Source organism: Gobio gobio (assembly GCF_949357685.1).
Source record: "Gobio gobio genome assembly, chromosome: 24".
Classification (NCBI taxonomy): Eukaryota; Metazoa; Chordata; class Actinopteri; order Cypriniformes; family Gobionidae; genus Gobio; species Gobio gobio.
Window position 1 is genome coordinate 1,893,595 of NC_137120.1, and position 72,089 is coordinate 1,965,683.

Sequence of the window (72,089 nt, forward strand, 5' to 3'; positions counted from 1 at the left end):
TGTCTTGCCCAAGTTTGTTTATCATACACAGATGCTTCGACCTGTGCTTTGAGTTTTTTCAGCTCGTCTGATCGCTGTGATTCTAGCGCTTTTATGCTCGCTACCACGCGTTCGTTTTCTGCAATAGTTATCAAATCATTTCGACGCAGTAGATAGACGATCGCGACCAGAATTTTCTTAAAAGGAGCCTTAGTTTCCAATTTTCGGCCCTGTACGGTACTGTACCAGGCTAAAATTTGATCATTGTTCCAATTAAAATCTAATCCCTTGTTACGCAAGCGAAAAAGGAGCTCTTTAAATTGTATTGAGAGAGCGTCCATTACATTCTGATCTTCGCTGGAACTAGCATTTCCCTGATAAGCCATGTTGTTTTCTAATATCTTATACACCACCGGATTTCTACGGTCTCCGGTCTATGATGAGTTTTCCGACTCGTTCTACAAATGTGTCTATATTGGGTGCGTCTATGCTTTCCCTCAACACGTTCTAAAAGGAAACAAAATGAACTTACCAGGACAGCTGTAGACAGAGAAGAAGAACCTCAAACCTCATCTCATTCAGTTTGGATCTGAATTGTCGCGCCAAAAGACGTCACTCTCCTGAGACTGGGAGATCACGTCGGGGTCACCACTTTGTAAAGTCCACCCACTGGCTCAATGACGAAATCCAGCAGCTGGGTGAAGGACTTCTGCGCGTATGTCTTTTCTGGCTCTTCTGTAAAAATCACTTTAAGATATTAAAATATGAAGATCCAACTTTATTATCTGACTCCATGAATGATTTAATCTGACTCCAATTATATACGTGATTTCATCAAACCAGTTACATTTGCTGATCATATGATTAAGTGTGATTTAATTTAGATCGTTGATTATCTTTATATCTTCCTAGTTTTTATATTCGTTCATCGAGAGACCCTAAATCGCGGAGAGACAGACGCGTCCGGTTCGCGCGCTCACAGGCACAAAACGGTTACTTCTGTGATTAGTCAGAGGATGTAGGGTGAATATTTTACCTTTAAGTGGTTGCACATGCTCACTCAACAAAAAGTGTAATTTTAGTAATATCTACGAACTACAACTTGCCAACCCAGCGATAGTCAGGAATCGGAATATCGCGCACGCTGCGCCCCATGCTTCAGTCGTGGCGTCATCGGTTTGATCTATCATAACCCTAGATTTTGCGGTAATAAAGGACTCTACATCGATCCATACTAGAATAACGATTTCGGAACCATACAAGATAAATCAAGATGAAAGTTTTATTTTAACCAGGCAAAAATGTCAAATTAAGGAATTAAACATAATCCATCATACACAACTTGATCAGCATATAATAGAAAACCCAATTATAAAATAATATAAGAATAGTTGCATACCTGGCAATAGAGACACACAGCAACAGTGTGGGAAGTTCTGGTTACAGATGCTTCCTTGAGTGGTTTGCCAATTCCCCTTAAATACTCACCCAGAACAAAAGAACAATAAACATTCAGCACCCAAATATTTATGAAGCTTTTGGGTTGAACTTTTCTCGTGCCCAAAGGGTCACACCTATCTGAAGGGGATGACAGCAAATGTTTATCAAAAGATCTCTATGAGCATCTCCCACACCCGGAGAACAAGCATTGTTTTCTTTATTTGAACCGGTTCTACTGATGTGGGACTGAAACCTTGTTACCACTCGCATCAAAAGTATTTATATTGACCATGAAAGAGTCTGCAGTATCTGTGAGATTTGCATGCTTGTGTGAGCCCTGAGAAAGGGAGGGTGAAAAGGGTCAGGACTCAGCAGGGAGGGGAGATAAGGTTGAAACAGGTGGGTCCTGCTTTCTCTTGTAGATCTCCTCTTCAGATGAGTGAAGTTTTATTGTCTTATTGCACCTTAGATCTCTTGAGTTCATTCTCAGGTGAAATCCATTCTTACAGCTGGAAGAGTGTGTATAGACATTTTTCAGTATTTTTCTTTCTGTATAAAGTCTGTACTTATGGAAATATATCATGTAGATTGCCCTTTCTGTTTCTGTTGTGCAGTTCTTACAGCAAAACACATCAACGCCACCTTTTTCATTCTTGAAGTGAAGTTTTTGCTTGTATGGTGATTAGATTCATTGCCTCCTTAAAGGAGCTGTATGTAGGACTGTGGCCAAAACTGGTACTGCAATCACTTTCAAATGACTGTAGAACGGTGTATCCCCTCTCCCCCTCCCCCTGACTCGAGGTTGCCAGATAAGCTGCAGGATCCAGCAGGAACGTAGGCTGCTACAAGGAGCTTTCAATGGCAAGTGACGTGTCGTACACAGTAAGTTTTTTTTCTTTCTGTTAATTATGTTTATGCTTCAAGAGCGATGTTTTGTGAAGTAATTATGAATCGCAAAAATGTACTAATGGCGATTAGCCAAATATAATCGTAAATATGAACGCTCGTATGTGACAGTACATTCCCACATGAAAAAATACTATAGTAAAATTACAGCAAAGCTAAATAACATTAGCAATGGTCATACAGGTCCACTTGCAGCATGTTTTGTCCACTATATATGCGAAGAACGAATGAGGAATCATTTTTACTGAGGTAACGTTAGGCTACTGTCTCAAATACGTTTTCACATTGCCATATATAGGCGTGCTAATGTTGTTTTCCTCAGCGTCCCAGCATAATGACAGAGAAACCGGCTCTGATAATGCATTACTAATGTTAGCAATGACGACTCGCCGTTTTTATTTACCAAACAATTCCTTAACGTTACCTTTTCAATTCAATGATCCACCTCCTCCATCTGTGCTAACCTAACGTTACTTTGCACGAACATGCATAACTTTGTTCGACTGTCATGAATATTTGAAATGTCCATTTACATTAAGTACAAGTTAGCCAAACATAGATGAACCTTTCCTGTCCAGGAGAAAATTAGCAACGTTGGCATCAGTCTTCAAATTATTCTCCGTTTTCAGCCGTCTCCATCTTTCAAAGGCATCTCTTATACAAATCCTTGTTTTATCTTGGACACTGTCACGACGTTTTTCTGATTCATAACGAGGCCGTTTAGGTTTCGTAAAGTTAGACATTGTTTATCCAAAAAGTTTGTAGCTGCAGCTGTGGTAACTAGAGCTGGCAACCCGAATGCAGAAACACTACTGACTTCGTGATTGGTCGATAGGTGGAGGGTGGCGCTTCAGGCATGACACAACATGACAACATCAACATCAGTTGAGGGCTGCAACTTCACTTTTAAAATGACAATATCTTGGCCGGACAACTGTTGTCAGTGATATAAGTATTTGAAATTAACATGATTTCTTAATGTCTAGTGACATATCAGGGCCATTTTATGATTAATTGAAATACATTTCTTACATACAGTTCCTTTAAATATGAGAACGCAATGTGTCTGGTGTGCGGCATATGGCACTCCATCAATAGCACAAACACAATACACATAAAGGTATGCCAATAGCAAGTGTCATAGTACACACACATACACACACACACACACACACACACACACATATATATATATATATATATATATATATATATATATATATATATATATATATATATATATATATATATATATATATATATATATATATATATATATATATATATATACTGTATATATATAATCTATATTTAGTTTATACAGTGAAGATTATGCAATATTTCACGTTGGATTATTCAGTTTCTGTACCTGAATATGTTAGACCTGAAACTTAATTCTTAATTCTTAATTCTTAGCGCTGTTCTTACTTTACTGCTGACTGTTCACTTGTATTCTATAAAGTTTTAAATGTATATTATTAGGCTTATATTAGTAGTTTTTCCAGTTGGAATCGAGAATTGTGAAATTTCACTGGGATCTACAATTATTTATTAGTCTTCTTCTTTTCCTTTTGGCTGTTCCCTTCAGGGGTCGCCACAGCGAATCATCTGCCTCCATCTAGTCCTATCCCCTGCATCCTCTTCTCTCAGACCGACTACCTTCATGTCCTCCGTCACTACATCCATAAACCTCCTCTTTGGTCTTCCTCTCGACCTCCTGCCCGGCAGCTCTAACCTCAGCATCCTTTTACCGATATATTCACTCTCCCTCTTCTGAACATGTCCAAACCATCTCAACCTGGCCTCTCTAACTTTGTCTCCAAAACATCTCACATGTGCTGTCCCTCTGATGTATTCATTCCTGATCCTATCCATCCTCATCACTCCCAAAGAGAACCTCAACATCTTCAGCTCTTTTACCTCTAGCTCTTCCTCCTGTGTTTTCCTCAGTGCAACTGTCTCCAAACCATACAACATCGCTGGTCTCACTACTGTCCTGTACACCTTTCCTTTCATTCTTGCTGGCACTCTTTTATCACACAACAGACCTGACACTTTTCTCCACCCATTCCAACCTGCCTGCACACGCTTCTTCACCTCTTTTCCACACTCCCCATTGCTCTGGACTGTTTACCCTAAGTACTTAAAATCCTGCACCTTCTCCCTGTAACCTCACTGTTCCACTTGGTTCCCTCTCATTCACACACATGTATTCTGTCTTGCTGCGACTAACCTTCATTCCTCTCCTCTCCAGAGCAAACCTCCACCTCTCTAGACTTTCCTCCACCTGCTCCCTGCTCTCACTACAGATCACAATGTCATCCGCAAACATCATAGTCCATGGAGATTCCTGTCTGACCTCATCTGTCAGCCTGTCCATCACCACCGCAAACAAGAAGGGGCTCAGAGCCGATCCTTGATGCAGTCCCACCTTCACCGTGAAGTACTCTTTCACCTACGGCACACCTTACCCCTGTCCTACTGCTCTCATACATATCCTGCACCACTCTAACATACTTCTCTGCCACTCCAGACCTCATCATACAATACCACAGCTCCTCTCTTGGCACCCTGTCATATGCTTTCTCTAAATCTACAAAGACACAATGCACAATTATTTATTAGTATTACACACATGATATTTTTTTTCACGGTCTATGGACCCCTAAAGTAGCCTTGGCCACCCATGTATAAAAGTCTAGTTTGACTTTTACTGCTTCTGCTGCACACTTCTCACACATAGAGTACACACTTTTAGGGCGTAGTATAAGTAGGCAAATTGCATCAGTCTTTCTAAACCCGTCTTTCCACATGTTGGACAAGTTTAAATGAAGAGACAAAAGCCTGAGGTGGAGAATATTAATGTTCTTTATTATCGATCAGTAGAGAGAACAGAGTGGAAGAAGCAAAGAGAGATTATCTCAGTCTTTATATATCATGTGGGTGTTAGGCAAGCAGATCGTTCTGGTTTCCAGTTCTTCGCCTCTGACAGCAAAACAGGTCTTGCAAATTGCATTGTCTGAAAAGGGACCCTAACCCTTTAATAAGATACAGAAAAAATAAGATAGAGAGATAGGAGAATAGTACATTAGGACATGTTGTGATAGACATAAATCGTGTTTTTATAGCAAAGCAAAACTTACGGAAAAATGACTGCTTCACAACATCATCCTGTGACGTTAAAAACCTTGACGTGGAGGCATTCTCTGATCTCTTACACATGAAGACCATCATCCCTTGAGACCACACAATCATAAGATTAAACAACAATAGCAAACATTGCGAGAACTAGAAAATGATGTAATATGATAAATTATTAAATGGTTAAAATGTATAATAAATGATTATATGATTAAATTGAATAATGAAATGAAACATGACTATATGATTATAAATGATTAAATTAATAACAAAAGCAAAGAAAATGAAACGCATGTATGGCGGCTCTCTTGAAGCTACACACATTGCTATTATGAATCCTCATCGCTCTATTATGTTTCTTTATGGAGGTCTATTGCTAAATTTGACAATGTTTTCTCTCAGTAATAACTGATCTGATCAAATCTGCTGACTAAACAGAGATAACAAAAGCAAATATATTAACATCCATCTTACAACAGAATGGTTTTTAGAAATGTCAGATTATGCTTAAAAATCGATAGCAGAATCAGGCATTTAAAAACATTTTTGAGTTTGTTTGTTTCTTTTCTATCTTTTTTGTCTTTTAAGGTCTGCTATAATTCATGTTTAAAATCTACCAAGAGCATATTCATTTTATATGATTGCTTTAGTTCAGGTCTATTCAGTCCACCTCTAATCAAACCCTTGATCGAGGTCTTCAGGATCACTGAATGAGCTTCAGGGTTACAGGAGCGGATCTGAAGAGTCCTGATTAACTGAATACAGAGAGAAATACAGAAAACCCTTCACATGTACTACAGAAGACAAGTGCTATAATATGTGGCTCATCAATAATGTGTAAAGATGTTTCACATGACATGACACCGTCTATTTTCCAGCTCCTTTCTTAACCTTATCTCTTCATTCAGTTCTTCTTCTTTTTCTTGATTTAACCTTTTCACTTCGTTCAGTTCTTTTTCTTTTTCTTCCTTTAACCTTTTCACTTCGTTCAGTTGTTTTTCTTTTTCTTCCTTTAACCTTTTCACTTCGTTCAGTTGTTTTTCTTTTTCTTGATTTAACCTTTTCACTTCGTTCAGTTGTTTTTCTTTTTCTTGATTTAACCTTTTCACTTTGTTCAGTTGTTTTTCTTGTTTTCTGGCTTCATCTTGAAGTTTCTTCTTAATCTTCTCAGTTTCCTCTGTATATGTCAGTTTTTCATTTTCTATTTTTTCAATCTCTCTTTCTCTTATCAAGATCTCTTGCTTTTGTTTCAGATTTTCCTTTTCTCTCTCCAATCTGTTTCTCTCCTCCTCTTGTTTTCTTCTCTCATCCTCTTGTTTTCTTCTCTCATCCTCTTGTTTTCTTCTCTCATCCTCTTGTTTTCTTCTCTCATCCTCTTGTTTTCTTCTCTCCCACTCCTCTTTTCTCTCTCGCTCCAGCTGCTCACAATGGCTTTTCATTTTATTTCTCTCTTTTTCATATTCTCTGTCTTTTTCTTCTCTCTCTCTTTCCTGTTTTTCTCTCTCCTTCCCCAGTTCTTCTTTCTCTCTGTTCAGTTGCTCCACTTTATCCATCAGCATCTTCTGTTGTTTTTCTTGTATTTCTCTTTCCATCTCTCTGAACATCTTACATGAGTAGTAACTCCCTCCGTTTTCTTTCACCATGTCGTCTATCTTCTTCAGTAGATCAGACACTTGTGTTCGGTCTTCAGTCTGATTATTATTGAACACATGGAATCTGTTTCCACACGCTTCAATCAGATTCATCAAGGAAGATCCATGTTTTCCCAGATACTGTTCAATGTTTTTTTTCTTCAGATCATCTCCTCTGGTGAAGAGCACCATGGTGTACGTTAAAGAGTTTTCACCAAATGTCTCTTGGATGATCTTCACTGCTTTTTCTTCCTCTTGAGTGAATCGTCCCACTGGTATCAGTAGGAGAAACACATGTGGTCCAGGCAGGATCATGGAGATGCAGTTGGTGATTTCTCTCTTTATTTCTTCATTACTGAGTTTAGTATCAAACAGTCCTGGAGTGTCGATCACAGTCACGTGTCGGCCATTGATTTCAGATGATTCACTCTTACTCTCTTTAGTGACTGATTCATGAGATGATTCTGCGGTAAATGCTTCTCTTCCTAAGATGGTGTTTCCTGTTACACTCTTCCCAACTCCAGTTTTTCCCACCAACACAATCCTCACTTCATCTGCACTTTCTCTTGAATCTAAAGATCACATAAATCACATAAAAATTAAAAACAGTATGTTGAATTTGAAGTGAAGATTGTCAATCATGCCATCAGAGAATATTGTGTATAATTTAAACTGAAGCATCATGTGCTAATCTGATTATTTCTTCTGAACTCTGCATGTAATGTTATTGTTTTATCACAAATCTGTGTAGACTTGTGCAATCATGAAAAGTGTCTGATTTTCTGATCATTACCTTTTGACTGAAACCACGTCTCTAATGAATGGATTCTCTTCTTCATTTCTTCAAATTTCTGCAGTTTTTCCATCTGTGCATCCCACAATGTCTCTGTGGAGAAACAAACACCACTATTGTCCTCAACCATCTGCTTCAGTTCCTCTATCAACATGGACACTTGTGTGTTTGGGCCAATGAGACGATGCCGTCCTCCAAACCCCTCAACGACAGACTGTGGTTCTTCATTTAGTTCTGCTGTCTGATGCTCTGGATTCTGGTATTTGAGGATCATGATGTGTTTGTTGATTCTTGAGCTGAATATCTTCTGGATCTTCTCCATTTCCGCTCTGTCTTCATTATTAAGTGGACCATCAGGAATAACCATGATGAAAACATGAACTCCAGGATCACAGAGAGACACACAGCGGAGAGTCTGACGCATCACTTCCTCCTCTGAGAGCTGAGAGTTGATCAGAGCTGGAAGCTCCACCAGAGAGATCAGACGTCCATGAAGCTGCACGTCTCTCCTCACACACTCTGAGCTGAGCTCTGGTCCTCTCTCGCTCTGGTTCAGGATCAGGTTTGATATGAAGGATTTTAATCTTCTGTCACTCCCACACAGAGCCAGATTCAGCTTCACACCCTCTGGAACTGTCAAAGTAATCATTTATTGCTACATTCACATCATGCCATAATTACTGTGATCACAACTGTACTGTAGTTCACTAGTTTCTCACTAGTAAAAACCTTTCATGCTGAACACATACTCATGACTTTACTTTCTTAGGGAGCTGAAACATGCCCACCTCCCTCAAAACCTGCTGACCAACTTCTATCGGTCGGCCATAGAGAGCCTCATGACCTACTGCTGCACAGTGTGGTTCAAAAGCTGCACAGAAGAGAACCGGAAGGACCTGCGGCGGGTAGTGAGAAGGCCAACTGTATTTTAAAAGACCCCATTCACCCTGAACATCACCTGTTCTCCCCCTACCCTCTTGAAGAAGATACTAATAATTAAAAAAAGAAGTGCACTATTATTTCACTGCAATACCTCACTGTTTGTTTGTTACGACCTGCGTTTCTTGTATTGCTCTGTGTTCTCTCGTTTTCTCTCCCTGTTCTTTCTCGTTCTGATAGGTTGTCCAGTGATGGTGTGGATGAACGTCATTGGTCGTCTAGTTGAGGTGTGGACTATATAAGGACGCTGCTGGCATTTGACAAGGAGCTCATTTTTGGTTCGGTTGCGAATGGGTTGAGAGCTCCTGCAGAGGCGTAGCAAGCTTTTCAAAAGTGTGGGGGATGGATGTGGTTTGTTTGTTAACAATAAAAACGATGAATACAATGACAGAAGGGTAAAAAAGGTATAACATACAAGATATATAATATATATATATATTATACATACCTCGTTTTTTTTAACCACGGTGTTTGGTTGGGTTCTGATGGCTAGTCACATCAGTTTTTTGCAATTCTATTCTTAGGCGACGGGAACAGAAAGAGGTTAAGGATAAAAAAAAATGCTAGTTTTTTATTTTACTTAAAAGACTTGAAAAACCTTATTTAACCTTAAAACTTTACTTAAAAAACCTTGTACACATTCCTAGTGTATAGTATAATATAAAATAAATGTATATAAATATTTACACTGGCAGCTCAAAGCTGTACAGCAGCATTTAAGTATGAAATTTAATGAATAAATGTAAAAATAAAACACTACATAGACTTCACTATAAAATATACATTGATTCTTATTAAAGCTACTGTATTAATGTTTTTCAGTCAAGAGCAGAGAGTGCTTTTCTATGTCTTTTGTAGTTTTATTAACATTAAAGTCCCCATAAATAATATGGAAGTCAATGGCTACCATCAGCTGTCTGTGTTCAACAGAAGAAATTAATACAGGTTTGGAACAACAATAGAGTGAGTAAATAATGACATCATTTTAGAGGTGAACTGTCCCTTTAAGGACAGCGTGTTCACTATAGGCTGCACTGCTGTCAATTTAAGACGTGCATCTAATATACAGACATACGCAAATTTACTCTCACTTTACACATAACCGACTGTGTTTATGTTAACATTGTGTGTATTTGACAGTATTAGCACAGTAAGACTACTTAGTCAAGTAATCAAGTGTTTGACAGGCGTTTAGTGCGCGTGCTCTGCGCGTTAAAATGGTGCATAAGCACGCAAATAACCGGCAAGGCTTTAAAACGCATGCAAATAATGAACTTTCGTGATTGTGAAAAACTATAGTGTTCTGTGAGTAGGCTATAACTCTCTGACACCAGCATTGCAAGCGTGTCTAGCACTGTGTATAGTGATTGGATATTTGCTCATATCAGCGCGTAGACTCACAGGCACACTGCAAAAACAAAACAACAAAAACAACGCAATTCACAAGCACTTATTGAACTGTGAATGCCTTACCGAACGGTTTAATATTATAATGAGAATTGTGGCATCCCTAAAGCGTTTGTGCAAAACTGCGGGAAAAAGTGTGGGTGTTGAACCCTCTCACCAGGAAAAGTGTGGGTGTTAAAACACCCACATCCCCCACGGGTGCGACGCCCCTGAGCTCCTGGATCCCTCCTCCAGCCGATGATCAAATTTAAATTGTTCTGGTAACATCTGGGCATGTTATAATATCACAGCGCGTAGGGGTGTCCTGCTATTTATTTTGAAACTTGTTCGTGTTCTGTTTTTGTTAGGTAGTTAGGTCAGTTAAATGTATTTTATTTTTGCTATTTGACTAGGTTATTTAATGTATTTCCCTTTTTCTTTTTATACTCATTTTGTTTGTTATTTTGGCATTTGGACACCCTGAAGAGATGCTCGTTATTCCCTTTGTGATTCCTTAATAAATGTTCTCTTTTTTTCTGCTTAGTTTTGGTGTGTATGTTTGATTATTGACCCGAGAGATTCGTTGTTGGTATTTCAATACCCATTTCTTTATTATTTGGAGTGTTCTCTAGTGCCCTAGACTCGGAGCGTAATAATATTCATGGTGCATATATCTGTATTTATTTTATATATATACACACTCACCTAAAGGATTATTAGGAACACCTGTTCAATTTCTCATTAATGCAATTATCTAATCAACCAATCACATGGCAGTTGCTTCAATGCATTTAGGGGTGTGGTCCTGGTCAAGACAATCTCCTGAACTCCACACTGAATGTCGGAATGGGAAAGAAAGGGGATTTAAGCAATTTTGAGCGTGGCATGGTTGTTTTTTGTTATGGTTGAGTATTTCACAATCTGCTCAGTTACTGGGATTTTCACGCACAACCATTTCTAGGGTTTACAAACAATGGTGTGAAAAGGGAAAAGCATCCAGTATGCGGCAGTCCTGTGGGAGAAAATGCCTTGTTGATGCTAGAGGTCAGAGGAGAATGGGCCGACTGATTCAAGCTGATAGAAGAGCAACTTTGACTGAAATAACCACTCGTTACAACCGAGGTCTGCAGCAAAGCATTTGTGAAGCCACAACAGATGGGCTACAACAGCAGAAGACCCCACCGGGTACCACTCATCTCCACTACAAATAGGAAAAAGAGGCTACAATTTGCACAAGCTCACCAAAATTGGACAGTTGAAGACTGGAAAAATGTTGCCTGATCTGATGAGTCTCGATTTCTGTTGAGACATTCAGATGGTAGAGTCAGAATTTGGCGTAAACAGAATGAGAACATGGATCCATCATGCCTTGTTACCACTGTGCAGGCTGGTGGTGGTGGTGTAATGGTGTGGGGGATGTTTTCTTGCCACACTTTAGGCCCCTTAGTGCCAATTGGGAATCGTTTAAATGCCACGGCCTACCTGAGCATTGTTTCTGACCATGTCCATCCCTTTATGACCACCATGTACCCATCCTCTGATGGCTACTTCCAGCAGGATAATGCACCGTCACAAAGCTCCAATCAGTTCAAATTGGTTTCTTGAACATGACAATGAGTTCACTGGACTAAAATGGCCCCCACAGTCACCAGATCTCAACCCAATAGAGCATCTTTGGGATGTGGTGGAACGGGAGCTTCGTGCCCTGGATGTGCATCCCACAAATCTCCATTCAACTGCAAGATGCTATCCTATCAATATGGGCCAACATTTCTAAAGAATGCTTTCAGCACCTTGTTGAATCAATGCCACATAGAATTAAGGCAGTTCTGAAGGCGAAAGGGGGTCAAACACATTATTAGTGTGTGTGTTCCTAATAATCCTTTAGGTGAGTGTACATGTTGCTGCTGATTGGGCTGACATTTTTGACACAAGTCAAGTCTCAAATCTTTTTAGAAATATTGTTCATATGCAAAAAATATGCTTAATCCCATATGGAATGGTAATGCTTGAAAGTTCTGTTTTCTCCGATTTGAGGTACAGTGGAGAACGTCTCGGTTACGGATGTAACCCTCGTTCCCTGAGGAGGGAACGGAGACGTAACGTTAGTGACTAACGAATGGGGGTTTCGCTTAGAAGCCTATCAACTTCGAGTTTTGAGAAAACGCCCAATGGCGTGCCAATGCCATGGGCATGCGGAATTTGCATACGTAACTCCGCCTCACTGCGTGAGTATATAAGGAAGTACGAGGCAATATCGCATTATGTTACCTGCTTGAGGAGCCAAGACTGAACTCCTGCGTTCCAGGTAGCACAGCTGATGTGGCAAGGGGACGTTACGTCTCCGTTCCCTCCTCAGGGAACGAGGGTTACATCCGTAACCGAGACGTTCCCTTTCGTTCAGTCACTACGACGTAACGTTAGTGACTAACGAATGGGGGTCCCAATATAATCCCGCCACTCAGCTGTCTTCCAGCGCCCTGCGTAAGTGTGAGTACCCTGTCGTAAGACTAGTACGGACGAAGGACTCCCACTTAACACAGGAATACCAAGGTACACTGGGAAGCATATCCCAGTGAGGGAATGCCAAAAATGCCTACCCGTGGGGAGGACTTAAGAGACACATATGACCCGCTGAGGGTTGCATATGGAAGATCTCTAGGGTACCAGCCGAAGGTGGATTTTTAACCCTAGGGGTGGCGGGGACACGCCAAGGGAAGAAACCCGCTCACTGCGGAGACTTACGGTGAAATACACATGTGGGGGTCGCCGGAGGGAACCATGCACATGGGGCACCTGGCCGGACATGAGGGTCTGGGCTCGAAAGGGCAGACTGAACTGATGTCGGCGTCGACAGTGCTGGAGGAGCTCAGGGCTCTCGGGGAGCTCACCTGAGGAAATATCGCACGTATCCAGTCCGTGGAGTGGAGTGGCGAGCAAGCGAAGACACCTGAGCCTGGCCCATCACCGGCCCCTCGGGGGGGCGAGTACATAGTCGGACACTGGCTCCACTCGGAGATTGTAGAATCTGGCGAATGTGTTGGGTGTCGCCCAGCCTGCAGCTCTGCAGATGTCTGCTAGCGAGGCGCCATGCGCTAGAGCCCAAGAGGAGGCCACACTCCGGTGAAGTGTGCCTTCACACCAAGGGGACATGGTCGGCCTTGCTGCTGGTAAGCCAAAGCAATGGTGTCTACTATCCAGTGAGACAGCCTTTGCTTTGAGAGAGCACTTCCCTTCCGCTCTCCACCATAACAGACAAGAGCTGGTCTGAGGTCCTGAACACTGCGTCATGTCTACGTAGGCGCGGAGGGCGCGTACTGGACAGAGCAATGCCAAGGCTGGGTCTGCCTCCTCCAAAGGCAGCGCTTGCAGGTTCACCACCTGGTCCTTAAACGGAGTGGTGGGAACCTTGGGCACATATCCAAGACGGGGTCTCAGGATCACGTGAGAGTTAGCCGGCCCGAATTCCAGGCACGCTTCGTCAACCGAAAATGCCTGCAGGTCCCCGACCCTCTTGACTGAGGCCAATGCGGTCAGCAGAGCCGTCTTCATAGACAGAAACTTAATATCAACCGACCGCAAAGGCTCAAAGGGAGGTCTCTGCAGAGCAGTTAACACTACTGCGAGGTCCCAAGAGGGTACGAGAGGAGAGCGAGGAGGATTCAGTCTCCTGGCTCCCCTCAGAAACCTAATGACCAGGTCGTGCTGACTTACCTTCTTGTTCTCCAAGAGATCGTGGTGGGCAGATATTGCGGCCACATATACTTTGAGGGTGGAGGGAGACAGCCTTCGCTCCAGCCCCTCTTGGAGAAACTCAAGCACGGACCCGATCGGGCATTTCCAGGGGTCTTCTTGGCGGGAAGAGCACCAGGTGACGAAGAGGTTCCACTTCAACGCATAGGCATGCCGAGTGGACTCTGCCCTAGCGGAAGTGATGGTGGCGACCACCGTAGGTGGTAGGCCACTCAAACCTGCCGCGTCCCGTCTAGGAGCCACACGTGGAGGCTCCAGAGGTCGGGACGCGGGTGCCAAAGGGTGCCCCGTCTCTGAGTAAGGAGGTCCGGTCTCAGAGGAATAGGCCAGGGAGGGGCTGTCGCAAGGAGTATGAGTTCGGGGAACCAGGTCCGGCCGTGCCAGTACGGGGCGACCAAAAGGACCTGCTCCTTGCCCTCCCTGATCTTGCACAGGAGCTGTGCGAGTAGGCTCACTGGGGGGAACGCATATTGCATAGGCCCCGCGGCCAGCTGTGCGCCAGTGCATCCGTGCCGAGCGTGCCCTCGGTCAGGGAATAATACAGGCTGCAGTGGGAAGAGTCGTGGGAGGCAAACAGATCTACCTGTGCGTCGCCAAACTGTTCCCAAATCAGCTGAACCGTCCGGGGATGGAGTCTCCATTCTCCCGGGAGAGGCTGAAACCGCGATAGCTCGTCGGCTGCGTGGTTCAGGACTCCCGGAATATGGACAGCACGAAGGGACCTCAGGCGCTTCTGACTCCATAGGATGAGATGGCGGGCGAGTTGAGACATACGGCGGGAGCGTAGACCGCCCTGGTGGTTGATGTACGCTACTACGGCCGTGTTGTCTGTCCGGACAAGCACATGTTGACCCTTCAGCAGCGCTCGGAAGCGGTGCAGGGCGAACCGTACTGCCAGCAACTCGAGGCAATTGACATGCAGGAGGCGCTGGGGTCCTGTCCAGGAGCCTGCGGCTGCTTGTCCATTGCACATGGCACCCCAGCCCGTGGCAGAGGCATCCGTCGATACGACAACATGCCTGGAAACTCGTTCTAAGGGCACACCGGCCCGTAGAAAACTGAGGTTCGACCACGGGGTGAGCGTCTGTAAGCAGGCCCGAGTCACTTGGACCCGGAGCGTGCCAGACTGCCATGCCCATCTCGGGACTCGATCGCGAAGCCAGTGCTGAAGCGGTCTCATATGAAGCAATCCGAGCGGCGTTACCGCGGCTGCAGATGCCATATGCCCCAGGAGCCTCTGAAATAGTTTCAGTGGAACCGCACTCTTGCTCTCGATTTGTCGGAGGCAAGTCAGCAGAGACTGCGCGCGCTCGCTCGAAAGCTGCGCGTACATGGCGACCGAGTCGATCTCCATACCGAGAAAAGAGATCCTCTGCACGGGGCAAAGTTTGCTCTTCTCCCAGTTGACCCGAAGGCCCAGACGGGCTAAGTGGTGGAGAACCAGATCTCTGTGTCCGCAAACCTGCTCTCGAGAGTGGCCTAGTATGAGCCAGTCGTCGAGGTAGTTCAGGATGCGGACCCCGTGCTGCCAAAGGGGCGCAAGGGCTGCCTCGGCGATCTTCGTGAAGACGCGAGGGGACAGAGATAACCCGAATGGGAGAACCGCATACTGGTATGCCCGCCCCTCGAAAGCAAACCGTAGGAACGGTCTGTGTCGAGGAAGGATGGAGACATGGAAGTAGGCGTCCTTCAGGTCGATCGCTGCAAACCGATCGTACGGACGAACGCATTCAAAAAGGCGTTTCGCAGTCAACATCCTGAACGGAAGCCGGTGAAGGGATCGGTTCAAGATGCGAAGGTCCAGGATTGGTCGTAACCCACCGGTTTTCTTGGGTACAATGAATTAGGGGCTGTAGAACCCCGACCTCATTTCGGCTGGAGGGACAGGCTCGATCGCACCCTTCGCCAGTAGAGTGGCAATCTCCGCACGCATGAGGGGGGCATGGGCCCCGGTCACGGTATAGCGGACTCCCCTGTAACGGGGAGGAGCCTGCGCGAATTGAATCGCGTAGCCGAGCCTGACGGTCCGGGCAACTCAGCGGGACAGCCCCGGAAGCTGAAGCCAGGCTTCCAGAGACTGCACCAACGGGGTCATACGGACGACAGACGTACCCTGGGTGGGGCAGCGAGGCAGCGTTACCGGCGCGGACAAGGGAGGCTGTTGGGCGTCCCGGGGTCGGAGCACGGTTAACGGCTGCGCCCTGACAGAGGAGACCAGGGAAGGACTCGCGTTCCACTGGGGTCTGCTCTGCCAGGGGGCTGGCGACAGAGAGGGATGCGAGTGGCGAGACCCGAGGGTGGCGCGCACTGTCATCACCGGTCTCTGGGTGCTCAGAGACAGGAACATGAGTTCTTCCCAAGCGCTGCTAGCCCGGGGGCCAGCAGCGGAAGGATTTTCCCCCGGCCCTCCACCGGGGGAAGGAGAGGCCCTGCTACCATCCCCTGGGAAGAACTGGAACCCATCTCTGAGTTGTCCACCTCCATCCTGGCGTTTAACCAGTCTGGGGAGCGGACTGGGCGACATCCTCAACCACCTCCACGGCGCGGCCCAGGTGAAGGCAGCTGCTGGGGCCGGGCGGGAAGAGGGAGGGCGCCCTCGGCGGCGAGCGGACTGAGGCGACTGGGCCGGCGGCTGGTGCAGCAGCTGGCCGCCGGGGCAGTACGTGTTACAGCCTCAGTCTGCTCTGGGGCGGCTGAGAACTGTTGGGCGCAGTTCTCAGCCGCGCCGCCGAAGAGGCCAGCCTGGGATATGGGTGAGTTGAGGAGGCGGGCCCGCTCAACGTCCTCCACATCACCAGGTAAGGCCCGGTGTTCTCCCGGACCACAGCTGTGGACATCGCCCGACCCAGGGAGCGTGTGGCCACCTTCACCGCCCGGGGGCGGGGTCAGTTGCGGCACGCAGCTCAATGAAGAGCCCCGGGTCGGCTCCACCCTTGTGCATGTGCAAAGGGGCGGCGGCCTGCCCGTAGCTCTGCGGGACCACGCCACCGAAGTAGACGAGCCCACAGGCTTTGGGGGGATGCTTAGGACAGCCACGCCACGTCAAAGCCCTCTGTGGACACCGTAGTGCGCAACAGAGAGTTCAACAGTGGGGGGGAGGGGGCCCCAGTGTACCCTAGGCCGCGGCCCCATCAAGGGCAGAGAAGGCGGAGGAGGCCACCAAACGGTCACGGGAAGCACGGGGACTTCCGGGACCGCGTGATCTCCTCATGCACCCCGGGAGCGAAAGGCATTGGGGGCGGGGCCCAACAGCTGTCGGGTGCCGCCCCCAAAAACAAATCGCGCAACCACGAGCACCCGCGACTGGGCGGAGTTCCACACCAGCGCGAGACTCGCGGCTGCCCGAGATAACATGGCTGTCAACTTTAGGTCAGATCAGGCAGCGCTAACACACCCGGAGGCGGAGCACAACCTAATCGTCATCCCCAAAGGACTCCAGCCCACCTTGGGATGCGGCGATCGACATCTCACTGCTATCCGGAGCGTGAACTGAACGAACGGGGCGTCAGAGACGGGCCGTAGATTCAATCCAACACTCACGGAAGCGATGTATAAGAGGGGGGCGTGGCCCGAGGAATGAACGTCTGGGTTCTTAATACCACAGCACCGCCCTCAGGTCACCCTGGCCACCAGCCAAAGTACCATCTCACTCGGGGACGGTAGATTGGGGTGTGGCAGAGGGGACTCTCTCTCCTCACGGAGATCATTGAGTCTCGACCGCGACATCGCGATGGTCATGCCCCCGCAATGGAAACGTGACACATCCGCAAACACTGCCCGAACGTGCTGAAGCCCAAACACGCTCGAGCAGTGAATGCGTCCATAGACAGCAGCGGAAAATCGATCGCACCCGGAAGTGCACGGGCGAGCCGTCTTGAAAAAGACGTGCCACGCGCAAGCTCTTTTTGTGAGAGGAAAGCCTCGCAGTCGATGCCGAAGCGCCCAGGGAAACACACACCAGCTGTCAAACGGACCACTGCGCAGATCAGCAGGCAGGAAGTATGCGATCACTGGAACGCGCCGTCACACCAACACCGACTGGAAAGCTGCTCGTCTCGAAGAAGCTGACAGAGTCTCAGAAGGCTGTAGGAGTGAAGAGGTAGGTACTCTTGGCTCCGAAAGCAGAACATAATGCGATATTGCCTCGTACTTCCTTATATACTCACGCAGTGAGGCGGAGTTACGTATGCAAATTCCGCATGCCCATGGCATTGGCACGCCATTGGGCGTTTTCTCAAAACTCGAAGTTGATAGGCTTCTAAGCGAAACCCCCATTCGTTAGTCACTAACGTTACGTCGTAGTGACTGAACGAAAGGGAACTTTGGTTATACCAGCTGTAATCCTCTAGATAGAAAGGTCATCTTGGACTTAAATTGAAGCTTATAAACTTATAAAGTTTTTCATGTACAGTACATTGGAGGCAGTGATATGTATAATAAAATGCTTGAAAATTATCACTTTTGATGAGCACAAGAACTCTACATCCTTAACTCAATGTCACAACCTGAAATCAGTTAACACACATCTCTCCATGTACAACACTAAGTAATAAAATTGTTCGCACATTGATCAGAAACTGAGGATAAATAGGGCCACATGTGTGAATACACTGGGATTCACTCCCATACAGTAATAGACTAAAGTTTGACCCAGAGAAAACAAATATCAGATGGTATTTAAAAACTAACTCGCCATCAACTACTTCCATTTTTTTCTACAAATCCACAATGAAACTGTCAACCATTTTATAACCTCAAAATTTCCTTCATAATAACTACAATGGCCCTGAATGTTGGTTCATGTCCCACAAACAACACCACCAGAAACTTACGGCTAAATGAATTACCTGGATGATCTTCATCTGGCTCCTTTTTACCTCTGACTGTAAGAAAAGCAAAAGCAGATGTTAATTGATTAAGTGTAGACCTGCTGCAGATTTAGCTCTGTAGTACCTGTGTAAATCCTGGGTATGTATACATTTTTGATTCAAGACTTTTCTAAAACATCAGAACTCTATAGCATGTCTGCAAAATGTTACTCATCCAAAACATTGAATTCGTGCTTTCAAAACCTAGTTATTGGGTCAAAATATTTTTTTTCATCATGGAAATATTTGTTATATACAAATTTCATGTTTGTTCCATGTTTTTGTTGACACTGACTGCTTTCTATACTATACAAGAATGTCAGTTTGTCAGCTTTTGTGTCTCAGACTTAGCTATTTATGGAGTATATGTGCATGTCTGACAGATTTTGGTAATTGCACAGGTGATTTTGCATGTGATGGTTCACACTGCTCAGAAGATGTGAATAGTTTGACAATAGGCTTGTTCGACTTCACCCAGCGATGCTAAGATCGATCAGCGGCTGACTTGAAGCAGTGCATGCCGGTTAGAAATTTTGTCCGACTTGAGGCAGCGCCGATGCCACGTGACAGTGACGTATGTCAACAAAGTGCCGCGAGAGCGCTTCGAGAGCAGCCGGCTAATACAGACGGTGCAGTTTCTCCAGAGCGGCTGCAGGGACTCTGATGACGACACAGCTGTTCCACGATTGGACAGATTCACCGCATGACAGCGAACACGTGTGCTCCACTAATGCACACAAATCTGTTTTTTATAACAGTAAATCCTCCTTTCATGTAGTCGCAATGTTATATTGTCATGTTTATCAAAATAAAACTGAACCCAAATGAACCCACTTCATTGATAGTGTAGGCTTATATGTTGAACTCTATTCTTGTACAAACACACGCTGTATTAAGCAGTGCATAAAGTATTACATGACAATAATGTCTCTGAAACATCTGTATTGACAAATATTGCATTTATTTCACGTCAGCTGTGATAAAGTATGCGAACACAGCGTGAGCGTCATAGCGGGAAGCAGAACGTGTCCGACTTCACGTCTCCGTTCGCAGCTCCTCCCCACCTGCACACTACCTGCTACTTTTGCCGATCAGTTGCATCCAGCCGCAGCCAATGTCCAACACACCTAATTTAACTGAGAATCAACAAGCCATGGGCCACACATGTGCCAAAACGTGCAATTAGCTTAGATAATTCAAATCTGATGTGAACAAAAAACAAATTGATCTGGGGCCTCATTCATAAAATGTTGCATAGAAACCGTCCTACATCTGATCTTACTATCATTTCTCAAATGTGCATTTGTGTGTTTCAGAGAGCGAACGTATGCACAAAAAAATGTGTAAGCCTCTCTTCCATATGTGAAATCTATAAATCACAAATGATCTTGAAATTGTGTGCAGCTGATAGTTTCAGATCTCCGCCTTGTAACGGCTAATTAATGTCATTAACATAAAACAGCACCAATTGTCCAAATCCTTTACGAGCACCAAGAATTACTTAGAATTCCACATACCTGCAGTTCTCCAAAAGTGTGTAGGTCTGCTCAGGCCCTAATGTGTCTCTAAGCACTTTTCCACGTCAAAGATCGTTGGTGTGGATTTTAGCGTATGATAAAATCTGTGTGTATGCATGTTTTATAAATGAGGCCCCTGAACTTATTGTCTTTGAGAGAAAAAAAAATCTTAATCAGGAACTGAGCCAAAGTGATTGAAAAGAACGTCTCGGTTACATATGTAAGCCTCGTTCACTGAGGAGGGAACGGAGACGTAACGTCAGTGACTGACGAATGAGGTTTCGCTTAGAAGCCTTTCAACTTCGAGATCTAGAAAACGTCCAATGGCAGTGCCAATGCCATGGGCATGCGGAATTTGCATAGCGGACTCCGCCCCACCGCGTGGGTGTATAAGAAAGTACGCTGGAAATGTTGCATTATGTTACCTGCTGAGGAGCCAAGACTGAACTCTCGGCCGTTCCAGCGGTACAGCGGATGTGGCAGAGGGACATTACGTCTCCGTTCCCTCCTCAGGGAACGAGGGTTACATACATAACTGAGACGTTCCCTTTCGTTCAGTCACTCCGAGTAACGTCAGTGACTGACGAATGGGGTTCCAATATAATCACGCCACTCGGCTGTCTTCCAGTGCCCTGCGTAAGTGCAAGTACCCTGTCGTAAGACTAGTACAGACGAAGGACTCCCACTTAACACAGGAATATCAAGGTACACTGGGAAGCATATTCCAGGTGGAAGTATGCGCCAAAATGCCTACCCGTAGGAAGGACTTAGAGAGTACACATATGACCCGCTAAGGGCTGCATATGGAAAACTCTGGGGAACCAGCCGAAGGTGGATTTTTAACACCAGGGTGGCAAGGGCTAGCCAAGGGAAAGACACCTGCTCAAGGAGGCTTACGGTGGAAATACACGTGTGGGGGTCGCCCAGAGGGGAACCATTCACACGGAGGCACCTGGCCTGACACGAGGGTCTCCGAGTGGAGTGTGCCCTGACCCCAAGGGGGCATGGACGACCCTGCTGCTAGTATGCCAAAACAATGGTGTCCACTATCCAGTGAGACAGCCTTTGCTTTGAGAGAGCCTTTCCCTTCAGCTTCCCACCATAACAGACAAAGAGCTGGTCTGAGGTCCTGAAACACTGCGTTCTGTCTACGTAAGCACGGAGGGCGCGTACTAGACAGAGCAGTGCCAAGGCTGGGTCTGCCCCCTCCAAGGGCAGCGCTTGCAGGTTCACCACCCTGTCTGTGAACGGAGTGGTGGGAACTCCAGGCATGCTTCGTCAACCGAAAATGCCTGCAGGTCCCCTACCCTGTTGACGGAGGTCAAAGCGGTCAGGACCGCTGTCTTCATTGACAGGAACTTAAGATCGACTGACCACAAAGGCTCAAAGGGAGGCCTCTGCAGAGCATCTAAGACTACTGCGAGGTCCCAAGAGGGTACGAGGGGAGAACGAGGAGGATTCAGTCTCCCCGCTCCCCTCAGGAACCTGATGACCAGGTCGTGCTGACTTACCTTTTGGTTCTCCAAGAGGTTGTGGTGGGCAGATATTGCGGCCACATATACTTTAAGGGTGGAAGGAAACAGCCTTCGCTCCCTTCTTGGAGAAACGAGTGTAGTGGACAGCACATTCCAGGGCCCAGTTTATGGCTGGGCCACTCTCTGTCCATAACAGTGGACAAAGGTTTGCTACATTTTGATTGGATCTTGGTAGACTGAGACAAACAAACTGTCCAACGCCATCAGATAAGATGCTATGACAACATCCAGACACCTCTTAGAGGCCAAAAAGACCAGCTCTTGTACCAAGCCCAGGAAGGACAAGACATCTCATTGGCCCAAATGCAGTACCTGCCCTTCACCCACATCCCTAATGTTCTGGTCTATGACTGCCATAAAAATTCCACAGGACCTCAGCAGTAGTGGGTGAAAGAAAGACCACAATGATTCATCCAAATCCAGTCATAACTATGTTTGGAAACCTTAAGACTGATGTAAACTACACACATCCATTTCATACTTATTCAGAGAAATAAGTATTCTCAGTGACAGCTATTTGTAATGCAACATCTTACACAGAATCAGCTGTTAATGAACAAATTAATGAACAGTTCAATCTTTTCCCATCATATTTGGTTTCTATTTGTTTAGAATATTGCCAAGGGTATTCTGATGGTGGTTTGGAAAGTGATAAATGCATTGGTAAACTTTAAAGACTTCTAACTGTGTACAGTATGCAAATGAGGTCCACAGGAGAAAGGAGGGTGAGTCTCACTGTGGACCCCCTCTGATGCCAGCAGCCAATCGCAACACTGGAATGGAGAAGCGCCAAATTGCAATCTCCTCCTATTCGGAAAAGGATAAAGGTACCCTTTCAATAGACACACCTTGTTCTGAATTTCTCCTTGAGAGAGATTGTGACAGAGCAACAGGTTCTGAGTCTCACCAGCAAGGATGAGACTGTAACAGAGCAACCAAGTTCTGAGTCTCTGGTTCATCCAGAGAGACAACAAAAGATCCAAGGATCTGAGTCTACAGCCTGTGAGGCAGCAACAGATATGACCACGTTCTGAGCCTCCAGCCTGTGAGGAAAGAGACATTAACAACCACTACGTTCAGAGTTTTAGTCCAGCAAGACTACAGCACGTCCCGAGTCTCCATGCCAGAGAGACCAAAGCGGATTGACCAAGTCCTGAGTGTCTGACCCACAGAGTCAGAAGACACACGGAGACATTTGCAACAAGGTTAAGCTCAGGAGAGCAAACCTTCACTTCGAGGTTCCTTCGTCTGCGTGTTCCAGATTAAGGACCTTCTGCACCTACTTCAGGGCCTCATCTGCGTGTTCCAGATTTTAGGACCCTTTGGTGCTCCAGGAGATCAGCATCCCACAGATCTTCGTGTTCAAGACTGTTGAAACGGATTCCAGCTCCTTTCCCACTGCATTGTCACCCAGCACAACCAGTGGATGAAGTCACCTCAATCGGACTGCTCACTCAACCAAGTGGAACGTAAATATCACTTAACCAAACCTCTTTCCTGAAACCATTGTTGTATATTATCAGTATATGATGTTCTAATTTACATTAGAGTTAATTTAACTGATGCTAGTTAATAACAAATAATCTTTCGTTTATTTGTTTGAAGCATAATAAGGTTCTTCACCTTAGTTTCAGAGAAACAACGGTTTATCTTTCCATAAGATAACGCAACTCTTCCATAACCACACTCAACTTAATCACGTTTTTTATGTATCTTGTGCACTTTATTCCTTTATCATTCATTGTATTCACTTAGTAGTTGTGTTAGTTATTCTTGTTTATCTTTTGTTAATAAAATCTATTTTATTACAATTGTGTCTTACTTGTGCTGATAATACAGAAAAGGCTCTACAAGTTAGAAATCTCACCAATCTTTCAGATAAATCAGCTGACCAACTCTCCCCACTTAACATTCAATCTAAAATGATTGAACAGCCTCCTGTGTGGAGTGTTCTCATAGGGCCAAGGTAAAAGACCTTGACTAGTGTCCCAAACTAAGAGAGGGGGAAGGTGGTCATCTGATGTACTCATAACCACACCTTAAGTGACGTGTGATCCAGAAATCACAACGTCATCGGTGATGTGAGTACCAATCACTACCTTACTTAACGTCCTTGGATGGACGAAGGTAAAATCACTACAAAATTGGCGTCCCTTGTTTGGGCCCAAAAGTGAAATTATTACACGAGAGCACGGACCAGATCGGGCATTTCCACGTGTCTTCTTGGCGAGAAGAACACCAGGTGACGAAAAGGTTCCACTTCAACGCATAGGCGTGTCTGGTAGACTCTGCCCTAGCGGAAGTGATGGTAGCCACCACCGGAGGTGCCATAGGGTGCCCCGTCTCTGGAGGAGGTCCTTCCTCAGAGGAATAGGCCAGGGAGGGGCTGTCGCAAGAAGTAAAAGTTTGGGGAACCAGGCCGTGCCAATACGGGGCGACCAGAAGGACCTGCTCCTTGTCCTCCCTGATCTTGCACAATAGCTGTGCGAGAAGGCTCACTGGGGGAAACACATACTTGCGTAGGCCCTGCGGCCAGCTGTGCGCCAGTGCATCCATACAGAGCGTGCCCTTGGTCAGGGAATAAAACAGGCAGCAGTGGGAAGAGTTGTGGGAGGCAAACAGATCTACCTGTGCGTCGCCGAACTGTTCCCAAATCAGCTGGACCATCCGGGGATGGAGTCTCCATTCTCCAGGAAGTGGCTGAAACCATGAGAGCTCGTCGGCTGCACGGTTCAGTTCTCTTGGGATATGGACAGCACGAAGGGACCTCAGATGCTTCTGACTCCATAGAACGAGATGGCGGGCGAGTTGAGACATACGGCGGGAGCGTAGACCGCCCTGGTGGTTGATGTACGCTACTGTGGCCGCGTTGTCTGTCCTGACTAGTACATGTTGACCCTTCAGCAATGCCCGAAAGCATACTGCCAGCAACTCGAGGCAATTGACATGCAGGAGGCACTGGGGTCCTGTCCAGGAGCCCGCGGCAGCACATCCATTGCACATGGCACCCCAGCCTGTGGCAGAGGCATCTGTTGATACAACAATATGCCTGGAAACTCGTTCTAAGGGCACACCTGCCCGTAGAGAACTGAGGTTCGACCACGGGGTGAGGGTCTGCAGGCAGGCCTGAGTCACTTGGACCTGGAGCGTGCCCGACCGCCATGCCCATCTCTGGACTCGATCGCGAAGCCAGTGCTGAAGCGGTCTCATATGAAGCAATCTGAGCGGCATTACCGTGGCTGCAGATGCCATATGCCCCAGGAGCCTCTGAAATAGTTTCAGTGGAACCGCACTCTTGCTCTCGATTTGACAGAGGCAAGTCAGCAGTGACTGCGTGCCCTCGCTCGAAAGCTGCGCGTACATGGCGACCGAGTCGATGTCCATACCAAGAAAAGAGATCCTCTGCGCGGGGCAGAGTTTGCTCTTCTCCCAGTTGACCCGAAGGCCTAGACGGGCTAAGTGTTGGAGCACTAAATCTCTGTGTTCGCACACCTGCGCTCGAGAGTGACCCAGGATGAGCCAGTTGTCGAGGTATTTCAGGATGTGAACCCTGTGCTGCCTGAGTGGCGCATAAGCTGCCTTGACAAGAGATAGAGATAGCCCGAATGGGAGGACCGCATACTGATATGCCCGCCCCTCGAAAGCAAACCGCAGGAACGGTCTGTGTCGAGGTAGGATGGAGACATGGAAGTAGGCGTCCTTCAGGTCGATCGCTGCAAACCAATCGGCTGGACGAACGCATTCGAAAAGACGTTTCACTGTCAACATCCTGATCGGAAGCCTGTGAAGGGATCGGTTCAGGACGCGCAGGTCCAGGATTGGCCGTAACCCACCGGTTTTCTTGGGTACAATGAAGTAGGGGCTGTAGAAGCCGGACTTCATTTCGGCAATGAGGGACAGGCTCGATCGCACCCTTCGCCAGTAGGGTGGCAACCTCCGCATGCATGACAGGGGCGTTGGTCCTCACCATGGTGTGACGGACTCCCCGGAAGCGGGGAGGAGCCTGCGCGAACTGAATAGCATAGCCGAGCCTGATGGTCCTCGCGACCCAGTGGGACAGTCCCAGAAGCGAGTGGGGCAGCGAGGCAGCGTTACCGGCCCAGACATGGGAGGCGTAGCGTCCCGGTGTGGGGGCACGGTTAACAGCTGCGTCCCGACAGAGGAGACAAGGGAAGGACGCATGTTCCACTGGGGTCTGCTCTGAGAGGAGGCTGGCAACAGAGAGGGATGCGAGTGGCGGGGCCCGGGGGCGGCGCACACTGTCATCACCGGTCTCTGTGTGCTCAGGGATGGGGGTGTCAGTTCTTTCTTTAACCACAATAGGGTGCTGCTGACCCGGGGGCCAGCAGCGGAACAAAGGATTCTCCCCCGGCCCTCCACCGGGGGAAGGAGTGGCCCTGCTGCCATCTCCTGGAAAGAACTGCCCATCCCTGAGCTGTCCACGTCAGGAGCGCCACTTAGCCTGGCGTTTCTTCACGGGCTGCGGGGCTGGAGCGGACTTGGACACCTTCCTGCGGTTTCCTCTGCCTGGCCCGGGTGGAGGCTGCTGCTGGGGTGGCGCAGAGGGAGAGGGAACCACGGGAGGGCGCCCTCGGTGGCGAGCAGACTGAGACGACTGTGCCGGCGGCTGGGTAAAGGCAGCAGCTGGCCGCCGGGGCAGTATATGTTTTGTGGCCTCAGTCTGCTTCTGGGCGGCTGAGAACTGTTGGGAGAAGCTCTCAACCGCTCCGCCGCATAGCCCATCCTGGGATATGGGAGCGTCGAGGAACCGGATCCGCTCGCCGTCACGCATATCGGCCAGGTTGAGCCATAGGTGTCTCTCCTGGACCACAGCTGTGGACATCACCTGGCCCAGGGAGCGTGTGGTCACCTCCGTTGCCCGGAGAGCGCGGTCAGTGGCAGCACGCAACTCATCTCTGAGTCCTGGGTCAGCTCCGCCCTTGTGCATGTCACACAGCAACTTGGCTGAAGAGTTGCCATGGCATGCAAAGAAGCGGCAGCCTGTCCCGCAGCTCTGTAGGATTTTGCCACCAGGGTTGATGTGAACCTACAGGCCGTGGAGGGGTGCTTTGGGTCACCGCGCCAGGTCAAAGCACTCTGAGGACACAGTTGCATCGCAACAGAGCGTTTGACTGGGGGGACCTCAGTGTACCCTTTGGCCGCCGCCCCATCGAGGGCGGAGAAGGCAGAGGAGGCCGCCGAACGGTCACGGGAAGACAACGGGGTCTTCCAGGACCGCGCAAGCTCCTCATGCACTTCCGGGAAGAAAGGAATTGGAGGGGTGGCCGGACAGGTGTCCAGACGCGTCGCCCCCAAAAACCACTCCAACCCGAGACTCGCGGCTACCCGGGAGAGCATGGCAGCCCACCTTGTGATGCGGCGATCGACATTTCTTCGTCTTCCGCAGCACCAAACGAGACAGTCGGGACAGCAGGAGCCTGCCCCGATGTACTCGCCTGAGTGCACGGCGGGTGCGGTGTATGAGAGGGGGGTGTGGGCCGAGGCATGAGCGTCAGTGCTTTATTCCACACCATCACCCTCAGGTCACCCTGGCCACCAGCCAAAGTGCCACCTCTCGTGGAGTCCGCAGATTGGGGTGTGGCAGAGGGGACTCTCGCTCCGGCATCCGCACAGAGTTCACCATAACACAGAGATGGCCATGTTCCCGCAGTGGGAACATGAGTCATCCACAAGCGCTGCCTGAGCGTGCTGAAAGCCCAAACACGTCAGACAGTGATTGTGCCCATTGGAAGGCGAAAGAGATCGACCGCACCCAGAAGCACACGGGCGAGCCATCCTGAAAAGGACCTGCCACGTGTGAGCTCTTTTGTGAGAGGAAACCTTGCAGTCGATGCTGAAGCGCCCAGGGAAATGCACACCAGCTGGATACAGATCACTGCACAGATCAGCAGGCAGGAAGTATGCGATCGCTGGAACGCACCATCACACCAACACCGACCGGAAGGCTGCTCGTCTCGAAGAAGCTGACAGAGTCTCAGAAGGCTTTGGGGAGTGAAGAGGTAGGTACTCTTGGCTCCGAAGCAGAAACATAATGCGACATTGCCAGCGTACTTCCTAATATACCCACGCGGTGGGGCGGAGTCCGCTATGCAAATTCCGCATGCCCATGGCATTAGCACTGCCATTGGGCGTTTTCTAGATCTCGAAGTTGATAGGCTTCTAAGCGAAACCCCATTCGTCAGTCACTGACGTTACTCGGAGTGACTGAACGAAAGGGAACTGTAAGATCAGCTTTAAAGGAAACACTAAAATGTTCCCCTCTTTAGATAGAAGACTTTGTACTTCTATAGGTGGGATCTGAATAAACTAATCCCATGTTATAAGAGGCAGATTTCCCCTAATTGCAAACCTTTTCTCTTGTAACTAAAGCTAGTGATGGTTATCTGTTGATTTAATCACAAATAACTGAATATTTTTGCCAATAAAATGTTTTGCATATAAAACTTACTCATTTTCAGTACCCCTGTTGTCAAACGCTGGAAACGGCTTTTTTCTCTTTGACTCTCATTGTATTTGCTGTCTCGTTTGTGATCAGATTTCAGCTCTGTGATGAATGAAGCTACAGATCCGCTGTTCTCTCCATCCACTGATGATCCTTCTGCTTCTATGTGTATTTCACATTTGAGATATTCTTCATTTACACTGATAATCTCCTCTACTCTTCTGAAGATCACAGAGCAGGATCCCTTTTTGTTTTCATCAAACTGAACGTGTCCTCCTCCACACTCTTTAGTTAGTTGATGAATAAAATCATTCTCTGTCACAGATCTGTGTTTAGTACCCAGTGTGTCTCCATCAGTAGTCAGCAGTATAGTGTGTTTAATGGCCTTCTCACTGAAGAGGTTCAGCACAGTTTTCACTCTGCTCATGTCCTCATCACTGAAGTCCTTATACTGCAGTACTAGTAAGATCACATGAGGTCCTGGAGCAGACACACACACACACTCTCTCACTCTCTGTTTGATCTGATGGGGTGAGAGATGTGGCTGGAGCAGATGAGGAGTGTTGATGACTGTGATGTGTCTCTCCTTCACCTCTCCACTGATTTTCTGAATGGGCTGCTGTGAATGAGATGGAGCTTCACTCTCAAACACTGCCCTTCCCAGTATAGTGTTTCCCACTCGACTGATTTCTGATACATTCATCCCCAGCAGAACAATCCTCAGATCACTCACTGAAAAAGAGCACACACACACACACACACACACACACACACACACACACACACACACACACACACACACGCACACGCACACATTGGGTTTTCATTATTTATGGGGACTTTCCATAGAAATAATTATTTTTTTATACTGCACAAACTGTATATTCTCTCCCCATCACACAAAACTTTCTGCATTTTTACATGAAAAAAAAACACAATTGTTTATTAATCTATTTCTATCATGGGGACCGCGGGCTGGTCCTTACAATGTAATATAAAGCACACACACACACACACACATACACATGTAAAATCCACACTTAAGAATCTCATATTAAAAAGAGTAATGTATCAAAAGTGATATTACTATCAGGGTAAAAATTTAATTCTGTTCAATGTATTGCATTGTATTCTGAAAAGTATCTGAGAATCAATAAAATTGTTAATCACACAAATAACAGAATTAAAAATACTGGCCCTTTTAAAATATGTCAGTAGACTGACTTAAGAACATCTATAAAAGATGCACATTTGTATTGAAAGGTTGGATTCTGAAATCCACAGGCGCTTCAATATACCTATATATATATATATATATATATATATATATATATATATATATATATATATATATATATATATATATATATATATATATATATATATATATATATATATATATATATATATATATAAATTAAATTCATAATCAAAGCCTTAATCAATATTTATCCTCCTCTATTATTATAATGATATTTAATGATTCTTTCCAGCTATGATTTTGCTTAAAGGTACACTAGAATGAAAAATGTAATTAATCTTGGCATAGTTGAATAACAAGAGTTCAGTACATGGACATCACATACTGTGAGTCTCCCCACATTTGCATATGCCAGCACATGTAAGGCCAAGCAGACTTACAGCCGAATCATCGGGAGTTCTGCAGGTATTAGAGAAAAGTAAAGAAACAAGCGTCAACCGAGGATAGGAAAATGGCGGAAATAAATGTCATGTTCCAGGCTGTGCAGGGGACGTGAGGACTTTTCATACCCTTCCCACAGAACAAAACTGTCAACAGGCATGGTTGATGTTTATCTATAACCGCAACAAATTTAATTCAAAGTTGATCATTTGCTCTGCCCATTTCACCACGAATAGTTTTTCTAACCTGGGAGAATATCAAGCAGGCTTCGCTCAGCGTCTGATACTGGAGAAGGGGCAATACAAACTATATTCCCGCAAGCAGTAAGTAGTGATTTTGTCCACTTATTGACTGTCTAAACAATTTCTGATTAAATGGAAAGTTTCTTAGTGAGACAACATTAAAGATAATATCCCGTGTGTTGTCTAGAGCCAACGCAAGATGCTAGTACAGTAACAATAGCTACTCCAACTAGCATACATAACAGTATGACAAATGAAAAATGACAAAGGTTATTATTATTAATATTGTTGTCATATAAATCTACAAAAATACAACCGCAGAAACATATGGCAATCCCTTTTGTCAGATAGAATTATAATTTAGCCTATATTTCATCATTAACACATAACTCAGGAGCTAACTATGTTAGTTTAGATGCCAATAGCTCGCTCAATCCTTCTAGCTAACGTCACCTTCTCCACTTAAGTTGAAACGAGAGTCATTTGACAAGGCATCTAGTAAATTTGTAAAAAAAAAAAAAATTTTACTGTACTGTACAAACAAAATATTTACGCGCTACCCAGTTCGCTGTTTAGAGTTCGTGACTCAAAGTGAAGAAGCTATCATTGTAAAATCATACAGTGACGCATTACAATAATTAAAATATTTTCACAATGCTAAAAGTAGTGACTGCTGACGTTATGAGTTAACGTGTAAAGTTAATGTTATATGCTAGTTCACATGTAGGCTGAAGTTATAGTACTAACGGTACGTTTTGCAGGTTCTTACTGAAAATAAAGACTAAACAGAAAAAGTTGGGACAGTATGGAAAACGCAAATAAAAAAAAAGAAGAAGTGATTTCTAAATTTACTTTGACTTGTATTTCATTGCAGACAATATGAGCACAAAATATTTTATGTTTTGTCTGGTCAACTTCATGTCATTTGTAAATATGCATCCTTTCCTGTCATTCAGACCTGCAACACATTTCAAAAAAAGTTGGGACAGTAAAGCATTTACCACTTTGTAATGTTGCCATTCCTTTTCACAACACTTAAAAGACATTTAGGGACTGAAGACACCAAGTGATGAAGTGTTTCAGGTGTAATTTTGTCCCATTCTTCCTGCAAACAAGTCTTAAGGTGGGCAACAGTACGGGGTCTTCGTTGTCGCATTTTGCGCTTCAAAATTCTCTATTGGAGACAGGTCGGGACTGCAGGCAGGCCAGTCAAGTACCCGTACCCTCTTCCTCCGCAGCCAGGACTTTGTAATGTGTGCAGAATGTGGTTTTGCATTGTCTTGTTGAAATATGCATGGACGTCCCTGGAAAATATGTCTTCTTGAAGGTAGCATATTATGCTCCAAAATCTCTATGTACTTTTCAGCATTAATGGTGCCTTCACAGAAGTGCAAGTTACCTTTGCCAAGGGCACTGACACAACCCCATACCATGACAGACCCTGGCTTTTGGACTTGTTGCTGGTAACAGTCTGGATGATCCTTTTCTTCTTTGGTCCGGAGCACACGGCGTCCATTCCTCCCAAAAAATACCTGAAATACTGATTCATCTGACCACAGTACACGTTTTCACTGTGTGATGGTCAATCCCAGATGCCTGCGAGCCCAGAGAAGTCGACGGCGCTTCTGGACACTGTTAACATAGGGCTTACTTTTGGCACAGTACAGTTTTAACTGGCATTTGTGGATGTAACTACGTATTGTGGTACTTGACAAAGGTTTGCCAAAGTAGTCCTGAGCCCATGTGGTGATATCGCTTCTAGATGAATGACGATTCTTGATGCAGTGCCGCCTGAGGGATCGGAGATCACGGTTGTTCAGCTTAGGCTTGCGCCCTTGTCCTTTACGCACTGAAATTCCTCCAGATTCCTTGAATCTTTTAATTATGTAATGCACTGTTGAATGTGAAATATCCACATAGGCGTCGATTTCGGGGGGGACGGGGGGGACGCGTACCCACCAGATTTCGTCATGAGTCCTTTTGTACCCACCACTTTTTTTTTTTTAAACCTCGAGTTCAATTTTGCGGTGAAGCATTGCTGACACACACATATTATTTTTTCCACTCAATTCATAGCTATTCATATTAGTATTTTCCCGTAAAATATCCCGTATTTTTACGTTCTGATTGTGTTAACTCAGAACACGCAACTATCTGTTTTAGTGCCAGAAGACGCGAATGAGAAGTCGCGCGCACTGTGAGAAAATTTGTCTGTGCACAGTGCAATTATCCTAGAGCGCGCACACGTCTCTCAGCGCGCAAATATTGAGTTCTCTTTCAAGTCTTGCTCTTGAACGGACAAACTCACGCAAAAAGTATGTCAACATGTCCATATTGATGAGTATTCTAGCAGACATTGTCTGTTTATGGCTTAAGTAAACTTTATACAGTCCAGAAAAGACGACGCATATCCGAGGTCTTAAAGGGGCAGGAGCCTTTACAGCTGTCTGTTTAATGTCAAACAAAAGACAAGGACATCACTCACTGCTCTTGATTGAATAGCTTTTGTAAGTTTAATAGAATTAATCTTTAATTTATACAGTCAAATATGCAATGTTATTTTACATTTGATCAATTTCTGTACCTGAAAACTAATGTTAGACGTACCTGAAAAACCTGAAAAGCATAGTTTATTTTATTAGTATCTTTGCTCGATAGTATTTATTTGTGCTGCTGCTTGTATATAAATGATTTGTTCTTATTATTTTCTTTACCGTTATACCCCTAGCGTAATGTATGATAAAATGACTGAAAAAAGTTGGGAAACACTGGCTTAGGCTACTATCGAAGAAGAAGAAGACGCGGGCGGGAGGAAGAGGGAAAAAGTAGCGGGAAGTAAACTTCAAGGAGATTAGGTAGATGAGTGTGATGTGCAATGATGGATCAGGACGCTGACGGCCAAAATCAAAATATTTTGTGTAGTTATAAACTCTTTAGACTCTTTTTTTTAAGTTTGTGGGTAAGAATCGTGTAAAAAAAAAAATCACTTATTTTGTGGATGATACGAGATCTTATGTCGTTTTAACGACATCTTTTGTTGTAAAAACGTTTGAAAAGCAGAAGCAAGCTCCGTAAAATAGGCTCTTCCACTGCCTGTATCAGTGGCAGTGCCCATAACACGAAATTGTTGTAATGGATTGATGTAGCCTATACAGTTCTTTACAGCCATGGGTAGCAGGTGCCATGGACTGCTCATGATTTAGCAAATGACGGACCCCGGTGCAGCCACAAATATCATAATTATCTATAGGCTAGGCCTACTGTAATTGAGACATTCAAGAAATGTATAAAAAGAAAGACGCTTTCAGCCTTACTCAAAGTAGAGCCCTACATTTCTGCCCGAGCCCGACGGGCCCCGACTTTTTTACGCCCTAGGGCTGGGCTTCGGGACAATTTTCCAGTCATAGCCTACCTCAGACGCGGGCCGGGCTTCGGGCTTTTTTAGGCTATAGGACGGCGCTATGCAACACGCATCGCCGCAAATGAGTAAAGCAAGCCAACACGCAAACTGCCACAAGTGAAACTGAAAATAAGCTAAGTTTTAGATGCTCAAAAGCACAATTATCTTCATTAAAATTAATGAGACTAAATGCTCTTACCAGTGTTTAGGTCGCTCGTTCTCATAATGCAGTCTCTGATGTTGAAAAGAGCTGATGAATAAAATACTCATATCGGTTGATTTCGTTGACATGAACTCCGTTAAATGTGCATATAGCACGGGAATTGAAGATCGGATATATATTCATTTCGCGGAGAGGTGTAGCCTAAGGTAAGACAACCAGCATGTTTTTTATTTTTAATTATTTGTTTCGATTGTGTAGCCCGTTTTGTTTGCGCGCGCCGTTGCGATCTGCCTGCCTCATCTTGTCAAAAATGCCTTTTTACTGTGATGGTGGTGATAATAGGCTAAACGTTTAAACGATGTTTTAAGTGTTTTTTATGGATTTAATAAGCAAGACAAGTCAAGTGTTGATTTCAGAGGCTAAAGTGTTGGGTTAACTCACTGTCGGCCGCTGGCCGCTTGGTCGTCACTTTAAAAAGCAAAAACTTTAGTTTAACAAACATTAAATGCTTTAAACATTTTTCTAAATTAACTTAATAAAGAAACAAAACGAAATATATCTACTTTGACATTAAAAACAAAACTGAACTATTTTAATGGCTGTAACTAATGTGTAATAGGGAGGATAAAAAAAACACGGGCTCCAGTGGGACTCTGATAATGAAGTGGTAAAAAAAATTGCATGAATGAAAAATATTAAAGAATTCGCGGGGGCGCTTTCGTCAGCATGAGTAAGATAGGCTATAAGACCCGCAATATGTCTCTCATCTGACATTTTTATTTATTTACATTAGTAAGCTGCAGGACATAGTCTTTCAAAACATGACCTGCGCGAAAGAGAAAAAAAAATGTACCCAGCACTTCTGAAAATGCACTTCTGAATGCGTCTCTGTCCCCAGCACATTTCAAACCAAACTGACGCCCATGAATATCCAAATCTCTTCCTATCTTTCTTTGAGGAACATTGTTTTTAAACATTTCAATAATTTTCTCACGTATTTGTTGGCAAACTGGCGATCCTCGGCCCATCTTTGCTCCTAAAGGATTAGACCTTTCTTGGATGCTGCTTTTGTACCAAATCATAATTACAATCACCTGTTGACATCATCTGTTTCAAATCACATCATTATTTAACCATTTTACCTCATTACTAGCCCTAAATTGCTCCTGTCCCAACTTTTTTTGAAATGTGTTGCAGGTCTGAATGACAGGAAAGGATGCATATTTACAAATGACATGAGGTTGACCAGACAAAACATGAAATATTTTGTGTTCATATTGTCTGCAATGAAATACAAGTCAAAGTAAATTTAGAAATCACTTCTTTTTTTATTTATTTGCGTTTTCCATACTGTCCCAACTTTTTCTGATTTGGGGTTGTAAATATATCTATTAAAATACTGATATTCTGGTCTATAACTCCTCCCTGAACCTCCCTCTGCTCTGTATCTCACTCTCTCATTGGCTGTTGGTCATCGCCGATGTATTTTTCACTTAGAACACATATCACACAGCATGGTTTATGAATCGCTGACAGGTCCAGATATTTAGCAGGCCAAATATCTCATGGGTATTGGCGGCTCATCTGCAATTCTCTCTGATTGTGTCTTTGATCATTGACACTGTGATTGTCACCCACATGCACGAGCACCGATTTGCCTATGATTTAAACCTGTCGGTGAGTCAAAAACGGGGCTAAAATCGGGCAATGTAAACTCATTGTGAGTGTGAGTTTTAGTAATATTTTAGTTACCTGAATTGTTTTAGTTTTAGTCTAGTTTTAGTCTAGTTTTTTCATAAGATTTTAGTCAAATAAATCTACAATAGGTTTAGTCAACTAAAGGTTAGTTAAATTGTAATACATTAATTGAGGATTTAAGCATTACATAAATGACTGTTACTTAAATACATAGCAAAACAGCAGTGGTGTAATGTAACAAAGTAAAAATACTTTGTTACAGTACTTGAGTATTTTTTGGGAGACTTTACTCAAGTTTTTATATTTCTGCCAACTTTTACTTTTACACTGCTATATTTCCTACATAAAATGTATACGTTTACTCAGATACATTTCCCCAAAGCATTTTCGCTACTTACTACAAAATAAATTGGGAAGACTGCAAGCAAGCATGTGCAAACAAGTGCACGCAGAACCGCGGTTGATTTTATTTTCCGTGTTGCGTCCGTTGCTATAGTGACTGACACGTGAGGCTGTGCGTTGCACAGAGTGGGACACTCTTAAACAGATTTAAATCATAGACAACAAAACGTTGTTATACACTACAGTACAGTACATGTTTTCCTATCACTATAAAGTAATTTATTTGTTGACTAGATGCTGTATTAATGCCATCGAGGCTGAGATGCATGCAAGTCTGACCCAAATGTTTAATGTCATGTTTGTTACAATCTTGCCTATTGGCATTATTGTATATCCATCTGGACACTTTTATGCAGTCGTTATGCAGGGAAGTGGCATATTTGAAGCTAGTGACATGAGAAATCAAAATGTATCCTCATGCAGCCGACAGAAACATGTAAACAAATCAAAAACTCATTTGATTTCAGTTTTCTTATCGTCACTGTAACATATTTTGATAAGATAATCATCAAGTGTTCTAAAATATAAGTAAATAAAGTGTGAAATATACATATTGTCTGTTCATGTTCCTGCTCCTTGTATTTAAGTATTTCTAGTTTGATTTTCCCCTCGTGGATGTTTTGTTTGGGTTGGACAGACAACTTCAAATTAAACCCCGCGGCTCGTGACGACACATTGATGTCTTAAGACACAAAACGATCGGTTTCTGAGAGAAACCCAACAGTATTTATGCAATTATTACACCTCATATCAGACGAACGCTTCAGCTCTCCAGACTGCCATCACATCCTGTCAGTGAGGTCAAATAGCAGCCGGGTCATAGATATGTATACGTAGATTCCTCATTCAAGCGATCCACGCAGGCACTAATGAGGAATCTATGTATATACTGTATGTAACGGGAAGAGAACATTGACTTTTTTGACAACCTGTGAGGGTGGGTTATTGTCTACCAGGTGCACATATGCACCTGCAGGTCTCTTTTGCAGGTGTGTTCAATGTCACTGATGAGCCAGCAGTACAACGGGATTGGTAGATCCACTGAATAAAAAGAAAGGATCGCCGTGCATGGGCGGCGGGTTCGGGACTGTGATAGACGTGGTAAAGAGACAAGCTTGGGGATATTGGGAACGATGGATTAGAGGTACGATCTACGCAGTGACAACCATCGCGATTGACTCCTGGCAGCGAGAGGTCTACGAGATTAATCAACGCACTCTATCCATTCATTTTAAGGAAAGTGGGAATTCTTATCGTTAGCGAATGAGTGGTGGGCATTGACGAGTATTTATTCAGAACTGATTGACCTTCCCTTGTCTCGCAGCTCGGATTTACGTTTCCGTTCTCCTCTGCTGGCCGTCGGGAGCGTCTCGTCGATCGACTGAAGCCGGACTTGAGCGCGTCACTGCAGATTGCCGCTACCTCGCCTTCAACGCATCTTGTGTGGACTATGAGCACCGAATGGGCGGGGTCGTGAGTGACTTGACTGTTGACTGTGTTCTATGAAACTCTGTTAATCAAAATCGTAATGTTTTGCTTGTTAAAATTTATCTTGGCTTAGTGAGTGGCTGCTCGCCTAGGTTTTATATTGTCAACTGTCTTACCCTCCTTAATGGAATGAATTGAATTGGTTTTAAGGCTGTTACTGATCAAACTAATGTGGTTGTATAATTATTTACTAATGTGTGGGGTTTATTTTGAAGTGATTACATCTGTACATTGTTAATCTGGCTGATTGCCCTTGCTGTGTAAATTTCACGTGTGACTGTGTGCCGTTCGATATATATATGACTTTATTGGGGTGAATCAGGTGATAGCCTTTTTTTCCTTATTTGCTGTCCAGCCAGGGGGCGCCAGATTGTGATATTCCTCCTGATCCTGAAAGTGAAGCAGTCAGTCACATTTAATGTGTTCATCTTCTTGATCATTCATACAATTACGCATAGTTTTTTTTAAAGTTTCTTGTATAAATAAACTTGTGTTCTTAAAATATTTTTTTGTGTATGTTGGTTACTTGTGTACGACAAGGGTTAAATTCCTGCGGGTCACTGAAATAAAATCTTTACCTATATCTATGACCCGGCTGCTATTTGACCTCACTGACAGGAAGTGATGTCAGTCTGGAGAGCTGAAGCGTTCGTCTGATATGAGGTGTAATAATTGCATAAAAACCGTTGGATTTCTCTCAGAAACCGATGGTTTCGTGTCTTAAGACATCGATGTGTCGTCACGAGCCGCGGGGTTTAATTTGAAGTTGTCTGTCCATGTTTTTTTTACTCTAATAGAGTTAGACCCTATTGACAAGCATTATATGAGTGACACACAGCAACGGTTGGAGTTAAAAATCTTCATTTGTGTTCTACTGAAGAAACAAAGACACCTACATCTTGGATGCCTTAGGGGTAAGCAGAAAAACATCAAATTTTCGTTTTTGGGTGAACTATCCCTTTAAGGAGGGGGTAATGTCACATGTATGTCTGGTCTGGGGCCCGTTCTTCGTACGTCGCCAACTCAGTTAGCTGGATTTGATTGTTGACGATTTGACATGATCTCGGATTGTTTGGTTCTTCGAAGCTCATCCTGGACTTGCTGTCATAGTAACAGGTCCGGAAGCTTAAACCTGCTCTGGAGCAGGCTTATTTCATGTAAACAGGATTAGATAGCATCTTGAGGTGATACTTAAAATCTGTCCCAGCCACTGCTACTTTATTACAAGAGTTCATTACTGAACCAGGGGCAATAATAATAATTTTAAATAATAATAATAATATAAAAATGTTATATTGTATATGTATATGAGAATGTATATAATATTATAATGTTGTATATAATAATATAGACACAGCCACTTGATTGAGCGATTTATTTGTGATGGAATAATTACTTTATAATTTTATTGGAGGTTTACACACATGTTGTACAGTTACTCTGAGCCGTGCATTAATTTAAGTGATGACAGATATTATGGGATGGCTTGATGCAGCGCAAGAGATGCAGAGAATTTGATCTTGACCCTTAAGAAACTTTAATACTGTCACGTTACAAATCTGTTCCAAATTGAATTAAAAATTAAATTACAACATTGAAATAAAAATGTAAAGGGTGTACAAATACTGTATAAAATCGTGAATATAAATAATTGGTAATCATGTAAAAAAAACATTTATCATTTATCTATTATAACTTTTATGTTGGTTTGGTCGTTTGGCTGTTTCCTTATAAAGGTTCAGAAATTCGTGGTTTTTTTTTGTGTAATTTGTCAAGTTTTTTGCCAGGTGGCTTTTTAATTATATGATGTCATTACGTTGCTCTCTTGACGCCAGCCTATCGCTGCATTGCTGATCGTGGTTTCGAGTATCGATGCATCTGCCCTCTTCAGGGAACACAAGAACGCTCAGTAATCTTAGATCATTTAATCCAGATATTTTAATCCAATCCGCAGATTCGTCTGAAGAACCAAATTAGCCAGAGATCAGTTATCACGATTAAAAGATCTGGGATCTGTCAAATCATCTCAGATGTATTAAGCGAGGTACGAAGAACGGGCCCCTGGTTGGTTCATTTCTGTGTCATGTGTGCTCCTGTCTTCTGTCTTGACTCCACCCCTCTTGTTGTCTGATTATTGGTTAATTTGCCCCACTTGTTCTTCCCCATTACCTACCTGATTTGTCACCCTTTATAATCTACGTGTGTCTGCAGTCCAGTGCTTGATCGTTGTCTTTTGTCGAATGTCGTCTGTTCTCTTTTCCTGCTCCTTGTATTTAAGTATTTCTAGTTTGATTTTCCCCTCGTGAATGTTTTGTTTGTGTTTGTTTTATTTGGTGCATAATAAATCCAATCTTAATTTGCATTTGAGTCCTCGCTCCATTTTCTCCCTATTGATTCCTGACACATATAATATACATATACTGTGTCTAATTTATGACTTTTAAGATATGACTTCATGTGTGAAGATGGCCATTTTTAAGCATGACTCTTTGTATTTATATGAAATGGTAACATTTTAAAATAAGAGTCCATTTTTAACATGAACTAAGGTTGATAAAAGTATTGTTCATCAACATTTACTAATACATTTTGTTACTGCCACATTTTCGTTTCTATTCATTTTCTGTATTTGTATTATTATTATTACTACCGTTAAGTGCCACTAGGGGGCGCTGTAGCTTTAGAGTGAGCTTTGTATGCAGAGAAGAGGTTTTTCCATAGAAGAAGCGATCTCTCAAGAGAAAGAAAGATGCATGACTAAAGTGTGGTCACTAAGCTAAGTTTAAGAGAAATAAGATAAACAAAAAGAAGAAGAAAAGGACAAACTAATTCCTCTCTCGGTACTCAGCCAACAAGGTATGTTTTGTATGTTGTATTTGTCAAAATTTGTGAAATTTCTTTCTTTAAGCTAATTATTGTTTGTACTGTGCTTTTAGTTTTCACGGTGTGTTTATGATCCTGACCAAGCTGGATTCAATAAATCCATCAGTATGAGAAAGCCACTTGTGTCTGTTGGTACCTGGAGGAATTACAGTGAAAACTCGGACTGATCTGCACGCGAGTGGAGGCGAGGCGGAATGATCAAAGGAGCAGCAGTCTTGCCACAGCGTGATCGGCACGTGCGCAGAGCGGGGGAGCGCGTACGGGACCAAAGCATACGATTTGAAGAGCAACACTTTAAGATAAGGCCATAAGAAATGTGGACATTCATAAGTTAAGGGTTTGTTTAAACAAGGAAACCAAAACACAAGTTTAAGGTTGATTAATCAAACAGTAAAAAGTGAAAGTAACGTTTTGCTATTCCTAGTTTTTGTTTATTAAACCTCAGTGTAAGTTCTAAAGCACCTAAGTTTAAGCATCAGGACTTTGTTTATTGGGCTATTTGTAACAGTAATTTGAATTCTGTATTTCATGTGAAGAGTTTAAATGTGAATAACTCTTATTTGAATACGTTTTGGGTATATTTAAGTGGAGAATAATCTAAGTTACATTCATATTACTGCATTAAGATTCAGTGTTACATTTTTTATTTTATTCTGCCTTTATATTTAAACTGCCTGCAGTACAGGGGTGACTTTTAGTTAACGTAAACGTTTTGCTGTTTAGTGACAAGTGACAAGACGTTAAAATGACTGATCCAAATATACCACTAGTTAGTGCAGACCCCCAGATGCAGTCTGAAGAAACTCAATGTACTGATCTTAGTGAGCAGCAAGAATCAGTACAATTTAGAAGAAGTCAGAGAGTGAAAACACTCACAGAAAAGGGAAGAGAAATGCAGGATGAGAGGATTAAAGGACTCCAGCAAAGATTTAACTACAACTATGAAAAGTGGAGAACACGTGCAAAAGCATCTAAGAAACCCCTCTCTCCAACAGGACCCTTGAATGAAGACATACTTGAAGACATTATTGGTGATATTAGAGGGCTTTGTGCAGATGTCACGAAAGTTTATGAAGAGTTACGTAAGCTCACCCCACCTGATCAGGAGTCACGTCGCAGAGTTGATCTGTGCGTGGAGATCTCAGGTTTCCTCGTGAATAAAGCAACCAGCCGATTGGAAGGAAAAGAGGAACAAAATTGGCCGGAAGCAGGCTCCCTCTTTCAAACTGCAAGCAGTAAGTCAAGCTCCTTCAACACCACTAAGAAGAACTCATCTGAGCATTCACATAGATCCTCTGTAAAATATCAAGAAGCCGCAGCAGAAGCAGCAGCGAGTCAAGCTGTTCTCAAAATATTAGAAGAACAAGAAATGGAACAGCAAGAGATAGAAAGACTAGAAGCTGAAGTCAGGAAAAAAGCAGTAGAACAAGATACATTGATTAGACAAAAGCGCTTAGAAAGAGAGGCAGAAGAAATTAGACTAAGAATGCAGAGAGAAGCAGATGAAGCAAAGTTTAAGGCTCTACAAGAAGCAGAGTATGCAGCTCTGCAGAGAACACTTGATGAAAGGAAAAGAAAAGTACTGCACCTGGAAAAGGTCAAAGATCTAAAGGCAGCACAAGCAAGGATGCAGGTTTATGACCAAATGAGTGCAGCAGAAGTACAAAAGATCGATGTAACAAAGATTAACACAGAAATGAAAGACGCTGAACATGTAAGCTTCTCATCTATGCTTGAACAAGTCATACCCCAAGCTGCAGCCACTCATATAAGTGATAGTACATCAGATCTTGTCAGATCTCGTCAGATCTTGAGAAGTGCTAGCCGTATCCCTGTTCCGGAACCTACTGTGTTTTCTGGCGATCCCTTAAGTTACAGTGACTGGAAACTGTCATTTCAAACGCTGATAGACCAAAAAAATATCCCGGACAAGAAGAAAATGTTCTACCTTCGGAGATATTTGAGTGGACCGGCTAAGAGAGCGGTTGAAGGATACTTCCTGCTTGGAACTGAATCTGCATATGCTGCTGCATGGAAGATTCTGGAAGAAAGATATGGAAATCCATTCACAATCGCGAAAGCCTTTAGAGACAAACTGCATGCATGGCCAAAAATGACCTCAAGGGACAGTTTCGAATTAAGAGACTTTGCAGATTTCTTGCACAGTTGCGAAGCTGCAACATCTCACATCAAGTCATTAGAGATCTTGAACGACTGCAATGAGAACCGAAAGATACTTTCCAAACTTCCAGACTGGCTTGCTGCTAGTTGGAACCGCAAGGTTATTGAAATTGAAGAACAAACAAATCTGTTTCCCACTTTCAGCCAGTTTGTTGAGTTTCTAACGAGAGAAGCCAAGATTGCCTGTAATCCTGTTACATCTTTACAGTCACTAAAACAATGTGAGCCTAACAAATCAGACAAACTGAAACTTACAAAACAGAAAGAAATTGGAGTTAAAACACTGATGACCACTTCACAAGAAAAGATACAACTGGTATGTGTATTCTGTAAGAAACCTAAGCACAGTTTACACAAATGCAGAAGTTTTCTGGAAAAGGCTGTGTCAGACAGAGTCAGCTTTATTAAGTCAGAGAGGCTATGTTTTGGTTGTCTCAAACCAGGCCATCATTCGAAGAGCTGTACCAACCGCAATATTTGTGAAAGGTGCAGTAAAGGGCATCCGACTTGTCTTCATGAAGATAGAATTAAGGACAAAGAAGAACAAAGGCAACCACTAGCTAATCCAAAGTCAAGTAACGAAAGGTCAAGTCAAAGCGACCGAGCTCAAGAACAAGTTACAGCCATGGCTACGACTAACCGAGTCGCAAGTCAAGAAAATAACACACAGACAGCTGCAATCATTCCTGTGTGGCTTTCATCTTCTACAAAACTCAAAGAAGTTCTTGTGTATGCCTTACTGGATTCGCAAAGCGATACAACCTTTGTTCTCAGTGAAGTTGCAAAGTTACTAGAGACAAACCAAGAACCTGTTAAACTAGAACTGTCTACTATGTCTTCCCAGACTACAGTTGTTCAGTCCGACAGACTTCAAGATCTTCAAGTTCGTGGCCTTAACTCAAGCAAAAGAATCACTTTACCTCCTACATACACACGAGAATTCATTCCAGCCAACAAAGCTCACATTCCAACTAATGAAACAGCTAAAGCTTGGCCACATCTGGAACACCTTCAATCAGAAATCGCACCTTTGCAAGATTGCGAGGTAGGATTGTTGATCGGATACAACTGCTCACAAGCTCTTCTCCCGAGAGAGATTGTGTCAGGCAAAGAAGGCGAGCCATACGCTCAGCGCACCGATCTTGGTTGGAGTATAGTTGGACAAACCAATCCCTGCCTGAACTATGGAGATGCGATTGGAATTAGTCATCGCATTATTGTCAAGAAAGTTATCCCAGAGCTTAAGCCCTCTCTAAAACTTCAGAACAAAGTCCACTATGTCAATAGGACAACAGTAAAGGACATCACCCCTTCTGACATTATCAAAGCACTTGAAGGAGACTTCTCTGAAAGAGCCATCGAGGGCAACCCTGTGTCACAAGAAGATTTAAAGTTTCTCACAAAACTTAAAGAAAACATCACACAGAATGAGAGCGGCCACTATGAGATGCCACTACCGTTTCGTGACGGAAGACCCACATTACCAGACAATAGAATATGTGCAATGCATCGCCTAAAGTGTCTGGAAAGGAGATTAAAGAAAGACAAATCATACTACAATGATTACACAAACTTCATGGATGACATCATCTCAATAGGAGATGCTGAAAGAGTCCCTGACGAAGAGTTGAATAACACTCCTGCATGGTATATCCCACATCATGGGGTCTATCACCCACACAAACCCGGAAGGATCAGAGTAGTATTTGATGCCTCGGCCAAGTACCAGGACACTTCTCTCAATGACCATCTCTTAACCGGTCCTGACCTGACAAATGCATTGGTTGGTGTTCTTTGTCGTTTCCGCAGAAGTTCCGTCGCATTCATGTGTGATATAGAGCGGATGTTTCACCAGTTCCATGTCACAAAAGAAGATCAGGATTATTTAAGGTTTCTTTGGTGGGAGGAGGGAAATTTGGAAGCATCACCATCAGTTTACCGTATGAAGGTCCATCTTTTTGGAGCAGCGTCTTCTCCAGGCTGTGCCAACTTTGGCCTAAAACACCTCGCGGCCCAAGGACAAGGTCAATTCAAAGAAAACACCATACACTTCATACAGAGAAACTTTTATGTTGATGACGGTTTGGCAAGCGTTCCTACTGAAAGGGAAGCTATTCAGCTCATCAAAGACTCGAGAGAGCTCTGTGCCAAAGGAAAGTTAAGACTCCACAAATTTGTGTGTAATAGTGAGAGAGTTATGTCCACCTGTCACGGTTCATGAATCAGCTGTCTCATTTCTGTTATGTGTCTGTGTGTGTGTCTGTGTGTGGGTGTGGTTACTCATTGTGTTCGTGATTGTCGCCAGCTGTGTTCAATCCCCGTTTCCTTTATATGTCCAGTAATTCCCATCTCATGTTGTCAGATCGTTGTGGTTTTCCTGGTGTCGTGTCGTGTCCTGGTTCCCGTGTCTACTCTCATCTCCTCGTGTGTCGGATCTCGTTCTCCGTGGACCCGCTTCTGTTGTCTTTCACCGCCGTCTGGATTGTTTATTGTTTCCTGGTTCCTGAGCACGCCGAGCACCACGCACCATTCACCGGGTTGCCCACTGAAGTCCCTGCGTCATCGACCATCTGAGTGTTTGTGTCTCCGACCTGTGTTCATTGTCAGCATCATTAAATAATCTTTTACTTGCAATTGTATCCGTCTCTGAATCATCACACCACCATTCCAAAGGAAGAGTGTGCCACAGTGAAAGACCTTGTCCCTAAGTTTACCACACATTGAAAGAGCTCTGGGAGTTGAATGGTGCGTCACTTCAGACACTTTCAAATTCAGAGTTCAAGTAAAGTCGAACCCCCTTACAAGAAGAGGTGTACTTTCTACTGTCGCCTCCGTTTACGATCCCCTGGGGTTTATTGCACCGTTCGTTCTCTTGGGAAAGCAGATTCTCCAGCAAATGTGCAAGGATAAGGTTGAGTAGGACCACGAGCTTCCAGAGCACTTAAAACCCCAGTGGGAATCCTGGATTAAAGACCTTCCAAGTTTAGCCAACATGCAGATTCAAAGATGTTTCATTCCTACAGATTTTGGTCAGGTTAAAAGCTACGAGCTTCATCACTTCGCAGACGCCAGTGTCAATGGATATGGTACTTGTACTTACCTGCGAATCATTAACCAATCAGATCAAGTCCATTGTTGCTTGGTAATGGCCAAGTCAAGAGTCACACCTACTAGTGTCACGACTATCCCTCGACTCGAACTCTCAGCAGCAGTTGTTGCAGTTAGAGTCAGTGATCTACTCAGGGCAGAGCTTGAAATCCCAGACATTGCAGAGTTTTTCTGGACAGACTCCACCGTTGTTCTCGGCTACATAAATAATGATGCCAAAAGGTTTCAAGTCTTCGTAGCAAATCGGATACAAAGGACCAAGTCAAGCACAAGGCCAGAACAATGGGCGTATGTCGCATCAGAGCAGAACCCTGCAGACTACGTTTCTCGAGGCTTAACCGCAGAACAACTGAAGTCCTCTGAATGGTTTGAGGGGCCAGCATTTCTCTGGGAGAAGAACATTCCTGATAGAGATGTCAAGGTGGGAGAGATCAGGGAGAATGATCCAGAACTTCGCAAAGCCTGTGTGTATACCATCAATGCAAAGGAAGAGCAAACTATTTTCAGCAGATTTGAGAAGTTCTCAGAATGGTCCAGATTGATAAGAGCACTTGCAATCTTGAGAAGAAAGGTCAAGGAACGCAAGGGTGATATACAAAAGACCAAAGAAAGTACAACTTTGGAAGAGAGAAAACAAACAGAACTGTTTGTCATCAAAATTGTTCAAGAGAAAGCTTTCGCAGAAGAGATAAAGAGTCTAAAATCAAAGAAAACAGTTTCCAAGACCACAAATCATAAACTGTACAAACTAAGTCCGTTTCTGGACGAAGAAGGAATCCTCAGAGTGGGTGGATGTTTGGGTCAAGCTGTACTACACCCGCATGTAAAACATCCAGCCATACTTCCCAAGGACAGTCATATTTCAACTTTGCTGATCAGACATTTTCACTTGAAGGTTCAACATCAAGGTCGTGGAATGACGATGAATGAGTTGCGTGCAAATGGTTGGTGGATTCTTGGGAGCAGCCGTGCAGTTTCATCATACATCTTCAAATGTGTCAGATGTCGCAAATACAGAAGGAAAACAGAGAATCAAAGTATGGGAGATTTGCCAGTAGACCGAACGGAGCCTACCCCGCCTTTCACTTATGTCGGAATGGATTGCTTTGGACCAATATACGTCAAAGATGGACGAAAGGAGCTCAAGAGATATGGACTCATACTAACCTGTCTATGTTCACGAGCCATACATATTGAAGTAGTAGACGACCTGAGTACAGACGCATTCCTAAATGCTCTGCGAGCCTTTATTGCAATAAGAGGAAATGTGCGTCAACTGAGATGTGACAGAGGAACCAATTTCATTGGTGCCCAGAGAGAACTCGCCGATCTCATGAAAGAAATGAATCAGGAGAAGGTAAAAGCACTTGGATGTGAATTTCTCATGAATCCTCCTTCGGCAAGCCATATGGGTGGAATATGGGAAAGACAGATCAGGACCATCCGTAGTGTTCTTTCAGCCATCCTTGACCAGTCAGCAAAGAGACTCGACAGTACATCCTTGAGAACCTTGTTGTACGAGATCATGGCGATTGTCAACAGTAGGCCACTTTCCATCGAGCATTTAAGTGATCCAACAGGTCCTGAGCCATTAACGCCCAACCACATTCTCACTATGAAGTCAACCATTGTTCAACCTCCTCCAGGAGAGTTTATGAAAGAAGATTTGTATCTTCAAAAAAGATGGAGAAGAGTACAATATTTAGCCAATGAGTTTTGGATCCGTTGGAGGAAAGAATATTTGCTCAACTTGCAACCAAGACAGAAGTGGAATGTACACAGAAGGAATCTGAAGATAAATGATGTAGTGCTTCTACAAGATGACATGGCACCACGTAATGAATGGAAGCTAGCCAAAGTCACTGATGTCTAAAACTAAAACGACCTCATTAGAACGACCTATTCATAAGGTTATTGTTTTGCTAGAAGCGGACTAAGAGTTTGTGTTCATTTTCATGTTCAGTTGTCAGTCTGAATGTAAGCTATAGAAATCCCACAGTAAGAGTTGTGAGATTGGTGGGAGTGTTACTGCCACATTTTCGTTTCTATTCATTTTCTGTATTTGTATTATTATTATTACCGTTAAGTGCCACTGGGGGGCGCTGTAGCTTAAGAGTGAGCTTTGTATGCAGAGAAGAGGTTTTTCCATAGAAGAAGCGATCTCTCAAGAGAAAGAAAGATGCATGACTAAAGTGTGGTCACTAAGCTAAGTTTAAGAGAAATAAGATAAATAAAAAGAAGAAGAAAAGGACAAACTAATTCCTCTCTCGGTACTCAGCCAACGAGGTATGTTTTGTATGTTGTATTTGTCAAAATCTGTGAAATTTCTTTCTTTAAGCTAATTATTGTTTGTACTGTGCTTTTAGTTTTCACGGTGTGTTTATGATCCTGACCAAGCTGGATTCAATAAATCCATCAGTATGAGAAAGCCACTTGTGTCTGTTGGTACCTGGAGGAATTACACATTTTAAAGTTGTTCTTTGCATTAGTTACTGGTACTATGAATTAACATGATCAAGGCTATAATATATATTCATATTTTTTATATTTAAAACTTACAATAAACAGTTTGCCATTTTTTATTCATAGAAACCAAAATGTAATTCAGCTCAATTCAGCACTCGTCAGGGCTTGATCCATACTTTTTTCCCAAGGAACACATGTGCTCCTAAATTGAAAACTGTGGAGCGCAATGAAAAGCAGGAACGCAACAGGGAGGTGATGTTCTTAGGGTCAGACTTTTTTTTCACGTGCTGTTAACCATGAAACAAACCCCACCACGGGGTCCATGAACATGAAATTCAAAATTAATTCAAAAGCCATAACTAGGGTTGCCACCTTTGGTGTGGCAAAATAAGGGACACCCATTCACGAACCAATCCCCCCCCCAAAAAAATACGTCATGAAATGATTATTTCTACATTGACAACTTAATAATAAACCATAAGAAAACATGAGATCAAGTATGTGACCTTGCAACAGAATACATTTTATATTATTTTACATTTGATTATTTTATTTATTTCTAAAGAACTCTTTAGTAGCGTATTTGGTGCACTTTAAAGGGACAGTTCAGCCCAAAATGAAAATTCTGTCATCATTTACTCGCCCTCATGATGTTCCAGACCTGTATGAGTTTCTTTGTTCTGCTTTTTCATTTTTGGGTGAATTGTCCCTTTAAGCAGTCATTCTGAACCAGTAATCACTTTTTTGAATTTCAAAAATGTATTTTTTTTTAAATTAAATTAATTTACTTAAATTATGACTATATTATCATGTAATTATTTGTCCCATTTTTATCTAAAACATGTTTTAAATGTCAAACTTTATATGACAGGATTATTGGTTATGTATGATTAGCTAAATTATAAATTAATAATTACATTTATTAGGCTATAATCTATTAATTAACCTGTCTAAAAAATAATAATTCTGTCTGCCAAGCTCTGATAATGTATGGAATATTATATTAATATATTATCCATTAAAAATTCAGCTCTATATCTGGAGATCCTCTTGCGTTTAAACGGTGGACGTACGCGACGCGAGCTCGACATGTTTTTAAAAAACCGCGCAAGTTTACAGACACACTCTGGCACAGCGCATGTTCTCGAGACTCCGCCGCTATGACAATTGTTAACAAAGCCGCTAAAACGCAATCACGCACAAATGAGCTCCTGTACTACTTATTGTGAAATTGATTTGTTTATATTTGCTATCAGTATTCTCCACACTGCAAAATCCTTGTGTGTTTATTAAACTATGTGTGGACCTATGTAAAATACGGAACAAATCGCGTCCCGTATTGGTTTGATACGGAACGCGTCATTTTGCTTGTAAATACGGGACGATTCCGTATTTTAAGGGACGGGTGGCAACCCTAGCCATAACCTCAATGACGTATTACTTAACAATTAGTTAATAGTCGTGTGCCTCAACAAGTAAAGTCATAACATAATGATACCTTTTGCAAATCATTAGCTAATGATTAATTAAAGCAGACAACTGGAAGCTGAAATGCATGGCTTTGACCCATTGTGGTAATTAACACATTCATGTACATGTGGCATAATGAGCTGAAAGCCCATTTGTATTCTAAGTTACGTGACGTCATTAATCTGCGCGTGTATTTAGGCTCGTTGCGTGTCTTCTGTGAATCCTCGCCTGTTTGCTTCATGCTGCACGCTGGGCGCTGCTGTGATCGCTTCCAGCGCGTTATTTGGGAGCCCTCGCCTGTTTGCTGTACGCGGCTGTGACCGTTTTGGGCGGACAACAATCTCTCATTTCGTTTCATTATGAAAGTGGTTTTGGCTTCACTCGGATGGCTGTTGTGCGGGCGTCTGTGGACTTCAGGTGCGGGTATGATATGGTTTAACTTATTGTCAATGCCTGGTTAGAAATGTAGCAACTGGTTAGAGGGCAACTCTCCTGCATTTTTGCTTTGTTAGTTCGTGAGTTGGCGTGAATGACGACTGTATTAAACATTGAGGGGATGTCCTTTTGAGTGCCTGGCTTCGTAGCTACGGTAGGTCACCATCTGATTTCTCCTTTTAAATTTTATATATGTATATATTGTCCTAAATCATTTCTGTGAATTCCAGGAGAACTGCAGTTTGTGCAGCCATCGCTGTTTTGTCATAGGCCAATTGAGACGGCTGTGATACAATGTTCTGATTCTGCTGTACTGTATTACATCTTTCTATATTCTGCTCACACACATCCTTAGTGGATGCTTTGCCCATATTAAGACCTCAAATTATTGTTTTTTTCTTTGTGTTGCTGTTTTGTATGAGTAATTTATGCTTTCATAAGTGTGGGTCTTCTTTCTTTTGTGTAAATATAATATTTGTGAATTGATCTATTTTTTTATATTGTTTATTCATTTGAAGTGGTTGATTTATGTGTAAAACATAAATATTCTTTTTTTGTTTGTTGATTTTTTCTGGGGAAAGACTGGTGAAATTTGTTTATTTTCATTATTTCTTTATTTGATTGGGCCTATTAAGGTTGAATGCCAAGGCCTGTAGGTGGGTGAGTCGTTGTCATCCACCTGTTAGTTTGTATAACCTTTTCTTAAACCATTTTCTTTTGTGTGGTCTGTGTGTGGTGTGGAGTGTTTATTTGTTTTAGGAGCTGCGTCCTTTGCCCGGAAGTTGATTGTTTCCCTCCTATCCTTGGTGGTGGTGTCTACAACGATTGCTGTGGCTGATATTTTCACTGGGGCGCTTTGTGCTGTGAGAGTGAGTGTGTAGTGTGTATGAGGGGAACATGCATATCTCTTGCAAGGCCGCAGCTTCCTTTCTGTGAACATTGTCATTGACTGCTTGATACTTGTCTTATTTTTGTGTATGGCTTTTACTATAGATTATAATAAACTTTTGTAATTTTGTACAAATGCCTGTGTCTCCATGCTCTTATCCTTAGTGGGGAACCTGTGCGCGGATAGTATTCTCTGGGTGAAATTCCCAGGGTGGCGTAGTCTAAACTAGAACATATATAGCGTCCTTTGCCCTTGTGGTTGCCACATACATTATCAGTTAATATAATATGTTATTAGGGAATTAATACATGATGTCATATTTAATTAATTGCAATTCATATATTACTTAATCTATTAATCATACAGAATGTTCATTAGTTGCTGATGCATTAATTATTAATAAATGGTTCCGTTCTTCATGAGTCACACATTAACTCAAGATTATCTGTGCATTAGTTAAGCATGAATTAATGCATATTAGCACCCGTATTGTAGTGTTACCGGTTTATTTTTGGTAAACGTGGCTGTAATAGGCATTTTGGTTGACTACCAACTGTATCAGACTGTTACCATTTTGTCTATTTAAACGGGGAAAATCTAAGTTATCTTTTATATATTAGACAGCAGCTTGTCTTTTGAAAATCACATTTCAAATGTTACAAAAACATTGTACGATTTCAGAACAACATGATAGTGACTAAACAATGACAGTATCTTCCTTTGACAGTATCCTTTTTGGGTGATCTAATACTTTAACTGATACAAAACAGAATATTTTGTAATGATAATAAAATTCACTGACCTTTTAAGTGTTATAATACAGAGAAGAAAAAAAAAACATTTAAATGCCAATCTCAACCAAAATGATGATTTGGATTAAAACTTCACATTGTATCAATGTCCCCTTACTATGTAACATCTTGAACATACTTATACACAGTGTCAACATTACACTTAAACTCATACGTAAAGATCTATAGTAGGGGTGTCAAACTCCTGGACAGTCCTACTGTCACAACTGTGTTCAGTTTGATTGGACTTTCAGTTTGTTTGTATCTGTCACATGTTCCTTTGTTCAGTTTCCCGCTACTAGTCTGTCTCACTGGGCTAAAATGGTGGGTTAAAAATAACCCAAGTTGGATTAAAAATGGACTAACCCAGCAATTGGGTTGTTTTAACCAAGCGGTAGGGTTAAATGTTTGCTTAAAACAACCCAATCGATGGGTTAGTCCATTTTCAACCCAACTTCGGTTACCCAACCAGCATTTTTTAGAGTGCAACATTAGTTCATTTGTGTTAGCTGTGATCTGTTAATTATCCTCGTCTGTATTTCCTAGTTAAGTTCCTCCTGTCCTTGTTTGATCTCTGCACCAACAGCATGAAATGATAACAGAAAGAGAAATGCTGAAAGTCAAGAGCTCATCAGTGCCACGCCTGCAGAGTACAGATCTGAGTTAACCCTCTGGGGTCGGAGGTGTTTTGACATGACTTGACATGTGTGCTTATTTCTGTTGCTTATCACATTTTCATAGCCTAAAGTCTGATTACACTGTGTTCAGCACAAACTCTGCTGCTGTGAGCATCATGTGTATCATTTTTGTGTAGTTGAGCATGTTCTTGTGCATGGAATGACCATGAGTGAAGTTGGTCTACTGGTTCATCTACAGCATGGGTCTTCAACCGGGGGTCTGTGACCCCTAAGGGGTCCTCAGCAGTACTGCAGGGGGTCCGCCAATTAATGTTTGATCACAAATAATTATTTGATTAAAAAAATTATAACATGGGGAGAAAACATCGCAAAGTCAAATGAGAAATGTAGCCAATCATAGACATGCTCGATGATCTCTGGAACGCAATGGCCAATCCGAGGTGTTTAAGTTAGAATCCACTCAGCGCTCAAAACGCCAGAGTTTTTATTCAGTGCTGAATTCTGCTCGCTCTTGTGAATTCTCTCATTAACAAAGACACGATACGATGTAAGTAAAAGATTAATTATTCAGTATAGACGACTTTATTGATTTTGATGGAACGCTGTGAGATCGCGAAATGAGATGAGTGACAGCTTAACTGTGATTGTAAAGTGAGCGCTCTTTCGTGCTTTTGAGGTTATATAGCTATAATCCATTGAATAAAAGTATTGTTTATCATGCTGCTAAGAGGAACGACGCCAAATTACGCACTGCAAAGTTTTGGAAGTGACGTCTACATATAAATGCGTGTTTCACCCTCGAAATTGCAATTGACAGTGATGACTAGCACGGGACAAAAATATGGCATGTTAAAAATGATACACAATGTAAATACAGAATCATAGATTCGTATCAATATATATCGTGATTTGATTCTTAATTGTCCATCTCACAGTGAAATTAAAATGCTGTTTTAGTAAACTTGAAACTAAAGTTCAGGTAAATGTTTAATTGTCCATCTGATTAGTAAAAAAGATGTATGACTCTGCAAATCAATTAAAATAATTTACAACAACTGCAAACAACTAATGAACTGTGATTTTTTTTATTGCAGCATTTTGTTAATTTGAACAATGGCAAGTAATATACAGACAGTGATGCATGTACAACAGTAATGTGCATTCTGATCTACTGTATTATATCTTATTTTTAATCATAATATAGTTCGTTTCTATTAATATCGAAGGCTATATGCTTAATATGTAGCTCTGTTTGACACATTTCGTATCGAGGGTCCCCGCTCCATAGGCGTTTCTCAATGTCAAAGAGGGATCCTCGGAAGCCAGAATTCCGAGGATGCTACGTCATCGACATCTGTCGAAGGACTGTTCCAATGTCAAGGATCCTCGGAATTTCAACCAAGGTCTGAGTCCTTCGTTTCAAAAATATGCCATATACAGGAAAGGATGCATACGAGTAGACTTCGCGCACTTAGCGTTCTCAAATCACCCACAATCCTATGCGCGCAGCTTTGCTATCTTGTTCAAAAAATACAAAATATCGGACGTTGGCGGGGCAATATGCTTTCAAGTGTAAGTATTTACGTTACCAAACATTTGTTATAACCGTAGTAAATATAAGTAAAGTTTAACTTTTAAATGCCAGTACAAATTACAACCGTATTGATATTATACAAATGACGTTATTGATGGCTAACGGACCTTTTCACTGACGTAATGAGGCTGACGCGCACTTGAAAGCCAGTTCCATTTACTTGTTCTCCGAATGCTAAAGAGGAGCCTCGCCTAGCCTCTGAAGGAAGTGACTTGGAAGGACTAGTCCTACAGAGGAAGGATCCTTGACATTGAGAAACACCTCGTGTCTCTATTGCCTAAGGGGTCCTTCCCCTGAAAAACGTCAAGACCCCTGATCTACAGGGTATTTATACTACTTACCCATACAGTATAATTACAGTACACAGAACCATTGCTTTAGATGAGAGAACTTTCAGTATTACAGTAAATACCGTGGCACATGTTGTACACCCTCAAACTCAAAGATTTGTAGCCAAGTACTTCTGACATTTGATATTTTTGTATAAAAGTTCTAAGAGACGACTGCCTAGGAGTGACAGTTGTGTTTGAATGACAAGTGACAAAACGCAGAAATAGATCTGCAATATGCTGAGATTTTTTGCTCTACACCTAAACCTAAATAGAGTAGGCTAACTTATGAAACGTTCTGTATAGCATCTAATGTCACTGATGTGATGTATTACTAAGCATAAATGAGATATTAGCTATGACAAAATGGAATTTTCTCTTTAGCTAAGCATTCACATAATGCATCTCATAAACTTGTACTCCAGCTACATGATTATATTAGCTTAATGTTATGAACAGCAGCTACGCTATGTTCCTTTTGCTTTTCTGTTTTATCTCGGGACACCCATCTTGGGATAGTCTCAGCCTCAGACGTCACGCCCACGGACCATCGGCTGAATGTCAGGGCCCATATTCATGTAAAATCTTACTGCAAAGAGTATGTCCTAGTGACAAAATTCTAAGAAAGGTGGGTGTTTCCTCTTAAAATTAAATGAAAATCCTAGTAAGATGCTTTCTGAAAAGTAATTCAGAACGCATCTTAACCCTTAAAAGTCAATTTTTAATTAGTACGGATGAGGACTTTTAAGAGGCTTAAAGGGTTAGTTCACCCAAAAATGAAAATTCTGTCATTAATTACTTACCCTCATGACGTTCGACACCCGTAAGACCTCCGTTCATCTTCGGAACACAAATGAAGATATTTTAGTTGAAATCTGATGGCTCTGAAAGGCCTCCATTGGCACAATGCACGGTACACTCTCAAGACCCTTAAAAGGTACTAAAGACATCGTTACAAAGTCCATCTCACTACAGTGAAGCTTCGAAGCGTTATGAATCAGTGAGTCGATTCAGCAGTTTGGATCGCCAAATTTCAGCAGTTTGGCGGTTTGACGCGCGATCCGAATCATGATTCGACTCACTGATTCATAAGGCTTCGAAGCTTCATGATGCCGTGTTTTGAAATTGTCATCACTATATAAGTCGTTATTTAGGGTTTTTTTGCGCACAAAGACTATTCTCGTCACTTCATAAAGTTATTGTAGAACCACTGTAGTGAGATGGACTTTGTAACAACGTCTTTAGTACCTTTTAAGGGTCTTGAGAGTGTTCCATGCATTGTGCCAATGGAGGCCTTTCAGAGCTATCAGATTTCAACTAAAATACAACCCCAAATCAGAAAAAGTTGGGACAGTATGGAAAACGCAAAAAAAAAAAAAAATAGAAGTGATTTCTAAATTTACTTTGACTTGTATTTCATTGCAGACAATATGAACACAAAATATTTCATGTTTTGTCTGGTCAACTTCATGTCATTTGTAAATATGCATCCTTTCCTGTCATTCAGATCTGCAACACATTTCCAAAAAAGTTGGAACAGGAGCAATTTAGGGCTATTAATGAGGTAAAATGGTTAAATAATGATGTGCTTTGAAACAGGTGATGTCAACAGGTGATTGTAATTATGATTTGGTACAAAAGCAGCATCCAAGAAAGGTCTAATCCTTTAGGAGCAAAGATGGGCCGAGGATCGCCAGTTTGTCAACAAATACGTGAGAAAATTATTGAAATGTTTAAAAACAATGTTCCTCAAAGAAAGATAGGAAGAGATTTGGATATTTCACATTCAACAGTGCATAACATAATTAAAAGATTCAAGGAATCTGGAGGAATTTCAGTGCGTAAAGGACAAGGGCGCAAGCCTAAGCTGAACAAGCGTGATCTCCGATCCCTCAGGCGGCACTGCATCAAGAATCGTCATTCATCTATAAGCGATATCACCCCATGGGCTCAGGACTACTTTGGCAAACCTTTGTCAAGTACCACAATACGTAGTAACATCCACAAATGCCAGTTAAACTGTACTGTGCCAAAAGGAAGCCCTATGTTAACAGTGTCCAGAAGCGCCGTCGACTTCTCTGGGCTCGGAGGCATCTGGGAAGGACCATCACACAGTGGAAACGTGTACTGTGCTCAGATGAATCAGTGTTTGAGGTATTTTTTGGGAGGAATGGACGCCGTGTGCTCCGGACCAAAGAAGAAAAGGATCATCCAGACTGTTACCAGCAACAAGTCCAAGTACTTTAACAGTATTCTTACCGGTTCTTTTTATTTTACTTTATATTTTTTTTAAATATTTTTTTTTAAATAATTAAGAACATAATTAACATGGCTTTATAATCTGAAAAGTAAAATATCTATAGCAAAAGAAACCGCAAAGTTTGAACAAAAATATAAAACATCTATTTGTAAATGGACCAGTGTGCAGGCATTCGGAAGGTCTGCTAACATTAATATTACAGTAAAGAACAAACCTACAAAGAAATCTAATAAAGTAATGAAATGTAAAATAACACTGCATAGTTTTCACTGTATAAATTGATAGATTAATGCTTATAAAAACTAAAGTTATTAATTCAAGAGATGTGAATATTTTCTATTTGCCTTTTGTTCGATTCGAATTAATGGCTCAATCGTCAGCAGGTTTATTAGACGCAGTATGACTTGCAGTGACTGTTTAGGAACAAACCTTAGATTGTCACCTTTTAAAAGAGACCAAAAATATGCATATACTCCAAATGGTCAAAGAACAGCATGCAATTTACTTTGGGTTTGGTTTTTTTAGGCGTTTTTGGGAAATTTTGCAGGAATGATAAGGGGTTGTGTTTGATTAGAGTTGGTGTCAACTGTGATCCTCCAGGAAATTAGTTTGACACCCTTGATCTATAGCCCTCATAGCAAAAATAATAAATAGACTACTTCCACAAATCAACCACCAATAAATGTCCACACATCTAGCAGAAAAACTTATTTGGAGCAGTGGATCTCTCATAATAATTTGTCGAAGTGAATCAGTTATTTTGAGAAAGTAAAAGATTAAAGAGGTAATCCTAGACAACAGATTTGATGTGTATTGTATGTAACAATGTATAGGCTAGTCTCATTCAATCATTCAATAAACTAAACAACTAAACCTTTGCCTACTGTTGGCTAATATTTCATAAATACTTCATAAACCACTGAGGAAACTTTGCTGCAAATATTTGTATCTGTTGACTCTTACCTGAACTTGACGCCATTTCACCAGCAGATTGAAATCAAAGTTGAAAGAAAAGCACAAGAGCTCATCTGTCGCACGTTTGCAGAGGTTGGAAAAAAGTGATTCTGTATTTATTTGAGTGAATTAGGTGTAATTTTGCACCCATTCATTTTTTAAACCAGAAATACAGAATATGAGGTTTCTTCTCTAATTGTCTCATTTTCATTATTCAAAATTCTTATTTCCTTAAAAATCATAGAAATGGTATACAACTTGTTTTATAATAGGCCTATATATAAATGCATTAGTGGCTTTTGACCATAAATGTGGGACAGAACAAAATTATTAAACAAATAAAAGCAAAAATAGTTTATAGCAAATTTTGAAAATAATAAAATAAACTTGATTACAGACTTGATGCAATTAAATGAAAACATATGTGAGATGTTGCCCTTTACATCGGTTATTTGTTTCTTGATGGTCATGCAAATATAAAACAAATCTAAGAGAGCGGTGAAATAATAAACTAAACAAAGTAAACCTTTGCCTGCTGTTGGCTAATATTTCATAAATACTGAAATTATTTGTACTTACCCGAACTCGATGCCATTTCAACACCAACAGCATGAAATGATAACAGAAAGAGAAATGCTGAAAGTCAAGAGCTCATCAGTGCCACGCCTGCAGAGTACAGATCTGAGTTAACCCTCTGGGGTCGGAGGTGTTTTGACATGACTTGACATGTGTGCTTATTTCTGTTGCTTATCACATTTTCATAGCCTAAAGTCTGATTACACTGTGTTCAGCACAAACTCTGCTGCTGTGAGCATCATGTGTGTGCTTTACAGTCTGAAACCTGAGGTAATTTAATCATGCGTTTGTGTTTTCCGAATGAGAACATGATTAAACCTGTGAGGACATTTTTGTGTAGTTGAGCGTGTTCTTGTGCATGGAATGACCATGAGTGAAGTTGGTCTACCGGCTCATCTACAGGGTATTTATGCTACTTACACATACAGCATAATTACAGTACACAGTAGCAGTGCTTTAGATGAGGGAACTTTCAGTATTACAGTAAATACCGTAGCACATGTTGTACACCCTCAAACTTGTAATTGTCAAAAAGATTTGTAGCCAAGTACTTCTGACATTTGATATTTTTGAAATTTGTAGATTTGTAGCCAAGTACTTCTGACATTTGATATTTTTAAAAGTTCTAAGAGACGACTGCCTAGGAGTGAAAATATTTTGTTAGAAGACTAAGAAACTTCTCTAGAGTGGCAAATCATTATCAGTATCTGTTTTTTACAATACAGTAAAAAATCTGTCTTTACTGTATTGTAATTGACAGTATACTGTATTGTGTTGCAATTCAAAGATGTTCAATTCTTTGGTATTTTCTTCTCTACTGCTTCTCATCAAAATCTCTTTACAGTAGTGTAATGAAAACAAACCTTTCTTAAAGATTATTGTTGAATTTCACAGTATCTTTACCCCTCTATTTATGTTGTACATACTGTAATTATAGACATTGAGCTGTATAATGATTCTCGATTGCAGAAAGGAGGTTTTTGTAACAGTGCTTTTTTAATCGATTTTACTAGTGTGTAAGACTATGTTGTAGTGTGTGTGTTTTTGAGGGCTGTATTAAACAGACTGCTGCACTTAAAGGTGCAGTGTGTAATATTTAGGAGGATCTATTGACAGAAATGCAATATATATGCAATATATACATAACTATGTATTCAGTGGTGTATAAAGACCTTACATAATGAACCGTTATGTTTTAATTACCTTAGAATGAGCCGTTTCTATCTACACACACTGTGGGTCCCTTACAGTGAAGCCGCCATTTTGCGCCATCATGTTTCTACAGTAGCCCTGAAGGGACAAACTTTTCTTCAGAGCGCTAGCTACTGTCTGCTGTCTCAGACAATGACATCTTTGTCCTGTGTCGGCTTCTCTATGTGCTCGAAAGGGAGGGGTGAGCTGTGGAAGGGTGCAATTCACAACCTCACCTCTAGATGCCGCTAAAATTTGCACACTGCGCCTTTAAATCCTGTGTATTTTGGTATCTTTGCCGAAACCAAACATGACAGTTTGCGTCACTGAGCTTACATTAAAATGTCTCGCTTTGGTTGTTCATTCAAATTTAGCAGTGCAAACTAATAACCTTGGCCTCAGTGTCCTTGCGTGATTCAACAACAGGATGGCGCTCTAACGTTGAATAATAGGCTAGTATTCAAATTACCCTGAATACCTTGAGTGCTTTCCAATACTCAAATTGATGTTTGTCTTCTTAATAATGATGATAAGATATTAGCTTGGGCTTTGGCCACAAGACTTAAGTAGTGTTGTGCAAGTTACTTCCAAACGGTAATACATTATAGATTACTTGTTACTGTTATTTAAAAGTAATTTGTTACCTTACAATATTACTGTCTCAGAATTGTAATGCTTTACATGACTCCTGTATTACTTTTGAGTTACTTCCACCAAAATAACTACAGAAGTAGAACATAACATTCTAAAATGACAAAATGTACTACAGAGCATTTTACATCCAGTAGAAGGAGATATGATGCAGCATAATGACTGTGGGCTATCCAGGCTACTAACAATATAGCATATCATTGGCAAAGTGAAGGCTCAAGACAATGCAAGAAAGAATGACAGACAGAATTACAAACGATCCAATTCAAATATGGTAGAGGTAAAGTGATTATCTGGCAATATCTGGGAATAGCTTTGGTCTATTCATATTAGACACAATCGATGTAAACTCTAATGTCATGACAAGATGCAAGATGCACATTTGCGCATACGTTCATCTCATGAATGTACAATCTTCTTCAGCCATCTTCATCCATTGAGCCTTGTTTACTTTCGTTTGGCACCGCAGCGTGAGCCTCCGCTAACTGCGTGCGCGCCTCGTCCGTTTGCGGAGGTGTTTGTACTAGACGCGCTCACTGTTGTGCTATTCTTTGAAACGACAGAGACTTTAAGCCTTCTTTAGCCAGTTTCCCACTGGCCAGCGTGAGCACAGAGGCTGAAATCATGCTTCGCAGCACTCCTGTAAAACACGCACTAAACACGCCTTCAAAGGTGCACCAGCAAGAGGGAGATGAATGAAATAAATCTCTATATACAAATATATCAGAAACTGTCATTTAGTCTTTATTTACAAACTTGGACACCACACGCAGCTATGGACTGACCACGAACAGGTAATAACTTGCTTGTTTTTTTTTTCATTCATTAATGTCTCGCGGTCTTGCGTTTTATTTATTTATTTTTTTTTTTTTTACAATTTCATTTTGGGCTAGAAGTGTGTAGTGTACCGAGTAAAATATTTACTGAAAATTGATTAGTAATGCCTGACACTACTGCGTTACAGCAAAACGTAATATCTTACTGTAATGCATTACTTTTGTAACGCGTTACTCCCAACACTGGTGCCATAACTCTAATATTCATTTTTGGGTATCCCTTTAAGACTTAAGTGTGTCTTGAGTTCTGTTATTGATGAGACTCAATCAAGATTTATGTTAAAAAGATATAAAGCAAATAATTTCCATCTTGTTTTAGATTTATTAGACTATTCCGAGTTAGTTAATGATGACGTTTTTTTTTTTTTTCCAAGTTTATTTTTCCATCTTTCAAAAAGCTTGGGTTTGGTGGTCCCTTCTGTAAAATTATAAGAACTCTTTACAGTAATGCCAACTGTGCCATCAATCATAAATCGTTTAATTGTCAAGAGTTGGTCAGGGTTGCCCTGTATCCGCTTGTTTATTTCTTGTGGCTGCACAACTTCTTTCCTTCTTTCTTTTGAGTACTCGTCTGCAGGGTATTACTATTGCCAACAAACATACACTTATTAGTCAGTTAGCTGATGACACTAAATTTCAATCTTAATAAATGTGAGTTGTTATCTGTTAAAAACCTGTCCTTCTCTCTCTCTTTACGGTATTCCTTTCAGTCAGGTGACCAATCTTGGTGTAAAGGCCTGTTCACACCGGGACGATTTTCGTGCGCGTTTATTGCCGACGTTTAAAAAAAACGTCACGAAAAACGCTGGCGATAAGCGTGCGCGATATTCGTCACGGCGTGTACAGGCCTTAAGGATGATGGTGTCAGATGCAGACTGAACTTTGACCTAGTTGTTGAAAATCTAAAAGGAAAATGTAGCTTCTTCACTGAAAAAAGTCTAACATTGCTGTTGTTCGTTTAATGTGTATTTTCTCATTGAAATAGCTTAAAATTATTAGTTTTTTCATTTAATGTAAACGTTTTAGTTTATATTTATTGTTGAATCCATTTTTTTTACATTGATGCAATATAAATCGGCAACGGGACATTAAACTGAATTTATTAATTTGTTCAGAGCATTTTTATTAGATTAAGCATGATTTGCACATGCGCATTGTTTGAGGTGGAGATCCCGCGCTCTGACCTGACCTGTTTAAATAAAGGATTAAAAAAAAAAAAAAAAACGTCCGTTGAACTGTCTGAAGAACGCACACACAATCTGTTGAGCGGCGGCCGTGACGGACACTTCAACAGACCCCTCCAGCCAGGCTGACAGAAGAACTACGAGCAACATTGATACTGGTAAGGTACACTCTGTCTACCATTAACGTTTTTTTTCCAAGTATACCTGACTGGCCCTGACTCATTTACATTAGCCGCCCTTTGGTCGTGGGCGAGGCGAGTAATGTTAATGCTATCACAGGTCGCTCGCTAGTCAACTTAACTGGCTAATAACTGCAAACTATCATTTCTAAAAGCATTTTACGGGGGCATTGACATTAGCTAAAGTTACCACGTGTAAGTGTAGTTAACGTTACAGCTAAGGGTATGTTCTTGAATTCAAATGCATTTGTTCTGCTGAATGTTTTTAATAGTTAACAGTGGCGCGAAGAACCTACAGAATGTTTTTGTCGAGATTAACGTTACTGTATTTTAAGAGCTCTGCGGGTCTATTTTAAATCTTGCAAGTGAATATATCTGTATCATATGAAACTAAACGACATTAGGCATCAATTAGTAACAACCATGACATGTTGGCTAGATTTTTTGACACTTGAAATGTGGTAACGTTAGTTATGCTGCCTTCACGTGCTATCGGAAATTTGGTCATTCCGACTTCTGAAGTCGTGATTACGAGCTCATTGCATACAAGTTTCAAAATGTGAGGGCGTTCATGTGGAATTATTTCCTAGGAAACTCGTATTTACGATAATTCTGAGAGCACGTGAAGGCAGCATTAACCCCCAGGTTCAAGAGGCAAACATGACTGATGGATAGGGTAAACGTCTATTAAGCCCATTAAGCACACTACTATCTTTGAGGTCAGATTATATATATATATATATATATATATAATTTTATATATACATATATATATATATAATATGCCAAAAATTCATACCAGTTTTTTAAACATTGTTTGAAGCTAAATGTGTCAAAATGTTGCTGTTATTTTCAGCGTGAGCCGCTTTACAAACGGCGCCCCATAAGTAGTTAACACACTTTGATGGCTAACAGCTAAAACTTAATCATGTTTTCTCTTCCAAATTTAGGGAAGCAGCCACCAATCAGTTGTGTTTCTGCTGTGCAACTTATTTGGAAGCTCCTGCCAGTGATCATTTATTGTTGTAAGTTCTATTTACAATGTCATGAGGGCATTTTTGAAAATTAGGCATCCTAAAGTGTAGAATTCTCTCATCACACACACATACATACACACATAACAAAACGTAAATAAAACACAACGTAAAATCCAGGCCTGGTCCTCTCTCGTCCTTCACTGTCATCGCTCCTCCTTTTATGCTCCCGTCACTCATCCTTGAGAGATCCGAGATCTCGCGTCACTCTCGCTCAAGTTTTGAAAGTTTAGGGTGTATAAGTGCTTGGCACATTATGATCTAACATGAAATTCTGAAAGTATAACATACTTATTTTCTCTTTATTTTTTATGCAGGAAATTGAGTTTGAAGAACTGGAGCAGACAACCTTGGTGATCTTTATCACTGGGAAAGAGGATCCTCTCCATCCACCCAAAGACATTAAAATTGTCATCGAATGAACAGAGGTCCTGAACGAGTTGTCCTCGGTAGCAACCGCTTTTGCCATGGTCTTTGGGCTCATATACACACTAAACCTAAAATATCCGAAAAGGCTGCAGTTCACCTTTGAATTTGTGCAAAAGGTCCTGATGGAGCTTGATGGAAAAAAGATGACCCCAAAAGTCACTAGACTGAGCTGTACAGCACAGAGTAGGCAGAGCTGAATTGCACAGACTTGCTTGATTTTATTTTCTATTTGTGGTTCAATTTTATAATGTTTTTACAGCCAAGACTTTGGATCCTTTTTATTAAAGGTTGCACTTACAAGGCTGCATTTTTACAGCAGCATTTACAAATGTGGCTGCCCAAGTTCGATGGCTACCAGCCTCAAAGGCTGAAGTAGGCAGAGTGTCTAAAGAGTTCCACTGTTCACTGTCTGAGGAGCAGTTCCAGGATTTATCTCTGGTGTTCAGCTGAAAGAGACTGTTGTTCATCATATACATTTGTATATAAACCGGTATACAATACTGTCAAAACGTTTAATTGTATTTTAGGATGTTTTATGGTGAAATGTGTCCTGTCAGGACAAACCATCCTAATTTAATATTACTGTGGTGTCATCAAGTGATGATTTGATCATTTTGTGACATTTGTGGGCTCAAAGTATTTGTGACGTAGACTGTTGATCTTCATACATTTTAAACAGATTTTCAATGTTGTCAGTTTGTTGAACAATAAATATGAATGTGTTCTAAAGGAAAGTGTTCTAATAGTCATTGATCAAAATGTATTCAAAGTTTTTTTTAATTAAAATTTTTTTTAAATTTGATTTTTTTTCAAAATGACAATTTTTGAATTGAGACAACCTAAAATAATTAATTTACTGACCTATAAATATTAGTCTGTTTTAACTTAAAATAATTAGTTTGTTCCAACCTAAAATAATTAATTTACTTTAACCTATACATATTAGTTTTGGTCGTTTGTTGTAATTTAAAATAATTAGTTTGTTCCAACCTAAAATAATTTGTTTGATCAACCTTTAAAAAGTGGTTGCATGGATTTAAACTTTTCAGGTTGAACTAAATTAAATGATTTACTTTGAGTCAATGACAAATATTTCGTGTGATCGATTACTTCAATTTTTTTACGTTGATCCAAGGTTTTTATTTTTTCAGTGTTGCTAAAGCTGAGGGATTTCGGATGAATCTAGATGTGCAGACAATGACAGAATACTATTTGACTTTCTGTGGAAGCATAAGAGGCAAAAAGTTTGTGGTTATTAATAAGTATGAATGTGGTAGTTTAAACCTTCTAGATTTTACTTCCTTAAATACTTTCAAGATAAAGTTGCAAACCCTGTTTCATTTTGGAATACTCTTCCTGAATACGGTCATCTTGTTTTCTCTATGGTGAGAATTGTCTCTTTCTTATTATGTAAATACAATATCCCTAAATTGCCCCTTAAATTATCACATTTTTATAATAAATAAAAAAATGCTTTTTATGGCTGGTTCTAATTTATAAACATAATTTTAGTCTTATTTTTTATATTTTATAATTGTGATATTTTTTTTATGAAAACAATTCTTTGTTTTTCCCATATTGTGTCTATAACATAATTTTTCTGAATTGCTAAAACAGTAAACCTAATTCTCTGAACCAAATTCTCAATGGCCTAAACCTTTACATTAACCCCTTACCTGTCACAGCCCCCATTTTGGAAAGTGGAGCATAAATGACATACTCAAAATAAAAAGGCTGCTGCTCATAAGTCATTCTGAATAGACACATAACCAACATATATTTAGAAAGCCAACACTTTTTTTTTCAACACAGAATTACTCAGACTGTTATTAATATGGAGATATATATGCTCAAACATAAAAAAAAATTATAATAAAATATATAGCATATATATTTAACATTTATAAAAAATATTAAAGCAGCACTAGGTAGTTTTTGCTCTCGGGGTCCCCCTACAGTTGGGAAACAGTATTGTCCTCTACTACTGTCATAAACTGTCATTCTACATCAGGGGATGCATCGCACGTGCATTTGTTGACATGACAACCATGATAGCCCTGAACACTGCAGGAGTTCACATGCAGGTGTTCTGCTTGCGTCGCGTGTGAAATGTCTTCATCTCAGGTACAGTGGCAAATGTTTCAGCATGTCATATGAATATAATTTCATGGGTTTTATTTTTTTCAAACGCCAAATGATCGCGATGCTCACGTTTACAAGCCAGCGTCAATATAGTAGCCAAGTCTATTGGTTACCGTTTTACGGAATCTATATGATACTTCAATTCAATGTTTGAGTGGCAGATAATACCCATATATCGTCAATATTATAATATCAAGCTACCCTTGATGAATCTGCAAATTTGAAAAATCGATTTGCATTATGGCTTGAGGCAAGACAAATAAACCAATATCACAGACATGTTAGGTATCCTAAAATATGATTTTGTACGTCTTATCATATGTATTTACTTGCAATAATGTAGCCCCTATCCTTCAGCTCACGCCAACGAGCAAACGCTGGCCCAATGTTGATCCTCGTCCTGCCTTTAATCCGATCACTTGCTCGTTTCCTCTTTTTGCTTTCCTCCGACAAAACCTTTGCTTTCTTATTTTTCTGTGCTGCTTCGGCCATGACTATAACATTCGGCAAACAAATTATAGTTTGGCTCGCACGTCCGAATTTAAGGAAGTGGGGTGGTGGTGGAAGTGACGTATATGCCGTAAAGCAGTCGAATTTTGTAGTTCTTTTTTTTCTCGGGTTACTACCCGAAACCCGAAGTTTAAAAGTACGATTAAAAACGATACAGACCCCGTCAGGCTATGGCAGACGTGTCATTCAACCTATTGTAAGTCGATGTATCATCACAAGAGGTTTAAAAATATATTATAAAGGTTGAAAAGTTACCTAGTGCTGCTTTAAGTGAATGTAGAATAACAGCTTATAACCACAACTAAAGTGAAGCCACAAGTGTGGTCATGCTTCATTTGAAATCTGATGATGATATCTCTAAAACTATGCATTTTATGAAGCGTTGTGTAAGGCCATGTCATGTGAGTTTTTAGCGAAGGCTAAGATAAGATGCTATCATTATGTTTTTGCCCTTTAAAACACATACTTGCAGTCGACTAACTGGTCTTCCAACTGCTCAATTCATGCTCAATGAACGTTTCACACGCAAGACAACTATGCCTAATTTTGCATCATCGGCATCGCATCACTTGTCCCGCCTGCCGTGGGTCTGAATTATCACAGCAGCTATATATATATATATATATATATATATATATATATATATATATATATATATATATATATATATATATATATATATATATATATATATTAGGGCTGTCAACGTTAACGTGTTAACGCAGGAGATTCATTTAAATTCCTTAACGCATAAATTATTTGATGCAATTAATTAATAATAAAAATAAATAATAATAATAAAATACAGAAGTATGTGAAGCTGCGTCATTAACATAATGTTCGTCACGCAGTCAGATGATGTTAGAAGTCGGGAGTTTATCACAATCACACTGAGCATCTACAGCACCTGTGACCCTGGCAGGAGGACATTTCCATTCTAATTCTTTAATCCGATTCTGCTTCTCTGTTTTTGATCAGGCCATTTAAAGCTGTTAAACTATGGGAAAGTGTTCAGTGATCCAGTAATCGAATTCATTCAAACAGTCCAAAACAGCGCTAATGCAAAGAAGTCCAAACTCATTAGTCTACATCAAATATATCAGAGAGAATAGAGACTCACATCGGGTTTTTAGTGATTTATTCATTCCATTGTGTGCTTTGCTTTAAAACATGAGCTCTGTCGTATTCTGCGTTTTTTTTCTGAAGAGTGCAATGTTGGTGTCGTACAGTAAGCGCTGCACAAACAAACCGTGTATGTGCGCGCTCTCGATCACTGATCATTGCATTCATGTAGACACATTTCAGTACATTTGCATTGTTTCCACACACACTCTGGAAGTATAATGTTTTATTTGTCATTTCACGAGTTCACACTTACATCAAATTAAAAAGAGTAAAGATTATGCGTATTTGGCTTGCTGTACGGGGGAGGACTCCGGGCTCGGAATTTTGGCCCAAACCCAGAGTATCCCCCCCGTAATAGCAGAGGTGGACAGTAACAAAGTACATTTACTTGAGTACTGTACTTAAGTACACTTTTTGAGTATCTGTACTTTACTAGAGTATTATTTTTTAGGGATACTTTTACTTTAACTTCACTACATTTGAAAGACAAGTATCATACTTTTTACTCCACTACATTTCTATCAAAGTCCTCGAAGTCGAAAGTCGTTTCTGTAGCGGCTTTGAAAGTAAGTGGATGATTTTTTTCTTCTTTAAAAAGGTTTTTATTTATTTATGTAGGGTCATGTGAAGTTTCCTAACAATTTTTTGAACACTGATCAGTTTATAGCAAAATGGAAAAAGACGGTTCCTTGGCACAGTGTGTGCACCATGGCCATACTAAAAGTGTGTTTCAGTTTTCTCAAAAGATTAAAGATTAGTTTAGTTGGCATATACTTGACACATGTCTCATAAAATGTAAAAAAATGTGAATGTCTGGGAGAAAGAGAAGAGTAAACAGTTGGGAGAATATCGGATGCAGTATCAGAGTATAGGGTCCATGCATTCTGCCTTAAAGTGACAGCAGCTTTGTAAAGAGCGTTGTAACTTTTATACAAGTATTGAAATTAGTTTAAGGTATGCTAGCATGTCGGATGAAGCATCACTGACTGGCTTAAACCACCATGATGGCAGAGTGCATTTATACAACAATGCAACTAATAAAATAATGCATTGACAAACAAAAGGAAATGTACTTTTGATACTTAAGTACTTTTAAAAACAAATACTTCTGTACTTTTACTTAAGTAAAAATCTGTTTTTAGAACTTTCACTTGTAACGGAGTAATATTTGACCAGTAGTTCTTTTACTTTTACTCAAGTAATAGAGTTGTGTACTTTGTCCACCTCTGCGTAATAGAGATAGTCTATAACTAGACTGTATTTTATTATGGATTGTGCTGACGTCTAATGAGAGTTTATTAAAATCAAAGTGAGGAGATGAGGTGGTGGAGGGATGCTAAAATAAAAACGGTCAACGAAAGAAGGTAAATATGCTGTATATATACACCTCTTATCGTTGATTAAATCGATTGGCTTGATGTGCTCCACATGTGTTTAATTAGGTTTAATTATTTGAGGGTGCTCCACTTGTGTTTAACGGAATGGCGCTACAGAGTGAATAGGCGAGGTGGGCCTGAATTGTGCTGGGAGGACCGGTAGTGGCCAACGCCAGGATGTCTTGGACGAGACTGAGGGGTATTAAGTACGGTGGGATCCTACCCATAGCTAAGCTCTCAATAGAGGAACTGATTTCGCGCAACATATCGGACATTAGGGCGGTTACGAGTTGAATCTGAGCGAGATCTATTATTGAGGAGAGCTTATTGATCGACTGGATGGTTCGGTTCAGAAGAGTGCTGTGGGTGTTCACAAGTGTGATAGTGCCCTTCAAAGATTTACCCACTGCTTGCAAAGCATAGCTTTGGGCATGGAGCTGTTCTCTTAATTGGGGCATCTCGGCCTGAATTTCACCCACATTTCACCTCACGGTAGCCAGTTTTACTGCACTGAATGAGCTCATGCCGATGTTAAAAAGAGTTCCTACAGCAGCAGCAGCCCCCAACAACGCGCCCAAGAATCGTATGTTGCGCCGGTTGTAACCGCTTAACTCAGCTTGGGTTACAGTCATTTTCTGCAGCTGGCGTAGCATGTGTGTCACATCGGCCACCGCATGAGAGAGGGCTTCCCGTGTCCAACGGTTCCTGCCCAGGTAGTTTGGGGGTTGTTGTTGGCGTAATGTGTCCGAAGAACATCACGAGGCTCAGGTCGAACGCACACCTTTTGGGTGTGGATTTTGCAGTTCGTTATTAACAGCCCTGGCTGTTCACGAAGGACGATACCCGACGCTGGTCCGGCTGACGCAACGTCGGGTTGGGGTGTTACCCCAACTGCGCAGAAAAACAGGATGGTGATTCCGACCAGCATCCTGATAACATAGAGAAAAGAGTAGATGATTAGTGGTGAATCAGACGTTTGGCTACTGGGAGTGAAAGAAGGTGTGTTGGTGATGCCGCCTGTAGGATGAAAAAGTTGTTAGTGGTTACATCTCAATAGTGTGGGTGCATCCCACCTGGATAACGCCTCAGTTACGACTCTAACCTTGGTTCCCTGAAAAGGGAACGAGCGTTGCATCGAATGACGCTATGGGGAATGCTTGCGTGATGAAGTCATGAAGCACATGTGAAATCAGTCCAATAGTGTGGGGGAACGTCAGAGGCGGATGACGTCATGAAACAGGAAGTATTAAGCCTGCCAAAACAAAGCCGCGCTAGCTTCGAAGTCTGAAGTAGTTGCTTTGACAGGCATGTAGGAGATATGGCAGGACGATGCAACACTCGTTCCCTCTTCAGGGAACCGAGGTTACAGTGCTAACCGAGACGTTCCCTTTCAAGGGAACTCCCGTTGCATCGAATGACGCTATTGGGAACGTTAATACCAATGCCACCATAGCGAGACGTGCCTGAAAAAGCAGCACTAGGACAACAAAACCCCAGACCCTGGTGTAGAGTCCAAGTCCAAAAGGTAAAATCTGACGAATGTATGCGGTGAGGACCAACCCGCCACAACACAAACGTCCTGCAGAGCCACTCCTGAAATAAGGGCCTTAGAGGCCGCCATACTCCTAGTAGAGTGGGACCGGACAGCCAAGGGAGAAGGCCGTCCGACCGACTCATAAGCCAGTGAGATAGTCTCGACCACCCACTTGCTCATTCTTTGGTTAGATACTGGGGACCCCTTGTTGGGGGGCCCGAAGCACATGAACAGTTGTTCCGTTTTACGCCACAGGGCATCTCTGTGGACGTAAGCATCTAAAGCCCTCACAGGGCAAAGCTAATTATTTTTCTCCTGGTCCGGATTGAGGAAAGGTGGAGGACAGAAGGCCTGAATAATAATCGATCTAGCTACGTTAGTAGTGACCTTAGGAATATAACCTGGAATAGGATGAAGGAAGGCCTTGACCATGCCAGGTGCAAACTCCAAGCACGAGGGTGCAACAGAAAGAGCCTGAAGATCTCCTATCCTCTTGAGAGATGAAATAGCGAGGAGGAACAGAGTTTTTAATGTCAGAAACTTAGCCTGAACCTCTTCCAGCGGCTCAAAGGGAGCCTGGGACAGGCCCTGGAGGACCAAAGCCAGGTCCCACGCCGGCACCCTGGTGCGAACTACAGGCCTCAGCCTCAAAGTACCATGGAGGAAACGAGACACCATCAGATCTTTACCCACAGATAACCCACCCAGAAGAGTGTGGTAAGCACCAATGGCCGCCACATACACCTTCAATGTGGAGGGGGATGGACCTGCATTAAACCGTTCCTGCAGGAACTCCAGCACTGTACCGACCGGGCAGTTAACTGGGTTCTGGTGATGGCTACTACACCAAGAAGTGAACACTGTCCATTTCAGAGCATAAAGCTTCCTCGTGGATGGAGCTCTGGAGTGAAGAATGGTATCTACAACCTCGGTTGAGAGACCCGACCTTATGAGCTGGGCCCCCTCAGAGGCCACGCCCATAGGTTCCATAGTTCTGGACGGGGGTGGAATATTGACCCCTCTGCTTGGGACAGAAGGTCCCTCTTGACCGGCAACTGAAGTGGATGCCCGTCGAGGAGTGACACTTTATTGGGAAACCATACCCTGCCCTGCCAACGCGGGGCTATTAAGATAAGGCGCACTTGGTCCCTGCAAACTATCTCCAGCACTTCCGGGAGCAGAGCGATCGGGGAAAAAGCATACAGTCGCAGCCTCGGCCACGCCTGTACCATAGCATCCAGACCCAGCGGAGCTGGATGCGTGAGGGAGAACCAGAGTGGACAGTGAGACGTCTCTCAAGACGCAAACAGATCCACTTGAGCCCGGCCGAACACCCTCCAAATCTGCTCCACCATCTCGGGGTGGAGCCTCCATTCCCCGGGCCTCAGCCCCTGCCTCGACAGTGTTACATATCTGTGTATCTGTCGGACTTTAGGTTTTGTGTATGGACTTCCTGTTTTCGTTTGTCACATGTTCCTTTGTTCATTTTCCCGCCACTCATCTGTCTCCATGGTCACCCTCGTTAGTTTAGTTCTGTTCAGCTGTGTTTAGTCATCATCTCCTGTATCACCTGTCCTTCATTTATCCAGTCATCTGTGTTTGTATTTAAGTTCCTCTTTGTTCATTCATTCTTTGTCTGGTCACGTTTATGTGCGTTTATGTAAGTTGTGTTGTTATGGTATATGTCATTCTCCTGAGTATCCCGAATATTAAACGTTGTTTGAGTATTCTACTTACCTGTCTTTGCCTTCCTGCCTGAGCACACCCGTAACAGATGACCAGACCAAAACAGCAAGGAGGATTTCTCTCGGAAATGGGTATTTTCCTGGTCCCACTCTCTCCATTGTCCCCAGAGGAAGGCGGTTCAGCGGAGGATCGGAGGATTTTACATGACTCCTGTATTACTTTTGAGTTACTTCCACCAAAATAACTACAGAA

At 42.2% G+C, this 72,089-nt stretch overlaps 1 protein-coding gene across 2 annotated transcripts; it reads right to left on the minus strand.

Annotated features, from left to right (window-relative positions):
* Nucleotides 1-5,176: 5,176 nt before the first annotated feature.
* On the minus strand, nt 5,177-58,208 carry LOC307121072 (GTPase IMAP family member 8-like). 2 transcript variants are annotated; one of them, XM_079808484.1, is made up of 7 exons: nt 57,964-58,067; nt 57,394-57,458; nt 28,358-29,083; nt 18,816-18,851; nt 7,891-8,523; nt 5,469-7,669; nt 5,177-5,363 (listed from the first exon to the last, which is right to left on the minus strand). In XM_079808484.1, the coding sequence occupies exons 2-6, from the start codon at nt 57,407-57,409 to the stop codon at nt 6,315-6,317; spliced, it is 2,766 nt and encodes a 921-aa protein (XP_079664610.1). In that variant the 5' UTR covers nt 57,410-57,458; nt 57,964-58,067; the 3' UTR covers nt 5,177-5,363; nt 5,469-6,314. The 2 variants fall into 2 exon arrangements, with proteins under 2 accessions (XP_079664610.1, XP_079664609.1); XM_079808483.1 differs by lacking the exon at nt 57,394-57,458 and having other exon boundaries at nt 5,183-7,669; nt 57,964-58,208.
* Between the last annotated feature and the right edge of the window lie 13,881 nt (nt 58,209-72,089).

Bases quoted from the DNA above. Each gene is read 5' to 3' on its own strand.
- LOC307121072 (XM_079808484.1), bottom strand. The intron at 8,524-18,815 runs GTAATTCATTTA...TTACTTTGACAG, and splicing joins GCCAGATGAAGATCATCCAG to TTCCAGAGGGTGTGAAGCTG. The intron at 7,670-7,890 runs GTAATGATCAGA...TGTGATCTTTAG, and splicing joins GACGTGGTTTCAGTCAAAAG to ATTCAAGAGAAAGTGCAGAT.